At 45.3% G+C, this 72,089-nt stretch overlaps 1 protein-coding gene and 2 pseudogenes across 3 annotated transcripts; 1 reads left to right on the plus strand and 2 right to left on the minus strand.

Annotated features, from left to right (window-relative positions):
• Positions 1–17,867: 17,867 nt before the first annotated feature.
• On the minus strand, positions 17,868–33,605 carry EAPP (E2F associated phosphoprotein). The gene is made up of 6 exons (XM_081090022.1): positions 33,410–33,605; positions 29,147–29,325; positions 26,703–26,798; positions 24,901–25,018; positions 23,339–23,452; positions 17,868–18,498 (listed from the first exon to the last, which is right to left on the minus strand). The coding sequence occupies exons 1-6, from the start codon at positions 33,481–33,483 to the stop codon at positions 18,222–18,224; spliced, it is 858 nt and encodes a 285-aa protein (XP_080946148.1). The 5' UTR covers positions 33,484–33,605; the 3' UTR covers positions 17,868–18,221.
• Positions 33,606–35,475: 1,870 nt separating this feature from the next.
• On the plus strand, positions 35,476–35,769 carry LOC308513555 (large ribosomal subunit protein eL37-like; annotated as a pseudogene). Its single transcript has one exon. The product of its transcript is annotated as a large ribosomal subunit protein eL37-like (transcript).
• A 3,057-nt stretch (positions 35,770–38,826) lies between these two features.
• Positions 38,827–41,371, minus strand: LOC308535327 (pyruvate kinase PKM-like; annotated as a pseudogene). The gene is made up of 2 exons: positions 40,498–41,371; positions 38,827–40,233 (listed from the first exon to the last, which is right to left on the minus strand). The product of its transcript is annotated as a pyruvate kinase PKM-like (transcript).
• Between the last annotated feature and the right edge of the window lie 30,718 nt (positions 41,372–72,089).

A 72,089-nucleotide genomic window follows, 5' to 3' on the forward strand; every position in this document is an offset into this window, starting at 1 on the left:
TTGATCTCTCCCCCTTCGCCCCAACCTCCCCTGCTTTCCCTCTGAGGTTTGACGGTCTGATCAATGCTTCTCTGTCTCTGGATCTATTTTTGTTCATCAGTTTATGTTGTTCATTATATTCCACAAATTCATGTGATATTTATCCCTCTCTGACTGGCTTATTTCACTTAGCATAATGCTCTCCAGCTCCATCCATGCTGTTGCAAATGGTAGAAGTTCCTTCTTTTTTACAGCAGCATAGTATTCCATTGTGTAGATGTACCACAGTTTTCTAATCCACTCATCTGCTGATGGGCACTTAGGCTGTTTCCAAATCTTAGCTAAGAAAAACAAATTGTGACCATCATATACCGCTTAGTTACATTATTAAATGATTAAGTAAGGCAACTCTTTAAAACTGATTTTGAAAAGAAAGCTGGTGCTACATTTATTTTTATTTTTTGGGGGGGAGGGGGGTGCTACATTTATATTGAGAGTGTTATGCCCAGAATTCAAGATCCCCAAGAAACCACGCCAGGGAGCCAGTCCGATGCAAAAGCAGAGGATCTCTTATACAAGCTGGCTTGGTCCCCCCCTTGCCTCCATTACTGGGTGCAAGAGAGAGCCCCGAATCCCAAGAGAACAAAGAATTTATAGGGCTTGGGGTCGGGAGGGGTGGGGGGGTTGGGGCAGGGTGCAGCTAGGGTCTGGTTACACAAAGACAGGGGGGGTGGCCAGCATACTTTTGGCCTTGGGCTAGTTTCCCCCGCTTTCCCATTGGCCGAGATAAGGGCAGGCTGAGTAACTTATACACCCTGCGGCTTCCATCAGTCCTGCTCTGTCCTTTCAGAGAGGACAGATTATAAGAAAGCTCTAGGTCCTTGTTGACCATATAGAAAGTAAACACAATTATCTAAAGTTGATGAATTGAAAATCCATAGTATTAAGCATATTATTTAGAGGAAGTGAATACCAGAAAAAAAAAAAAAACTAAATTGGAAGGAGATGTCTCTGGGTAGCAGCACCTTGGCTAGGGAGGGAAACTCTGTTTTGGTCCCTTTTAGTACTATTTTATCCTTAAAACAGTTTATATATTAACTTCATAAAAATTAAAATTTAAAAATTCTGAGATATTTTCAGTGATAAAGGGCAAAGTTTTATGCATTACCTAAAGATGAAAATCATTCTTTTAGTCAAGACACAGTGGCACAGGGCACTTTCTGTGGAAGACCACCTATTGTTTTCACTAGCTGATAAGCTTAGATAGAGAACCCCCCTCCCCACCCCACCCCCCCAAGGCTGGGTGCCTTTGAAGCCCTAGCAAAGGTCAGAGCTAGGCGCCACCTCTGTTTGTCCAGACAGTGGTAGCTGAAGCAACTCCCCCATTTATTATTATGTAAATCCTTGCTGATGGGCTAGTCTGCCTGTTGCTGGGGGGTCGCCTGCCTAAGGGCTATGCTATGGGTGCATCCCTGATCAATAAAAGCTTGGTGAGGCCTGAGCACCAGTGGAAGTCCTTCCCCTTGAGTTGGACTTGCCCGCCTGGTCCCCCAATATTTCCAAATTATCTCTTGTCTCTTCTCTTTCATTTGTGTGCGGCTCTGCTTCCAGGTCCTGAACCCACGCGGGACATGGAGGGAAACACACTCAACAACTTTCTGTGCATTTCTGGACCATCTGTGGTCTCTCTTGAGGTCTGCAGGTAAAAGCTACTGAAGGCACCAGGTATATCCTGACAGACTATGATCCTCCCTATGAATTATTCACCATGTAGTTGAATAGCAGAAAACTGCCTTGACAACTGGTATATTATGGTTACGTCGTGGATTCAGGAATCACTATATGATTCATTAAAATAATTCTGACATGGAAGGATGGAACAGAGTGTGGAAACTCAGAGGGAAGGTGGAAGAGGGTGGGTGGGTGGGAGTTAATCAACCAAAGACCTTGTATACATATATGCATAACCCATGGACACAGACAATAGGGTGCTGAAGGCCTGAGGGGGGGTAGGGGCAGGCTGGAAGAGGTCAATGGGGGGGGGGGGGTAGGGGGGAAGGGACATATGTAATAGTTTCAACAATAAAGATTTTTTAAAAAGAAAAGAAAAAAGAATAATTCTTAAATAGAAGCTGAACACAGAAAAGCTGAAGTTACTTTATAAAGCAGCTCACTACACAGTAAAAGGAGAAAGGAGGTCATTCTGGAGCCAGCCCTGCAAAAGCTGGCATTTCTGCAGGTGCCCAAGAATCCTGAGCTAAAGACAAACAATCTGGCAATTAAAACACCCAAGAAAAAGTGATTTAACTTGAGGATCTTTAAAGTGACGTATTTGGCTAATCCTACAACAACACAGACGGATTGCACACCCGTGAAGGTAGCTCAAGAGGCTGAGTTCATTTAAATATGATGCTGCTTCTTTTAAACTCGGTGACATTCCGGAAGAGCATCATCAGACTTTCGCCTGTCAGCTGTGCTGAGAGGGGCGCTGTTCCCACGCCTCCACAGCTAAGGAGAAGCCTGACTCTAACAGGCTGGGCCAGAGATTCTTCAAGAAGCTCAGAACCTGACTGCAGGCTCTGCATGGAGACTGAGTTAGCTGATTCTCACACATATGCAAATCCCCATCTCTACCACCCCCACCCCACATTCTTCACTGATCAAGGAACACCAGTGTGAGGTTAGGTGGCTCAGGAGGCGGCGCAAGAAATAGAGTCCAGTGAATCAGAAAAGAAAGGAAAGGAAAAGGTTTATTCTGCGTCCCCGGGAGACCCACGTACCCCAAGGACAGGGCACGTGGATTCACGCCAACAGGGAGGGGGGCGCTTTTTTTATACTGCGGTTGGGTGAGGGGGTTGGGTGAGGGGCGGGGACATGAGCTGAGGAATTCTCTGCTGCAGGGGATGGGCGGAATATTCAGGACGAAGTTCTTATCTGTGTGGGGGTATGTGAATTCAGGGAGAAGAAGCTAGTATCTGTGTCTGGCACCTTGATCTGTGAGAAATTCCAGGGGAAGTCCATTATCTTGTCATGTCTGCATGTATCTGATCCTGGGCTCTCTCCGACCTAACAACCAGGAGTCCAAAGCACTTTTACAGCCCTGGAGATTCTGGGACAGGCAGCACTTGAAACCTCCACCTAAAAAAATGTTGGGAGAGTGACAGATTATAAAAACTTGGGGTGAGCAACCCTGATGACTCACTTATGAGTTCACTCAACATTGTGTGCCAGGAACTGGCAGTACAGAGGGGATCTTTGAAAGGCTCAGCAGTTCTCAAGAAGCTCACAGCCCAGAAGCATAACAGGATGCGTAACAGAGGACAGTACACTTCCGTTCCCACTGCAGGGCTAGAGCTGATGCCAGAGCACAGAGGCACCCACCACGGGCTTCCCTGGGGAGCACTCACCTTCCCCACAGCCCTCTGCCTTTTGTCTACAGACCCTGCTTTATTGTAATGTAAGCATTGAAAACATCAAAACGTGGTAGGACTGAGAAAATTAAAAATCTGCCTTGTCATTCACCAGGCTAGGATAACAGGCACAGGTGAAGGCATGTGCTAAATAACAAGAAAACGTCTCTCCCAATGACATTACAGCGGTAAATTATCAAAAACAACCCCCCTTCGTGGTGTGACTACTGCTTTCTAACGCACCAAAAGTTTTGTTCTCTAAAATCATAGTCTATTGGAAATTTTGCTGTCTGAAATTATATCAGTAAAAATGAAACAGTCCGCCCTAGCCAGCTCAGTGGGCAGAGCATCAGCCTGCAGACCCAAGGGTCTGGGGTTCGATTCCAGACAAGGGCACATACCTTGATTGCAGGCTCCTCCCTGACCTGGGCCCTGGTCGGGGCTCATGCAGGAGGCAACCAATCAATGTGTTTCTCTCACATCAGTGTTTCTCTCTGCCTTTCCCTCTCTTTTCCACTCTCCCTAAAAATCAATGGAAAAATATCCTCAGGTGAGGATTAACAAAAATAAAAATAAATAAAAATGAAACATTCCATTCCTGACTGGAGAATCCAAATCACTTTGACAAAGAGAAGCAGCCTTGGTATACAACCCAGATGCAAAGCTTCAGAAAAACAGCGTCCCACGTCTACACTGTCATTTCCAAGGAGCACTGGGGCCACTTCACAGGTTAGACCTGACATTGACGCCTTTAACTGGGCTTTATTTGGCTTAGCCTGTCAAAATACTGCTTCCCTTAAATTTTATTTCCTCCCTTCCCCCAAATCTTATATCAATTCTATCCTTTGTTTGGTCCTCTGAAGTGTAGCCTCCCTCATGGCAATTTCCTATCTAATAAAAGAGAAACATGGTAATTGGCGTATGACCACTACCCTTCCCATTGGCTAATCAGGGCAATATGCAAATTAACTGTCAGCCAAGATGGCAGCCGGCAGCCAGGCAGCTTGAAACTAACATGAGGCTTGCTTGCTTCAGTGGCGGAGGAAACCAATGTTCCCCGCCTGCTGCTGCAGGCCTCTGAGCTACAAGCAACTTTGTAACAAACATAGAAGCTAAACAAAACCCCAGAAACCTGCCGGGCTTCAACCAGCAGGATTGCAACATTGTAAGCAAAGGCCAGAAACCTACTTTCAGCAGCGGAGGCCTAAGAGCTGGAGCCAAGCCTCAAAGCTAAAGCTGGCCCAGAATAAAAAAAAAAAAAGAAAAAAAGGAGCGGTTGGGAGCTTCAGTCACCCCCAGCCTGAAAACAGCCCTCAGCCCCTCACCCAGACTGGCCAGGCACCCAAGTGGGGACCCCCACCCTGAAGGGTGTGTGACCAGTTGCAAACAGCCATCATTCCCTCACCCAGGCTGGCCAGGCACCCCAGTGGGGACCCCCACCCTGATCCAGGACACCCTTCAGGGCAAACCAGCCAGCACCCACCCGTGCACCAGGCCTCTACCCTATATAGTAAAAGAGTAATATGCCTCCCAGCACCGGGATCAGCGGAGCCGCGAGGCCTCCTGGCACCGGGATCAGCGTGACAGGGGGCAGCGCCCAAACCTCCTGATCGCCCTGCGGCTCTGTGTGTGACAGGATGCGGCGCTCCAACCCCCTGATCGGCCCTGCTCTGTGTGTGACAGGGTGCGGCACCTCAACCCCCCGCCCCCCCCACGGGCCCTGCTCTGTGTGTGACGGGGTAGAGCCATAACCTCCCCATCGGCCCTGCCCTGAGTGTGAGAGTGGCAGCACCCCAACCCCCTGATCGGCCCTTCTCTGTGGGTGATAGAGGGTGGTGCCCCCACCCCCTGATGGGCCCTGCTCTGTGCATGACAGGGTACAGAGCCCCAACCCCCCTGATGGGCCCTGCTCTGTGAGTGACAGGGGGAAATGCCCCAACCCCCTGATTGGCCCTGCTCTGTGCATGACAGGGGATGGTGCCCCAACCCCCCAATCGGCCCTACCCTGAGCGTGACTGAGGGTGGAGTCACAACCTCCCGATCGCCCTGCTCTGTGTATGACAGGGGGCGGCGCCCCAACTCCCCAATCGGCCCTGCTCTGAGCTCGACCAGGGGCTGCACCCAGGGATTGGGCCTGCCCTCTGCCACCCGGGAGCAGGCCTAAGCCAGCAGGTCGTTATCTCCTGAGGGGTCCCAGACTGCGAGAGGGCACAGGCCGGCTGAGGGACCCCCTTCCCCCCGAGTGCACAAATTTTTGTGCACGGGGCCTCTAGTATATATATAAAAGGCTAACATGCTAAGGGTCCCTCCCACTGTCCAACCGGTCACTATGAAGCTCACTGACCACCAGGAGTAGACACTCAACTCAGGATCTGCTGTGACGCACTCTGGCCATTTACAGAGAAATGGCAGCATGGACCTGGCACCGACAAAGCAACACTCTGCTTTCCCCAAGTGGGACACAGGCCCCACCACCACCCTGGAGCGAGAACCCACCAATCGCAGCCAACACTTCTGAGACCCCTATGGCACAAAATGCGGCCCACAGTCCAGTCCAGCCCGGAAACAATGGCTGTGGGCACCGGGTAATGACGTCACATAGCAACGCCCAGCTTCCTCTCCCTAGCAACAGGCCATCTACTAGTATCTATACTAATAAAAGGCCTGTGGCCATGACGCCGTAACACCATCATGACCAAATGAGCAGCGGCTCTCGCAGCAGGCGGGGCAGGGCGTGAGCTACTAGTGGTGGAGAGCTATGAGTGGCAGAGGGCGGGGTGTGAGCTACTAGCAGAGGAGAGCTACAAGTGGCAGAGGGTGGGGCAGCCAGCTGAAGCAAGCGGAAGCGAGCTACGAGTGCATGATTTCGTGTGCATGGGGCCTCTAGTCTATTTATATAAAAACCCTGGGTGCCCTGACCAGTTTGGCTCAGTGGATAGAGCGTCAGCCTGTGGACTGAAGGGTCCCAGGTTCGATTCCGGTCAAGGGCATGTACCTTGGTTGCGGGCACATCCCCAGTAGAAGATGTACAGGAGGCAGCTGATCGGTGTTTCTCTCTCATCGATGTTTCTAACTCTCTATCCCTCTCCCTTCCTCTCTGTAAAAATTCAATAAAATATATTAAAAAAAAACAAACAAAAAAAACCCTGGGTGTAACCTTACAACCGAGGCTCGACCAACCAGAAGGAAGTCAGTTCTGCAGGGGTCGTCTTGGCAACAGCTGTGCCCTCCCCCAGCTGTTTCCTGCGAGGGCCGCGAGGTTTCAGGCAGGAACCGGCCCTCGGAGCATGGACGCACTGTGTCCTCAGGGTGGGTGGCAGGAGACCCAGCTGGCTGTCAGGCTGTTGGGATCACTAGCTCATCTCCGGCTGCTCCGGGGCTCAGGCCTGCAGGAAAGTGGGTGCTGCCAACTTCACCTCCACGCGCATATGCCGGGCTGGCTGCTGATGGAATGCGCTGCCAGCTCGGGGCTGCTCACGCTAGGGCAGGTAGGTCATGGGCACGCCCCACAGCCTCCATCAGTGCCTCAAGCTCCAGCAGCAGCAGCAGCAGCAGCACCCGCTTGAGCAGTCCGAGCAGGCAGTGTGTTCCATCAGCAGCCAACCCAGAGCACGAGCATGGAGGTGAAGTCTCCGGCAACCACTTTCCCGCAGGCCTGAGCCCCAGAGCAGCCAGGAATGAGCTGGTGATCCCAATGGCCTGACAGCCTGGCAGCGGAGGTGGTATTCGGCCTTGGGGCTGGCGAATGGGCAGAAGATGGCCCTGATCGCAGGAGGCTAGGGCTGGGGACCCTCCCTCCATGATTTAATCATGCGCTGGGCCTCTAGTAGATATATATAAAAGGCTAATATGCTAAGTGTCCATCCGGGTAATGACGTCATGTAGCAATGCCTGGCTTCCTCTCCCTAGCAACTAGCCTCCTTGCAGTTTCTTCAGCCCAGGAACACGACTTGCTTTATTTTTTTAAAAATATATTTCTTTATTGATTTCAGAGAGGAAGAAAGAGGGAGAGAGAGATAGAAACATCAATGATGAGAATCATTAATTGGCTGCCTCCTGCATGCCCCCTACTGAGGATTGAGCCCGCAACCTGGACACGGGGCTGCCTCGCAGCCCTGGCTGCCTCGTGGCTCTGAGGCCCCACCCACTGGTCATTCCAGGAGGTCACTCGGAAGGTCATTCCACCATCTGGTCAATTAGCATATTAGCTCTTTATTGTATAGGACTATTGGCCCAATGCACGAAATTTGTGCAAGAGTAGGCCTTCCTTCCCCCAGATGCCAGCACCAGCTTCCTTCTGGCACTTGGGACCCAGGCTTCCCTCTGGCTGCCGGCAGGCACCCTGGACCTGGGCTTCCCTTGCAGAGGGAGGCCCCGCCCACCCACCACAGCAGGCCAGTCAGTGTCATGGGCCTCCCTCTTTGGGGTGATCATGAAGCCGCCCAATTGATTGCCCCACCAGCTGGTGGCCTGGGCCTCCCTCTGCAAGGCAATCATGGGGTGATGGCCAGGCCCCCGACCAATCGCATCACATCCACCTTGGCTGGCCTGGTGCCAGTGGGTGTCATAGCATAGTCCTGGATGGTCATCCAGAAGGTTGTCCAGATGGTTGTTCCGCTGTTCGGTCGTCTGGTCTAATTAGCATATTACACTTTTATTATTATAGATGCATAGCCCATGGACACAGACAATAGTGTGGTAAAGGCTTGGGAGGGGCAGGTGTGGGGTGAATGGGGTCAATGGAAAAAAGGGTGGGGGGAGAAATCTGTAATATTGTCAACAATAAAAATTCTTTTTTAATTTTAAGAATGATTTATAAAAAAAAAAAAAAAAAAAAAAAAAGAGTTAATCCCAGAGGGCTGAGTTCCTGACAATTCCTGCTAATTCTGTAAGACTCAGCTCAAACATTACCTCCTCTCTAGAGCTGTCCCTGGTCCTTCCTTTTCTATACTCTGGTGGCACAATGGTGCCTAATTATGATACTGTGATTATTAGGTTACCTGTTTGCCCCATTCATCTCGTTGAGAGCAGAGCCCCTGTCATTCATCTGTAAATGTCTAGCACCTGGCACATAGGACAAGCCCGATTAATGTTGAATAGAATGAACCAAGCAATGAAGGGAAGATTAGGAACAAGAAAACCCATTGAAAGGTGGTTGCAATGGTCCACAAGAGATTAAAATGACCTGGAGTATGACTAGGAGGAAAATACAGATGAGTATGGGACATTTATAAGGAAAAAGAAAGACTTGATAACTATGTGGAAATGGGAAACAAAGAAAAAACAATCACATGGATTTTACAATTTAAGCCTACACAGCTATGAATTGTATACCACAATTGGCATAGAGGAATCCCCGAATAGCCAATTTGTTCCATTTTAGGTAAGCAGATTTTGTGAGGTCCTAGGAAAACCCGACATGCTTTCAGACGTTCAGAATTAGAGTCAAGGCTCAACATAAATTTGGGAGCCACTGCATTGAGGCTGAAACATTTTTAAAAGGGGATGAGCTCTCTGAGGAAGAGATTACGTATTGAGTAGTTGAAGGACTAAAACTTGAAGCAAAGGTCTAGAGCAAGCATGTCAAACTCACAGCCCGGGGGCCTCATGCAGCCCACAACGAATATCTTTGCGGCCCAGCCAATATGACGGTATGTAAGAAACGTTTTAATAAAAATTTTGTAACTTAATTTTTACAATATCCTGTTATACATAATTATTAATAACGAACTACAACGTTTGCTAGACTGATTACTATAATCATGTTGCATTCATTTCTCTTACGCACCTTACACGCAGGTGTACCATTTCTCTCCACTAATACTTGCAGCGAATATTTTAGCAGCGGATTACCACGTCATTAGTCTTGGACTGACTTGTTCGGTGTGTGCAACAGGAAATATTTCGCTTTCGGAGAACAAGAAAAATAGATTTATTTGCATTACACTTATTAATTTTGTGTAGTTATTCAGTGTCTGGTAAGTTAATGTTCAAGAAAAAATATTAATTTTTATCAAAATGTTCTATTATTTTATGCTAACGATTACTCATTTATTTCAGCCCTTTATATTAAGCATGTCTCTATCGAAATAAACCTACGTTTCTATGGAAATTGAAGCTTTTGTCAGCCTTTGGGTTTGACGTGCTTGGTCCAGAGGAAAAGAAGAGTGAGTGTTCATGGAGGAACAAGGCAGAGCCAAACCCTGAACACGATGGAGCAGCACCACCTGCAGGTGAGAGGAGGAAAACTCAAGAGAATCACCTGAAACTATTGGAACGCAATGTTGGGAAGATGGTGAGTTTCAAAATACAGCAATTGCTTGCAACAACTGATGGTTTTGTTCCAATTCTAACCTGTTAGAAAATATAATGGACAAAAGATGCCATTTGCAATTGCAAAAAAAAGAAAGAAAGAAAAAACCTAGGGCTTAACTTTGAAAATGTATGATACTGTTACAATTTACAAAAACTGAAAGAACATTTTAATAGCGTGGAGACATTGTAGTTGGGAAACATGATATGAAGATGTCAGTGTCCTTCAAATGTATACATTTAATGAAATTTCAAGCCAAAATAAATTCCAAGTGGACCAATGAGATTAATGAAAAAAATAAAAACCAGATAAAAGAGATATAGAAGAGAAAATAAGGAACAACATTTTTTTAGTTATGATCCCAAAAGGACAATAAAGAAAATGATTAATAGATAAATTCTGAAAGAACCTGATTGTTATAGTGCAGCTCAGGCCTTTAAAATATCCTCCTCAGGCCCTGGCCAGTGTGGCTCATCCTGTACATAGAAAGGTTGTGGGTTTGGTTTCCAGTCAGGGCACATACCTAGGTTGGGAAAGCAATCAATCTCTCCTCTCCCTTTCTCTTTTTCTCTCTCTCTTCCACCCTTCCCCTCTCTCTAGAGTCAATCAACAAGCATGTCCTCGGATGAGGATTAAATAAATAAATCCTATATAATAAAAGCCCAGCGACTGAAAGAGCGACCAGAACAACTGGTCGGCCAGTCACTATGACACATACTGACCACCAGGGGGCAGACACTCAATGCAGGAGCTGCCCCCTGGTAGTCAGTGCACTCCCAGCGCTGTTCAGAGGGCGGATCCACAGCCGCTCAGCTGACCAGGATAATCGGTGCTCCCACATTGGGGCCATCTCCACAGGCCAAGCCCCCCACCAATGCACAAATCCTGTGCACTAGGCCTCTAGTAAATAAATAAAATGTCCTCTTCAGTCCTTGGATCTGTGATAAGGCCAATGCAATTGTTTTCCCCCGTAGCTCAAGGTATTTCCATCCCCCATGCAAAAGAATCATTCTAAGTATTCATCAGTGAGCTCCACAATCCCAATGCGGGGGAATCCACACTGCAGATTTTCACATTCCACAAGCTCTCTCAAAGCCTTGGAATAGCTAGTCCTCAGTCCTGGTTGAGAAACTGGATGAAGAGAAAAGAACAACCAGGCCATGGCTGGCACTGATCAGGCAAAAACCAAAATTCCACACCACTAGTGTGTCTGGGGCTGGAATTCTCCCAGCCCTGGAAATAGAAGCAACACACCCCACCTGGCAGGAGCAGGGCAAAGGCAGTATCAAGTATCTCTATTTGGATGAATGTTCAAACGTTCTCTCCCTTGATTTTTCCTTGACATGTGTTTTGTTTTGTTTTTTTATGTCTTTTCTATTGGTTTTCAAACATTAGCGTGCATTAGCTGGAGAGCTTGTTCTAAAGATGGCCGAGGATCCTCAACCCTCCCCCAAGTTCCTGCTTTCGTTGGCCTAGCGTGGGACCTGAAGGTCTGCATTTCTAAGGTCATACAATTCTGTGGCTCTGCAGTATTGTGAGATTGGGTGTGGACTTGAGAGAAGGGCAGAAAGGAAGCTCTTGACTCTCCTTGTAACAAAGAAGTCCTTGGACAGCTGGAGACCTAGACTGCATAGCGGGTGAGCAAGCCTGGCAAGGGCCTGTAACCGAACTCCTTTCTTGTAAATACTCCACACTAAATCTTAACAAAGTTACTGAATTCATAACTTTCATCAATTCATATAATGCTTAGTTTGAGTCAAGGTTGTGTGTATGTAAAACTGCATAGAGACAAACAAAAGCATGAGGCAGCAATGCCAGGAATTCACTGCCCAAAGCAGGACCCAGAGTAAATTTACTAGACTCTCCAAGGTCAGGATGTCCCAATCTCCTGATACCTTACCTTAATTTGGATTTATCTTCTCTAGGCATTGAGTCTCCAATATTTTTACCACCAACATTAATTCTTATCAACATTAATTCTTAATTTGTTCTGATTCTAAAAACTATCAACATTTTTAATCTGTAAAGACATTAGTGCAAAAGATTGCTCTCAAACTTAAAAGAATTAAAACCCTCCTGTATTATCAAACACCATTCCTAGTTTATCTGTTTTATGCGTCAGATTTTCTATAGAGAGCTTCATAAGGCAGCATGCATCTCTGAAATCCTTCCATGATGATTATAAAATGTGCCCTCGTTAAAGACACAGAGCCATCAGATCTATTTCTAGACCCCTTACATATTAAAGTAACACCCTGTCAGGACTATTTCTGCATCATAGAGCCAAAAGATAGATCCATTAAATTCCAACCCATTTTTCTAGCCCAGTTGGAGCGTCATCCCATACACCAAAAGGTTGTGGGTTCAATTACCAGTCAGGGCACATACCTAGGTTGCGGGTTCAATCCCTGCTTAAGGCACATATGGGAGGCAGCCAAGCAATATCAATGCTTCTCTCTCACATCGATGTCTCTCTGTGTGTCTCTCTCTCTCTCTCTCTCTCTCTCTCTCTCTCTCTCTCTCTCTCTCTCTCAATAAAAACATATCCTCAGGTGAGGATTTTAAAAAATACCAACCCATTTTTAAAGTCTTTCTAATTACATGGTTTTCACATTAACTTTAAACCTACCACAAATAGAAAAATCCTCACAGTGAATAAGCATTAGCATATCACTTTTCCAAGGTAGGGGATAATTTATTCTTTTAGCAAAGGTTCACAAGAGTCATTACAGCTTTCCATTTAGATAAACTAAAAGATTCAGGTAGCCAGTCTCCAAGAAAACCCCAGTGATCCTTGCTTCCTGATATTCACATATTTGTATTTGTTAAGTACCTTCCCACTCTGAATCACGGATGGGTTATATGTCCAATAGAAGAAGGCAGAAGTAATGATCTATTGCTGTCAAGAAGAGGTCATAAATGATATTGCAAATACCTACCACAGTTATTGTGCTTTATAACAACATGGATGATAACACGAAAATAAGCAATTCAGAATTATAATTAAAGTGGTACTTGCCTTTTTATTGAAAAGCAATTACATCTTCAATAACTGAATAGCTCAACAAACTGAACTATATCCAGAAAAATGTGATACTACTCAGTAATAAAAAGGAAATGAACTATTGACACATACAATAATTTGGATGGTCTTAAGGGCATTATATTGAGTGAAAAGCCAGTCTCAAAAGGTACATATTGTATGAGTCCATTTAGATAAAATCCTCAAAATGATGAAGTTACAGATCTGAACAGATGATCAATTACCAACATTTAGAAAGAGTGGTAGGCCCTAGCCAGTTTGGCTTAGTGGATAAAGCGTCAGCCTGTGGACTGAAGGGTCCTGGGTTCAATCCAGTTAAGGGCATGTACCTCCTTTGCAAGTTCGATCCCTGGCCCTGGTCCTGGCACATGCAGGATGTGTCTCTCTCACATCGATGTTTCTCCCTGTATTTCCCCCTCCCTTGCACTCTCTTTAAAAAATCAATAGGAAAATATCCTTGGGTGAGAATTAACAACAAAAACAATCTCACCACAGTTTTACAAAACTTAAGTTGAATCTAAAATGTAATAGAATGACTTACCATAACATTATAGTAATTAGCATGATATGGTATTGGTACAAAAACAAAGAAGTAAACCTATAAAACAGAGTGGAGCCCTGACCGTTTGGCTCAGCGGATGGAGCGTCGGCCTGCGGACTGAAAGGTCCCAAGTTCGATTCTGGTCAAGGGCATGTACCTTGGTTGTGGGCACATCCCCAGTAGGTGTGCAGGAAGCAGCTGATCAATGTTTCTCTCTCTCATCGATGTTTCTAACTCTCTATCCCTCTCCCTTCCTCTCTGTAAAAAATCAATAAAATATATATTAAATTTAAAAAAAAACCAGAGTGGAGAGCCCAGAAATAAATCCGTGCATATTTGATAAGACAGAGATAGCATTATAGATCACTGGGGAAAGAAGGGACTTTTCAATAAACACTGCTAACTATCCATGTGAAAAAAAAATAAATCAGTGGTGGATTAAAGAATTAAATATGAATAGAGCCCTGACTTTTGTGGCTCAGTTCGTTGAGCATCATCCCATGCACTAAAAGGTTGCAGTTCAATTCTGGTCAGGGCATATAGCCAGGTTGCGGGTCCCATTCGTGACCAGATTGAGGGTTGGATACCCAGTCAGTCGGGGTATGTACGGGAGGCAGTTGATCGATGTTTCTCTCTCTCTCTCTCTCTCTCCCACCCCCCCCCCCCCATCTCTAAATATTGATATGAATAGCCTGGATGGTGTGGCTCAGTGGTTGAACATCAACCTTTGAATTGTGGTTGGATTCCTGGTCAAGGCACATGCCCAGGTTGCAGGCTCAATCCCCAGAATGGAGCAGGCAGAAAGCAATCAATTATTCTCTCTCTCATTGATGTTTCTTTCTCCCTCTCCATTCCTCTCTGAAATCAATAAAAATGTATATTTTTTTTAAAAAAGAGTTCAATGATGCAAGTCTAGTTCCAGGACCTATATCAAGGTGTAGCCATTTGGTTTAAGGCCAGTTAAAAAGTTCAGTTTCACATGGAAGAGGTGAGTTATCCAGCTTCCCAGATGCCTCCCTGCTCCATTTTATTTTTTTTTTAATGTTTTTATTGATTTTGAGAGAGAGAGGAAAGGAGATGGATAGAGAGACAGTAACATCAATGAGAGAGAGGCATCCTCGATCGGCTGCCTCCTGCATGCACCCCTAATGGGGATCGAGCGGCAACCCGGGCATGTGCCCTGACCGAGAATGGAACAGGCAACCTCTTGGTTCCTGCTGAGCCACACCAGCTGGGCCCTGCTCCATTTTATTTTATTTTTTTAAATATACTTGATTATTTTACAGAGAGGAAGGGAGAGGGATAGAGAGTTAGAAACATCGATGAGAGAGAAACATCAATCAGCTGCCTACACCTCCTACTTGGGGATGTGCCCACAACCAAAGTACATGCCCCTGACAGAAATCAAACCTGGGACCCTTCAGTCTGCAGGCCGACGCTCTATCCACTGAGCCAAACCGGTTAGGACCCTGCTCCATTTTAGATAGCTCTCTCTCTTGAGACTATCAACTCCATGTTGCTGTTTTTCTTTCACAAAAGCAGTATGATTTTTCAATAATCTGAATGTAATCACATTGTAGGTAGCATCTTAAGAAAACAAAAGAACAGAAAATATATTCTAAGCGAGGCATTAAAACTGGGGTGGAAAACTGTCAGAGCCCTCTCTACTTCAAGCCAAAACAGTGTTCTGCACCAATTTACTTAAGTGATATTTCAATCATTTTTTTAAGTTAAAGGGACATACAGAATAATTATACATAGCTTTGTATTATATAACTAGAAGCCCGTTGCACGAAGATTTGAGCAATAGGCCTTCCTTCCCTGGCTGCCGGCATCAGTTTTCCTCCAGCACCCGGGACTCGGGCCTTTGGTCCGGCCACAGCAGAGAAGCCAAGCCTCTTCAGTCTTCAGTCTTCACTCTGGCCGGAGCCTTCAGTCTTCACTCTGTGCCTGCATATGCAAATTAACCGCCATCTTTGTTGGGTTAATTTGCATAGTCGCTCCGATTGGCTGGTGGGTGTAGCGGAGTGACACCATTTTGCATGTTTCTCTTTTATTAGTGTAGATACTTAAATATAGTATATTCTTGGGTCACTTTAAATTTTCTTCTTGTTGTAACATCTTTATAGTTAACCTGCGGTTTACAATTGTCATCTTCAATTTCTAACAAACTAGCTTGAACTTAGCTTCAATATAACACAAAAGACTGCTTCTATACAGTTCTGTCCCTCCCCATTATGTTATTGTCATTAATTACATCTTTTTTTTTTAATATATTTTATTGATTTTTTACAGAAAGGAAGGGAGAGAGATAGAGAGTTAGAAACATCGATGAGAGAGAAACATCGATCAGCTGCCTCCTGCACATCTCCCACTGGAGATATGCCCGCAACCCAGGTACATGCCCCTGACCGGAACCGAACCTGGGACCCTTCAGCCCGCAAGCTGACGCTCTATCCACTGAGCCAAACCGGTTTCGGCAATTACATCTTTATACATTGTAATTTCCTACCTCATTTTTATTATTGAATCACCTTGAGTAGGGCCTCAACAATGTGCCTTTTTAATATCTGTTCCAAATGATCTTTATGTACAAGACCACAGAGAACCTCCCTCTGAAATGGAGATGAGAGTACGGTGGAGGGGTGGTTGTGAGAACTGGGAAGAAAGTAGATTTGCAACAACAGAAAGAAATCTTGCAAAGCTACACCATGGCAAACACAAGGTTAAGATAAACAGACTGTAGTGCTATTCTGTAATATACCATCTGGCAATATGTTGAAACATTTAAAACTATATATAATGTGCCTGGCTGGATAGCTCAGTTGGTAAGAGCATGATCCTGATACTCCAAGGTTGTGGGTTCAATTCCTGGTCAAGGAACTACAAGAATCAACCAATAAATGAGTCAATAAGTGGAACAAATCAACGTTTCTCTCTCTCTCTCTCTTCCTCTCTAAAATCAATTTAAAAATAAAAAATAACGTATATATAATGCTTCTAATCGAATACTAGCATATTTTTCTTGATCATTTTTCTGCCTCCACCCAATTCATGCGAATACTTCACCATCACTGGTTCCAGCTCTCCTAACATGGAGCTTTTAGAAAGCGCAGAAGGCAAGGCATTGAGACTTGTTTTCCTTCTGGAATTACAGCATTCTCTAAGGCAGTATGCAGAGATCCTCCTCAAGCTCTGCTGAACCCTGACCTCTGTGGGGAACCACTGCCCTAACCCAATTTTTTCATTTTATAGATGAGAAAACTAGACTCCAAGTAACAGACTTGCCCAAGATTACCATGGTAGAGCCCAAATTAAAGCATATTTCCTGACTTCTTTTCACTCTATCACATATCTATTAGATTAACAAGAGGACCCTGAGCTTCCTAATGTTGTTTTTAGAAACAGTCCAATCATATCACTCTTTTAAAAAGCTAAAATGGGGCAGCTTTAGCTCAAGCGGTTACTTCGGTTTCTGCTCGTTGCGGACACATAACCCTGCCTTAGAAAGCTGAAATGGCCCAGCTGGTGTGGTTCGGTGGTTGAGTGCTGACCTATGAATCAGGAGTCACGGTTCTACTTCTGCCCAGGGCACATGCTCTGGTTGCAGGCTCAATCCCCAGCAGGCATGTGCAGGAGGCAGCAGATCAATGATTCTCTCTCTTTATTGATGTTTTTATCTCTCCCTCTCACCTCCTCTCCGAAGTCAATAAAAAATTTAATTTTTTTTTTTTTTTTTTTTTTACCGACCTGCCACCCCACGCGCTCCCCGGCCCAGCCCGGCCCGGCAGGCTCAGGCTCCAAGGCGGCTCCGCTGTGCGCACCGCCGGCCCCCTGCCCAGCTTGTGCGCATGGCCCCAGAGGCCCCAGGCCCTCGCTGGCGGCACATGGGCCTGACACTTCTAAAAATTTTTAAAAAGCTAAAATGTACAGTTGCCTACAATGTAATTTCCTCCCAGCTGCCACTAATGATTTTTATGTACTTCAGTGATTTTCAACCAGTATCCTGCAAGAATTTTTAAAACGTGTAGTACCTACCTATTTAGTCAGGTGCACTGACCTCTTTTCCCTTAGACTGTCAAATAAAAACATTGTAACAGCCAACACAACAATAGCCATCTGGGGTGAATGAATCAAAAGTATACCTTTTTTTTTCATATCAGCAAAAAATATTTTTTGGTGTGCAGCAGAATTTTAGTAATTAGATTATGTGTGCCATGAGAGGAAAAAATGTTGAAAATCACTGATGTACTTAATAACAAAAACAAGAAAAACACCTGGTTGCCAGCAACAGAAATTCTGGAGTAAACAGCAGATACAAGGGGCAGCAAGAGGATTTTTAAATCTATGGCTGGAGGCTGAGGCTGCTCTTCCTCACCACAAATTTCTATTTCACTATGTTAATTCATTAAGTTTAAAATACTAGTAAGTACAATCCTTTTAAGGAAGCCTACATTAATTACTCAAAGCAGCCAGCAATACTAACTCCATGTCATTGTAACAGTTGCTAAACATTCACTCCACCCTATGCGGTAGAAGGAAAATAAAGATACTTCTTAGCAAAACCAATCCATACAGAAGTCAGTAAATAGTTTCCAGTTTAATCACACCAAGGGTATGTCTAAAATAAAAAATAACGCTCTAAAACAGATTACTTACAAGTCCAGAACACTTTAATTCTGAAGAACTTTAATAAATAAAAAGCCCCAAGTTTCCAAAGTCCATCAAAAAGGGATTGAATAATCAGTCTCAACAGAGCTAGGGGAAATTTTTTTAAAGAACGGGGAAAGGTGAAGGTTGGTAACCATTCTCTTTCAAAAATAAAACACTGCTTCCTCAAATAACCACTCAGAATGTCACTTAATAGGCAGGAGGAAAGTAACTGTCATATTTGCCTTATATACAGTATTGGGCAATTAAATGCAAACTTAGCTATTAGGAATGGCTTGCCAAAACATTGAAAAAGTGAAAGACTTCATCCTTGTCATAGACTGCCACTTCAGTGGAACATTCGGTGCACATAACTGGGTGATAGATTTCTTCCACTTCTGTATCTGTCTGCTCTGCAGCATCTTCATGGTTAGCCCGCATCTTCTTATGGCCTCGCTTTTTCTTCCTGTTCTCTGGGGTTTTATATCTTAGAACCTCCTCTTTGTTGACAGAACAATTCATCACAAACATTGCTCTATACTGAGTTTTGTATGATTCATGCCTAAGAGGGAAATAAAATGGAGAATGTATATTTATGTTTTATTTTAATAGTTATCCATTTAGATAAAATATGACACCAAAAATTACTGAAATACCAACCAAAGTAAAGATATAAGAACAAAATGGGAAACTTACAGAAATGTTAAGAGCTTTTTTTAAGAATAGGAAGAAACTTGTTAATAGATAATGGTGCATAAGTAACTTTACCTCAGGGAAAAAAAATTGATTTGCTCTTCAAACTTAAAAAGATAAGTTGTAGGAAACTTGAGAGGTAATATTTAAATTATCGCCGAAACCGGTTTGGCTCAGTGGATGGAGCGTCGGCTTGCGGACTGAAAGGTCCCAGGTTCGATTTCGGTCAAGGGCATGTACCTGGGTTGCGGGCACGTCCCCGGTGGGAGATGTGCAGGAGGCAGCTGATCGATGTTTCTCTCTCATCGATGTTTCTGACTCTCTATCTCTCTCCCTTCCTCTCTGTGAAAAATCAATAAAATATATTAAAAAAATAAATAAATAAATAAATAAATAAATAAATTATCTTTGGCTGTTTCTATTGTGACCTGAGACTCTGCCCTCCTCTCATTACAAGTGGTGCCGTTCTGGTCACCATTTCAGTAAAAGCTAGTTTTAAAGGCTTAAAGAGCCCTGGCTCATGTTGCTACATGGTTAGAGAGACGGCCCACACACTAAAGGGTCATGGGTTCAATTCTGCACACCACCAACAGCATGTACTTGGGTTGCAGGTTCCATCCCGACCCTGGTCAGGACAAGTGCGTGAAGCAACCAATCAATGTCTCTCTCTCACATCGATGCTTCTCTTTCTGCCTCTTCCTCTCCCTCTCTCTCTCTAAAATCAATAAACATATCCTCAGGTGAGGATTAAAAAAAAGATAATGCTTCCTTTGTTACCCTCAAATACTTAATATTTTTCTACTTCTTTCCCCACTTAATAAGTTGCCTTACTTTCTTCCCTTTAAATTTCATGCAACAGAAATATCTGGCTAAAAACAGTGAACTCCAGTCATGCCTTCATTAGTCCAAATGTTGACCTCCGCTACCACCACCACCACTGGTAACTTAGACTGTGCAAGCTGGTGCTTCTCCAAGTAAGACTATGAAAATTTCATTTATACTCCACTGTATTGGAATCCTGTATTAATGTGGAACACAATTTTTACCAAGGAAAATTTCTACTGTCAGATTATAAAGCAACTTCTTTTGAGTATAGAAACCCTGAAACATGGTTTAATTTGAAAGAAGCAACTTAAGTACAAAGACATTTTACTTTTTCTTCATTTCATAAACATATTCTAGGTGTCCAATTTATATACAAAAAGCTCAAGGGTTCATATGGAAAGTACATAAGTTAATTGTTGCAGATCAGAAACTTCCAGGTAGTGAATAAGAATAACATGTATCTAGCTCCTCATTAGCTCCTAGAGTAGTGATGGCGAACCTATGACACGCGTGTCAGAAGTGACACGCGAACTCATTTTTTTGGTTGATTTTTCTTTGTTAAATGGCATTTAAATATATAATCTAAATATCAAAAATATAAGTCTTTGTTTTACTATGGTTGCAAATATCAAAAAAATTCTATATGTGACACAGCACCAGAATTAAATTAGGGTTTTTCAAAATGCTGACAGCTCAAAGGTTCACCATCACTGTCCTAGAGCAAATCCACCGCTCCGGCATCACTTAGTTTCAGTTAACTTGATTGAGAACACGGACTAAGCTAGGCATTTATAAGACTACCAATAGAGGAAAAGAGGAAAGAAAAAGGTAGACAGTATACAGTCAACCCTCCATGTCTGCTAGTTTTGCATCCTCAGATTCAACCAATTGCAGATAGAAAACAGTATTTTCAACCTGCAATTGGAAATCCATAAATGCCAAGGGCCAAAATGTGTGCACTGTTCTGTGCTATTTCATAGTATAAGGGACTTGAGCATCCGTAGATTTTAGTATCCACTGGGATGGAGGGGGTGGGAGCATGGCCTGGAATCTATCTCCCTCCAACACCAAGGGATGACTATATTTGGATTAATAGAATGAAGGGGGGGGGGGCAAAACTTGATCATCTCAAATGATGCAGAAAATTTGATAAAATTCAACATGCTTTCATGATAAAAACACCCAATAAGCCCTGGCCAATTTGGCTCAGTTGTTAGAGCGTTGGCCCACAGACCAAAGGGTCGAGGATTCAATTCTCCATCAAGGGCATATACCTTGGTTGTGGGTTCCGGCCATGTCAGGGCACGTGCAGGAGGCAACCAATCAATGTGTCTCTCTCACATCAATGTTGCTCTCTCTCTCCCCTCTCTTCCACTCTGACTGAAAATCAAATGGAAAAAATATCCTCAGGTGAGGATTCTAAAACAATACATAAAATAAAATACCCAACAAGCTAGGAATAGAGGAAAATTTCCTCAATAAAATAAATACCACGTATGAAAAACCCATAGCTAGCATCATACTCACTGATGAAAGACTGAAAACTTTTCCTCTAAGATCAGAAAAAAGACAAAAATACCTGCTTCCACCACTTCTATTCAACATAGTATTGGAAATTATAATCAGAGCAATTTGGTAAGAAAAATAAAATAAAAGGTATACAAAGGAAGACGTAAAGTTATCTTTGTTCACAGACGACATGATCTTATATGTAGAAAACTCTAGATTACACAGAAAAAGTATAAGTGCTAATAAACTAAGTCAGCAGAGTTGTAGGGTACAAAATCAACATGCAAAAGTTTGCTGCATTTCTGCACACCAGCAATGAACAATCCCAAAAGGAAAGTAAAACAGAAATTATCAGAGGCTGCGGCAGTGCGGGTGAAGAATGGGAAATTATTGTTTAATGGATACACAGTTTCTGTTTAGAATGACGAAAATCTTCTGGAAATAAATAGTGGTGATGGCTGCACAATATGGTGATTGTAGTTAATGTCACTGAATTGTACACTTAAAATAATTAAAATGGAAAACAAGGTAAGAGAGTTCACTGTCACCACTCCTAACCAACATAGTAGTGAAAGTCCAGGCCAGAGCAATCAGGCAAGAAAAAGAAATAAAAGGTATCCAAATAAGAAAGGAAGAAGTGAAATTGTCTCTGTTTGCAGATGACATAATCATATATATATATAAAAAAAACCCTAAAGACTCCATCAAAAAAAAACATTAGAATAAACAAATTCAGTAAAGTTGCAGAATACAAAATTAATATACAAAACTCTATTGTGTTTCTATATATTAACAACTATCTGAAAAAAAAAATTAAGAAAACAATCCTATTCACAATAGCATCAAAAATAATAAAATACTTAGGAATAAATTTAACCAAGGAGGTGAAAAATCTATACACTGAAAACTCTAAGACATTGATGAAAGAAATTGAAGGAAAAAAAAACAACACAAATAAATTGAAAGATATCCTGTGTTCAGAGACTGAAAGAATTAATATTGTTAAAATATCCATACTACCCAAAGCCATCTATAGATTCAATGCAATCCCTATCAAAATTCCAATGGCATTTTTCACAGTAATAGAAAAAACCATCCTAAAATTTATATGGAACCATGAAAGACTCTGAATTGTCAAAGTCATCTTGAAAAAGAAGAACAAAGCTGGCCCTAGCTGGTTTGGCTAAGTGGATAGAGTGTTGGCCTGCAGACTGAAAGGTTCCAGGTTCGATTCTGGTCAATGGCACACGACTAGGTTGTGGCTCAATCCCCAGGAGGGGGCATGCACTCTCATCATTGATGTTTCTACCTCTCTCTCTTTCTCCCTTCCTCCCTGAAATAAAAATATTGTTTTTAAATTAAGAGCAAAGCTGGAAGCATCACACTTCCTAATTTCAAAGCTAGAGTATAGAAATGGCATAAACAGTATGGGAATGGCATAAAAATAGACCCATAGATCAACAGAACAGGATCAAGTGAGAGCCCAGAAATAAAGCCACAACATATAACCAATATTTGACAAGGAAGCCAAGAATATTCAATATGGAAAAGATAAGTCTCTTCAATAAACACTATTGGGAAAAGTAAATGTTCACATGCAAATGAATAAAACTGTACGCCTATTATACACCACTCACAAAAATTAATTTTAAATGGATTAAAGACTTAAAGATAAGGCCTGAAATTGTAAAACTCCTAGAACAGCGGTTCTCAACTTGTGGGTCGTGACCCCTTTGGCGGTCGAACAACCCTTTCACAGGGGTCGCCTAAGACCATCCTGCATATCAGATATTTACATTACGATTCATAACAGTAGCAACATTACAGTTATGAAGTAGCAACGAAAATAATTTTATGGTTGGGTCACATCATGAGGAACTGTATTTAAAGAGCCAGAAGGTTGAGAACCACTGTCCTAGAAGAAAATCGGAAAAGCTCCTTAACCTTTGTCTTAGAAATGTTTTTTTTTAATTTAACAGCAAAAGCACAAGCAATAAAAGCGAAAATAAACAAGCAGGGCTACATAAAACTAAAAAGCTTCTGCATAGCAAAGAAACAATCGACAAAATAAAAAGATAACCTACAAAACAGGAGAAAATATTTGCAAGTCATACACTATCTGATAAGGAGTTATAGTGAAAATATACAAGGAACTCATACAACTCAATAGTAAAAGAACAGCCCTAGCTGGCTTGGCTCAGTGGAGAGAACATCAGCCTACAGACTGAAGGGTCCCGGGTTTGATTATGGTCAAGGGCACAAGCCCAGAATTCCTAACTACCTCAAAAGTCTACTTCAGATTTTAAAAAAGACCCACCAGGTTGTGTTTTTATTGTTGTGTGCGTATGTGCGTATTGTTAGCCTTTATCTGTTACCTTTGACAATCGAGACACAGTGTGGTCATGCAGGCAGGGCAATTCAAGACAGCGTCGCTATTAGGAACAGGCTGCTGCTGCTGGCGTGGCCTCTGTATTGCAGAACCACGGTACCTTGAACAGAAAATGAAAGTAGAGGGAGGACACATTAAAACCAGAACTTGACTTCTAATGCTACTCTCCAATAAAAGTAATCAGTAATCCTCAGAAAATTGGTTAATTCTAGGAATGGGGCACACAAGATGAACCTGAAGCATCTTGTAGTGCCAGAAAGTAAGGAAGTGCTAAGAAAAAAAAAGAAAAATCTGCCCAGCCAGCCTGGCTCTGTGGTTGAGAGTCAACCTATGAACCAGGAGGTCATGGTTTGATTCCCAGTCAGGGCATATGCCTGGATTTTGGGCTTGATCCCTAGTGTGGGGCATGCAGGAGGCAGCCGATCAATGCGCATCTCTCATCATTGATGTTTCTATACCTCGCTCCCTCTCCCTTCCTCTCTGAAATCAATAAAAATATATTTAGGAAAAAAAAGAAAAGAAAAACCCAATGCAGTAGGTATGTCTAAGGGGCACAGGAGCCAACTGAAAGCACTCCCAATGGCCAAAACTAAAGCAATTAGATTTAAAAAAAAAAAATAGTATTGGATTTTAACCCAAAGTATAAGTTCTCGTGAGTCCATGCTGATGTAAATGACTGAATACATAAACGAGGAAGAAGAGACAATCTCCCATACGGAAGAATCACAAATAACTTACAAAGATACTCTCCCTCATAACTCACTACTCCTTAGGTCTGGGCTGCACATAGTGACTTCCTTCCAAAAACCACAGTAGATTTAAATTGTGTCTATATTTTTTTATTCATTTTGGTTCTTTTTTTTTTAATGTATTTTTTTTTTATTTCTGAGAAGGAGAGGGAGAGAGAGAGAGAAACATCAATGATGAGAGAGAATCACTGATCAGCTGCCTCCAGCATGCCCCCCACACTGGAGATCAAGCCCACAACCCAGGCACATGCCCCTGATCGGAATCAAACCCGCGACCCTTCAGTCTGCAGGTCAACGCTCTATCCACCGAGCCAAGCCAGCCAGGGCCATTTTTGGTTCTTGAATGAAGAGACTGACTATAACAGTTTATATTCAAAAGCTTTTTTAAAAATCAACTTTCTGCCCTGACCAGTTTGGCTCAGTGGCTAGCGTCGGCCTGTGGACTGAAGAGTCCCAGGTTCGATTCCGGTCAAGGGCATATACCTTGGTTGCAGGCACATTCCCAGTAGGGAGTGTGCAGGAGGCAGCTGATCGATGTTTCTCTCTCATCGATGTTTCTAACTCTCTATCCCTCTCCCTTCCTCTCTGTAAAAAATCAATAAAATGTATATTTTTTTTAAAAATCAACTTTCTGACTAAAATTTGCTTTATTTTCAAAATCAAGTATTCAGCAGTTTGTTCTCAAACTTCTTTATGTCCATCTATATAAGCATACATATACATTCAAAATGTGAATATAGTGAGATTATCTTTTAATCATTTTCTCTCAAGATTCTAAATATTAAATTTAAGTTCTTACCCTCTTCTCCGTGCATCAACCCAGGCCTGATCTCTGTTATCTTTTTCAGGATCATACAGTAATTCATCATTTGTTAGAATCCTGTGTCGTTTCTTCTTTTTTCTCTTGGTCACCTGTGCTAATTTCAAAAATGTTAAGAATATGGCTAAGTAGCAAGTCTAAAGTTCACACTTTTTTTTTAAATCCTCACCTGAGGATATTTTTTCCATTGATTTCTAAAGAGAGTGGAATGGAGAGAGAAAGGGAGAGGGAGGGGAGAGGGAGGGGAGGGAGAGGAGAGGGGGAGAGGAGGGGAACGGGAAAGGGGAGGGAGACAGGGGAGGGGGAGAGGAAAGGGAGGGGGAGAAACATCTATGTGAGAGACACATCAATTGGCAGCCTCCTGCACGCACCCCTACCGGGACTGGGGAACCTGCAACCGGGACTGGGGAACCTGCAACCGAAGAACATGACCTGGAATCGAACCCAAGACCTTTCAGTCCTCAGGCTACACTCACCATGAGCAAACCAGCCAGGGTTAAAGTTCATACCTTTTTAATACAGAATGAAGAATCCCATTTCCTAAGCTACATATTTTTTCTATTTATATTTTCCTTTTAAAAAATTTTAACTATTCCTCCAAGTACCGTTCTTGCCCAATTAACAAGGCATTAAAAAGAAGATGACAGAGGAGGCAAAACTTTTTTCACTGAAAACTGGTATCTCAAACTGGTATTTAAATAATGAAAATTCTGAGTCCAAAAAGGCTACTCAAAGCAAAGCAAGAATAGAAACTATTTTTGACATCTAAATTTTCTACAAGTTCCCATATATAAAATACTACTGAAATCATAAAAAAAAAATTTCAAGTGAATGGAAAAAAATATGGTCATCCATATGTACTAGACTTTTAAAATGTACTTGAGGATGAAGTACATTTGGCTCAGTGGCTAGAGCGTCGGCCTGTGGACTGAAGCATGCTTGAGCACGTCAATATTTAATAATATATAAAATTATTACTTTACCAAATAAATTTATTATTTGTGTATTCCAGTGTAATTACTGATATAGTAAATTAGTTTCGGGTCTTGTCAGTATGTTCATCTTCACTCAAATTTTATACAAAACCAATTCCAAAGAATAGAGGTTAATTTTTAAGAAAAAACGAGCCCTAGCTGGTTTGACTCAGTGGATAGAGCGTTGGCCTGAGGACTGAAGGGTTCTGGTTGGGGGCACATGCCCTGGTTGTGGGCTTGATCCCCAGTGTGGGGTGTGCAGAAGGCAGTCAATCAATGATTCTCTCTCATCACTGATGTTTCACACTCTCTCTCCCTTTCTCTTCTTCTCTGAAAGCAATAAAATTATATATTTTTTTAAATCAAGTTAGGGAGAATTCTGCAAGGGGGGTAAAAAAAATATAGAAACTATTAGCAGGTGTGAAAACAAATGTTGCTGTGCTAGGAAACCTGAGAGAAGAGGGGGGGCCAAGAGCCCTGAGTTGGAACACACTCGCCCTTTCCCGAGTTGTGCCTATACAGTGCCAGTGTTGGTCCTCATATGTATGCGTTCCCATCTGTTTTTTTTTTTTTTTGTGGTAAAATTGGTATACAAGGTTATATATATTTCAAGGTGTACAACATTACAGTTCAATATTTGTACCACACCTGTTCTTATTCATCGATCCTGCTTTTGTTTTCACATCAGCAGCCTGCAATTTCTTTGAAAAAAAAATCAAACATAGGGAAATCCTAATACAAAATAATTCCTAGATAAACTTTTTTTCATAAAATATAACTGCTAAACCTGGTAAACATTTTACTTACTTGTTTTGTCTTCATCCTCAGAATCAGAATCAAAATATATATCATCATAGTACTTTGTGGAAGCTGTTCCAACTTTCCCATTTCCTGAAGAAGACCCTGTTCAAACCATAGGGAAGTTTACAAACTAAACCTTACATAATTGACAAGAAAAAATCTCCATATGTTCTTCCATCACTTCAAAGTAATATCTACTCATTCCCAATCTCATTTGGATGAAAAATATTTCCAAATCAATGACTTACTAGATTGGTGCCCATGCATTACAGAGAGCTGCCCCTCCTGATTAAATGTTCCAGATCATGGGATTATTTTTTCTCTCCCTTCCCACAAATCTAATTAAATAACCTATTTTCAGGTTGCCAGCATACATAGCTCTGCCTTTCAGCCATGCAATATACTGTGGAGAACAGGGAATAAACAACTTGTTTTAAAGGAAGTTCAGGGGAAAGAGAGTAAGAGCTCTACAGAGAGGCAGGGGAATGACTCAAGGACTCATTTGTGCCTAGTGCTATGACATTACCTATATTTATGTCATCATATGCCTGCATCCTAATTCTTCCTCTTAAAATCTGCTTTTGCTTTTATTATCATACTAAAGGCCCGGTGCACGAAATTCGTGCACTGGGGGTGGGGTTCCCTCAGCCCAGCCTGCCCCTCAGTCCGGGAGCCCTCAGTGGATGTCCTACTGACGGCCATCGTCTGGCAGCAGAGGCTCGGAGCAGGTGTCCCGTGTGTGTGTGTGTGTGTGTGTGTGTGTGTGTGTGTGTCCCCTGGGGGTCTGCCTTTGCCCTGCCTCCCGGCTCTTGCCTGCTGCCTGGGTTTCTGATCACCATCCTTCCCCTTTCGCCTCCCATCATTGTGGCTACGTATGCAAATTAACCGCCAATTTTGTTGGCGGTTAACCACCATCTTTCTGGGCAGTTAATTTGCATATCACCCTGATTAGCCCATGGGAAGCACAGCAAAGGTACGGTCAATTATCCTTTTTGTCTTTTATTAGATAGGATACACTTTCTTCACAGTTAATGCATAGCATATCAACATGGAAACCAATGCTAAGGAGTCCTACTATCACAAATCAGTGTTTGAGTTAGATACAGTTTACATATGAAAATGTACTGTTTCATTACTTAATAAGATAGGAATTTGTGCTGACAGTGCTATATAACCCTAAATATACTTCTATAAACCTGCTTATTTTTTTCTCCTGGGGTAAAAATTACAAAAGGAAATTATGCAAATAAACAGTATTAAATAATATCTTTCTAACAACACAGAAAACTTCTTCACTAGTCATCAAAGAAAACTATGCTCAGGTTGCCAAACACATTTATCCATTTACTCAATAAATATTTTCTGAGTTGCCCTAGCCCATGTGGCTCAGCTGGCTGGGCGTTGTCCCAGGCACCAAACGATTGCTGGTTAGATTCCCAGTCAGGGAACATGCATGGGTTTTGGGCTCAATCCTGGGTAGGGGGCATGCAGAAGGCAGCCAATCAATGTTTCCCTCTCACATTAATGTATCTCTCTCTCTGTCCCTTCCCCACTCTCTTAAAAAAAAAAAAAAAAAAAAAAAGCCCTAGCTCAGAGGTTCTCAACCTGTGGGTCGTGACCCCTTTGGCGGTCGAATGACCCTTTCACAGGGGTCGCCTAAGACCATCCTGCATATCAGATATTTACATTACAATTCACAACAGTACCAACATTACAGTTATGAAGTAGCAACGAAAATAATTTTATGGTTGGGTCACAACATGAGGAACTGTATTTAAAGGGCCAGAAGGTTGAGAACCACTGCCCTAGCTGGTTTGCCTCAGTGGATAGAGCATCGGCCTGCAAACTGAAGGGTCCCAGGTTCAATTCCAGTCAAGGGCACAGGACCAGGTTGTGGGCTTGATCCCCAGTAGAGAGCATGCAGGAGGCAGCGGATCAATGATTCTCTCTCAGTTTCTCTCTCTCTCTCTCCCTCTCCCCTTCTCTCTGAAATCAATAAAAATATATTATTTTAAAAAATCAATAAGAATTTTTTTAAAAAATTTAGCTTATCCATTTATTTTTTTTTAATATATTTTATTGATTTTTTACAGAGAGGAAAGGAGAGAGATAGAGAGTTAGAAACATCGATGAGAGAGAAACATCGATCAGCTGCCTCCTGCACATCTCCCACTGGGGATGTGCCCGCAACCCAGGTACATGCCCTTGACCGGAATCGAACCCGGGACCTCTCAGTCCGCAGGCCGATGCTCCATCCACTGAGCCAAACCAGTTCCGGCAAAAATTTAGCTTATCCATTTAAAAATACATACATATATATGGTATTTATTTATTTACTTACTTACTGAGTACCTACTGAGGGTTCTGGGGACACAAAAGAGCACAAACAAGGTTCTTGCCCATACGGAGCTTGGAAAAATACCTTTATTGAAATCTAACTAAAAGTTTACCTGTTTCCAGGGAGGATAATTTGACTTCCATTGTTTTTATGGTGGAATTTAATTCAGCTTCCATTTCTTTTTCAAATTCATCTTCACTAGATTCACTTTCTCCAGTAAGACATTCTCTGATGAGTTTTCGTTTTTGGTCAGGAGTTCCATGTAAAAGCACATCCACTTCATCTTCAGAACTAATATAAATTTAAATCATAAAGAATATGAATATTAAAGAATTAAAATAACTTACAACTCCCATCACCTCACTGCCCAACAAGTTTAAGTTTATAAGGTTGCATTTGATTTATCTGGCATATTACATAGAGCTATTCTCACTTAATAGATCAACCATTTTGCATATTTCCAAATATATTTTTTAATGTTAGCATAACACTTCCTCTTGTAAAAGCTGTACACTTATTTCTAGCTCTTTGCTATTAAACACTATAATGAACATCTTTGTACATATAACTTTGTTTAATTCCTTAGGATGAATGTCTAGAATTGGATACAAACATCTGACTTCTTGAATTATCACACTGCTTTCCAGGATTGCACCAATTCTAATTTTTTCAGCAATGAAAAATTTACTCCACAGTGTTTTAAAACTCAAGACATTTAAATTAAACCTAAAATGCCCAGCCGGTGTGGTTCAGTGGTTGAGTGTCAACCTAAGAACCAGGGGGTCACAGTTCAATTCCCAGTCAGGGCACATGCCAAGGTTTCCGGGCTCGTCCCCAGTAGGGGGTGTGCAGGAAGCAGCCAATCAATGATTCTCTCTCATCATTGATATTTCTGTCTCTCCCTCTCCCTTCCTCTCTGAAATCAATAAAAATATATTTAAAAATAAAAAAAATAAAAGGCACAGTGCTGCAGAGAACTATAAAGAGAGAGAAAACTAAATTATATCTCAAATTCTCCTGAGCAATTTCTGCCAATTTACTTGGCTTTCTGTGCCTGGGTTTCCCCATCAATAGGAATGGGACAAAATTAAACCAGATATCAGCACAAATATCTGAAATGCCCAAAACAGTTCTAATACAATCAACAGTATATAAATAATGCTCAGTTACTCATGGTCTGATGAATACTTACTAACTATTCTTGGTTTTTGGTTCTCTAGTTTTGCCTTCTAAACAATGCTTTTGAGCCTCTAGCAGAAAGTAAATCAGAAAAATCCAATTCACAACAATTAATTTTAACCCAAGATGTCAATGCTGCCAAGGTTGAGAAATCCCGATCTAGTCTATATTTAAGTGTTTCCAAAGTGTGGGACATAGATTATTTTAATGAGCAGCAGAATAGACGATGGCCCACTAAAGAATACTAAAGCCACTGCTAGTGGGAATGTAAAATGGTACAACCACTATGGAAAACAGCGTGACAGTTTCTTATAAGACTAAACATACAATTACCATACAACCAGCAATTGAACTCCTGGGCATTTATCCCAGAGAAATGAAAATGCATATGCACACAAAAACCTATACATGGCCCTAGCCAGTTTGGCTCAGTGGACAGAGCGTTGGCCTGTGGACTGAAGGGTCCCTGGTTCGATTCCAGTCCAGGGCATGTACCTCGGGAGCCAGCGGCCGTGGTCAGGGGCATGCAGGAGGCAACCAGTCAATGTGTCTCTCTCTCATCAGTGTTCTCTCTGTCTTTCCCTCTCCCTTCCACTCTCTCTAAAAATCAATGGGAAAAATGTCCACAGGTGAAGTTTAAAAAAACCTATACATGCATGTTTACAGCAGTTTTATTCACAATAGTCTAAACTTGGAAGATGTCCTTCAACGAGTGACTGGTGAAGCACAGACTATTACTCAGCAGTAAAAAAGAAATGAACTATTAATACCAAAACAATGGGGGTGAATCTCCAGAGAACTGTGCTGAGTGAAAAAAGCCAACTCCAAAAGGTTACCTACGCAGAATTCCACTTACATATTTTTTGAAAAGGACAAAATTATAGAAATGGAGGACACACTAGCAGTTACCAGAGGTTAAGTGGGGCATGGGGAGCGGGAAGTGGGGAAAATGAACGATCCTCATGCTGATGGAAATGTCCTGTAACTTGACTGTATTCATGTCAATATCCCGGTTGTGATATTGTACTAGTTTTGCAATATGTTAACATTGGGGGAAACTGAGTAAAGGGGGCACAATCTCTCTGTATTATTTCTTACAACAACATGTGAATCTATTTGTAAGAACAAAATGTTTAATTTAAAAAATTAAAACACAAGGCAAGAGTGTTATTCTTTTTTGCAAATTTTCTTCAATCTTTGTGATTATTTCAAAAGTCTCAGCATTTGCACTGCGAGTCAAGGCAATGTCATGGGCCCTGCATATTCTTGTTGAGTATGCTAGCATGCAAGGTTCACAACACTCTTTACCCAGGCCACTTTTCAGGGTTGTTTGCAGTAAAAAAAAAAAAAAAAAAAAAACAAAAAACAAAACAAAAAAAAAACTTGATGGATGAGGACATGTCCCTTCCCAGGACAAAGAGCAGGCTTATCTACTGCCTGCTGTCAAAGAGGTAGATTCTAAGCTCAAGTAGTCCTCAGCCAGGATACCAATCCACCGAATGTTAGCATCCGTCTTGGTCTCTTTGCATAACCTCTGCTGAAGTGAGGGAGAGCAACCAACACCAACATAATGTTCATGCTGCCTGCTGTGCTGTGAGTTTTCTGTAACCCAGGAGTCTCAGCTCTTCCGCCAGCTTCCATGAAACAGTGACAGGCTATAAAATAGTATCTTATAAAGAGGAGTAAAATCAAATCCTGACAGATACCTCTTACCTCTCTAACACATCTCCCTTTTTAAAACAAGCATTGGATTCAGAGCCTCAAGCAGACAATACTGCCTTAAAGCATTGTTTTGTTTTCATAGTATTTATTTTTTTCATTACTTTACAAGTGACAAGTGTCAGGATTATAAAGCTTTCTTGAAGATACTTAACTACAAAAATGTAAATTGACTTAAAGAAAAATGTTAAATAAATAACACAAGTGCCTATGGAAATGGTAATGGCAGAATAACTCAAGTCCAGGAAACACTTCTCTATTCCAATCAAACTGAATTACTAATTGAAGCCTGTATCTACCTCCTTTCACAGACCTGACCCTTTAAGTCAACTTCCACAGGGAATCCTGGAATCCATCCTCACTCCCCACAGCAGAGACCTTCGCAGCAGCCGGATCCCCATGCCTAGGACCCTCCCCAGGATAATGGAAGGAAACACTGTGATTGAAAGTAGGACAGTTTGCCGAAACCGGTTTGGCTCAGTGGATAGAGCATCGGCCTGCGGACTGAAGGGTCCCGGGTTCGATTCCGGTCAAGGGCATGTACCTGGGTTGCGGGCACATCCCCAGTGGGAGATGTGTAGGAGGCAGCTGATCGATGTTTCTCTCTCATCGATGTTCCTAACTCTCTGTCTCTCTTCCTTCCTCTCTGTAAAAAATCAATAAAATATATTTAAAAAAAAAAAAAAAGTAGGACAGTTTCACAGAAAGCTCAATCCGACGAAATGTTTTAAAGTTATAAGTAGGATCTGCTGACAGCTCTCAAATGGCTTAAATTTGCCTGGAAATCTATTGCCAACAAAACTGCAAGTTTCCCTCAGGTAGGATACGTCCTTCCTTTTTGGAAATTCCCACGAAAACCTCGTCGGTGCCTAGCTAAGATCGTTTTCTACAATGCTCTTCCGAGATACATGCTTATTTCCCAGATATATATCTTGCAAGGTAAGTGTATTATTTCCCCTACTATACTGTAAACCTGTAAAAGGCAAAAATCTTATGACTGGTCTCTGTAGCCCAGAGCAAGCACATAACAGGTGCTCAGAAAAACCCTGCTAAATATCCCCTTGTTTCTGTTTATGGCATGTTAGTCTTCTAGCTGGTCAGCTCACATCAAGTGACACGACCCTTACAACATACTTACGACATATTTATTATAGTTCCTTCTTATAGATGAGAAACCGAGGAGAAGCGACTTGCCTTGGCTCACACTGCCCGTAAGCTGCAGAGGCAGGATGCGATCACACGGCTCTGGAAGACTTACGCGGGATTCCCGAACAGCCCCCTTCCCCTGTCGGCCCCGCCTCCCCCGAGGCTGCAAGGCCTCCCCCGAACTCCCCTCGGCGGCCCGCAGGCGACAGCGGGCGCGACACGGGCCGAGCCGCTGGGCCGAGGGTCCGCACAGACCGGCCGGCGCGGCGCAGGGAGGAGGCTACGGCCGGGCCGCGGCCGAGGCCTGGGGCCGGGCGGAGCCGGGGCGCACCTGCTCAAAGCCGGCTCCTCATCGCTGGGCTCTTCAACTGCGTAGGGGTCATAGTCATCTTGGAGCCGGTTCATGGCGGCCTCGGCACAGCTACACCGTCCGCAGACGGCCGCAGAGTGGTTTCCTCCCGGGCCCCTTTCCTAAGGCGCTGCGGACTCCACTTCCGCCCGCACTGCCGCTCCGCCCCCACCTCCGCGCGCCTGCGCAGAATGTCCCAGTGGCGGGGGCGGAGGCGGGGCGGGGCGGGGCGAAGGGGTGTATCCAGCCACTGCGGGCAGCTGCCTCTGTCAGCGGTTCTCAACCTTTGGGTCCAATGACCCTTTCACAGGGGTCGCCTAAATACATCCTGCATATCAGATATTTACATTACGATTCATAACAGTAGCAAAATTACAGTTATGAAGTGGTGACGAAAATAATTTTATGGTTGGGTCTCACCGAAACCGGTTTGGCTCAGTGGATAGAGCATCGACCTGCGGACTGAAAGGTCCCAGGTTCGATTCCGGTCAAGGGCATGTACCTGGGTTGCGGGCACATCCCCAGTGGGAGATGTGCAGGAGGCAGCTGATCGATGTTTCTCGCTCATCGATGTTTCTAACTCTCTCTCTCTCCTTTCCTCTCTGTAAAAAATCAATAAAATATATTTTTAAAAAATTAAAAATAATAATAATAATTTTATGGTTGGGTCACAACATGAGGAACTGTATTTAAAGGGTCGGGGCATTGGGAAGGTTGAGAACCACTGGCTTACCTGGAAGCAGCCACCTTATCACCCATCGAGATAGTAATCCTCGTCGTGCGGCACCTCATTTCGTGATGTGAAAAGCAGAAATCTAGACACTGGGGGGCATGCAGCCTGTAGGTCCTCAGACACTGGCAACCGACGTTCCTCCAATCTCCTCGCCTCCAGCCGTCCTACCTTCTCTTCGCTGCGCCGCCGCCTCCCCTTCAGGACTCACTCCTCACTCTGACAGTGGCCCTGACTTCCTACGGAAAAGCTGGACTGCCACCAGTTACTTCCCCGTTGTCTTTTTTGGACTCTTCTCAGTCCCAAGCTTTGCTCAGCCCTATTCCGACTCCACTCCATACTTGAGCTGAGGCAGATGGCAGGCAGCCTCTTGGTTGCGACACCTTTTCTCCCGTCCCTGCACCAGCCTATACCCAAGTTCCTGCCTCCTTCCAGACACCTCTCCCATCTTCAAAATCCCATGCAGATCGCTATCCCTTCTTATTTGGGTCCTTGCCCTCTCCTCCATGTACCATGTCGGTTTTCCAATTGCCTGGCTAGGTTTCTCTGCCTGCTGCACCCCTGCCAATTCAAAATCAATATACCGTGGTAGCTCAAATCCAGCTCAGCATGTTGCATCCCATTCCTATACTTTAGCCATAACTACTTCTTGTTCTTTCTTTTTTTTTTTTTTTATTTGATTGATTTTAGGGAGAGAGGAAGGAAGGGGAGAGAGAGAGAAAGAGAGAGAGAGAGAGATCTTTTGTTGCTCCACTTATTTTATTCATTCATTGGTTGAACCCACAACCTTTTATCTGGATGACAGTCTAACCAACTGAGCTCCCCTGGCAGGGCCAATAGCTACTTTTGACTCTTGATTTCTGTCACTTCCTCCATCCTTACAGCTGCTATAGGCTGAAAGTCTTGGATTCTTGGTTGACTCCTTTCTCTGTCCCTGGATGAGTCCTCAGTTCCCAAGTCCTGTAGATCTCTTAGCAATGTCTCTGTCATCCACATCTGATCTCCCTACCCCTCGGCTTGACTATTGACATAGGCTCCTATGACAGCCTTGTTTTGCTTTCGTTCCCTCTGCAATCCATGCTACTCTCTACTGGCAGAGGGACCCTCTTCCAGCACATCTTTGCTTTGATTTCCTTCCTAAAACGTCCTGATATTTCATCTTTATCTCCTGATCTGTTCACCTTATTCTGAAGTATTCTTGGTGGCCCTCCATAATATGGTTCAATCCATCATGCCAAACTGATTTCCCTACACATATCCAGGACAATTTGCTTACTCAAGAATATGAGTGCTCTTTGGTCTCCGCGGCAGAAGCAAGATGACGAAGGGGACGTCCTCATTCGGCAAGCACCGCAACAAGAGGCACACGCTGTGCCGCCGCTGGGGCTCCAAGGCCTAGCACCTGCAGAAGTCCACCTGCGGCAAGTGCCGATACCCCGCCAAGCGCAAGAGGAAGTATAACTGGAGTGCCAAGGCTAAACGACTGAACAGGACCGGGACTGGTCGCATGCGGCACCTGAAAATCCTGTACTGCAGGTTCAGGAATGGATTCTGTGAAGGAACAACGCCTAAACTCAAGAGGGCAGCTGTTGCCGCATCCAGTTCATCTTAAGGATTTCAGTGATTAGTCGCGCAATAAATCTGGGTTTTCAAAAAGAAAAAGAAAATAAAAAGAATATGAGTATGGTCCAACTGGCATGGCTCAGAGGTTGAGCATCCACCTATGAACCAGGAAGTCACAGTTCGATTCCCAGTCAGGACACATGCCTGGGTGGCGGGTCAATTCCCAGTGTGGAGCATGCAGAAGGCAGCTGATCAATGATTCTCTCTCGCCCTGACTGATTTGGCTCAGTGGATAGAGCGTCGGCCCTGCAGACTGAAGGGTCCCAGGTTCAGTTCCAGTCAGGGGCATGTACCTTGGTTGCAGGCACATCCCCAGTGGAGGGTGTGTGGGAGGCATCTGATTGATGTTTCTCTCTCATCAATGCTCCTCTCTTTCCCTCTCCCTCTGTAAAAAGATCAATAAAACATATATTTTTTAAAAATGATTCTCATCATTGATGTTTCTCTCCCTCTCTCTCTCCCTCTCTCTCTCCCTCTCTCTCTCTCTTTCTCTCTCTCTCTCCCCCTTCCTCTCTGAATTCAATAAATATATTTTTTGAGAAAAGCAGTTAGTAACCTACAAGGGAGCACTCATATGAATGTCAGCTGATTTCTCAACAGAAACTTTGCAAGCCAGAAGGAAGTGGCAAGAAAGATTCAGAGTGATGTATAGCAATGACCTACAGTCAAGAGTACACTATCCAGCCCTGACTGGTTTGGCTCAGTGGATAGAGCGTCGGACTGCAGACTGAAAGGTCCCAGGTTCGATTCCCGTCAAGGGCATGTGCCTTGGTTGCGGGCACATCTCCAGTAGGAGGTGTGCAGGTGGCAGCTAATTGATGTTTCTCTCTATTCCTCTCTCCAGCAAAGCTATCATTTAGAATTGAAGGTCAGATAAAGGGCCTCACAGACAAGAAAAAGCTAAAGGAGCTCATCACCATCAAACCAGTATTACGTGAAATGTTGAAGGGCATTCTCTCTTTTTTTCTTTTTTTCTTTTTAAATATATTTTATTGATTTTTTTACAGAGAGGAAGGGAGAGGGATAGAGAGTTAGAAACATCGATAAGAGAGAAGCATCGATCAGCTGCCTCCTGCACACCCCCTACTGGGGATGTGCCCGAAACCAAGGTACATGCCCTTGACCGGAATCGAACCTGGGACCCTTCAGTCCCCAGGCCGACACTCTATCCAGTGAGCCAAACCAGCTAGGGCAAAGGACATTCTTGAAGAAGAACAGCAACAACAATAAAATAGCAATAAATACATATCAATCAACATTTGAAATCAATAAACAAACAAGGAGTCTAATAAACAAAATAAACCGATGAATATAATAGAACCAGTGGCATGGAAACATGGTACAGACAGATGAATCTAAGAGGAAAGGGGGGAGGAGTCATTGGGAAGAGATTAACCAAAAAATTTATATGCATATATGCGTTTGCTATGGTCACAGACAATAAGGTGGAGGGGGCCTAGGGCAGGACAGGAGCTGGGTGGAGGGTGGCAATGGGGGAGGGGGGAGAAGGACATCTGTAAGACTCTCAACAATAAAGATTTCTTGTAAAAAGAATGTGACAGACTGTCAAACTACAACGGGAAGGCTGGGGAGGGTTGGGGGCGGGAAGGTGGGGGTAAGAGATCAACCGAAGGACTTGTATGCACGCATATGAGCATAACCAATGAACATAAGACACTGGGGGGTAGGGGAGGCTGGGGGAATGTCAAGGGAGGGGGGAAGGAGACATATGTAATACTCTTTGTAATACTTTAAGCAATAAAACAATAAAAAATAAAAAAAGAACATGACACCAGTGGATTAAAAAAACTGTGGTACATCTACACAGTGGAATACTACGCTGCTATAAAAAGAAGGAACTTTTAACATTTGCAACAACATGGATGGAACTGGAGAGCATTGTGCTAAGCGAAATAAGCCAGTCGGAGTAAGATAAAAAGAACGTGACGCCAAAAAAGGCTAAAGTTTTAGTTTTCTTTCTTTCTGTATTAATTGGTATTAACTTATTAGTCAATATTCTTTGGTTATAGCTATTTATTTTTAAAGCAAAATCATTTCTGAGTTTTATTTAGCATTGTATCTGAGGCACTAATGAGAGGAAAGAAAAAACATGAAGATCAATCTCACATTCAATTTTAAGGAGTCTTGAGATAATGAAAGCACCCAATCTCCAAAGTATCAAATGCCTTATTTTTACAAAATATCTGCAGTCTTTCCAATCTGAAGACTCCAACACTGTTCTGATGTTTTCCCTATTCCAGCCTAGAAGTCTATGGACAAAACAACACAGGAAGTTTTTCTGGGCAAAGGAGCCTCAGAGCGAGTGTGATGTCAACCCTGAGAATAAGTCATATGGCCTAGTGTTCAACCAACACAATGCTACCGCAAGTTTGAAAGCCTTAGCACTTATATCTCTAGATGGAGACAATTCTCTTTAAGCTACATTTCATAATTACATAGAACTGTCAGGGTTCTTGTCCCAGCATTAAGAAGGGTTCAGCAATCTGGAGAAGGCTGTGCGTAGATTAAATAGGAGTCCAGAGACGAAATATAATTTTGAAAGGCATTTGGGGGTCAGAGGAGCCTAGTTTAAAGGAAACTAAAATCTCCTGTCCCAGGACCCCATGCTTTTTATGAACACAAATTGTCCTGAGGGGAAGCAGAGGTATACACTTCAAAGGGTCAGGGTTTCCTATACAGAGTCCATTGTCAGATTTGGGGGAATTAGCCTACAGCTTTTCAGGTGTTTGGCCAGTAGGAGGCAATGACATGTAGATTAAGATGCCCTGAGCTGTCTGGCAGCCAAGCAATCATCCCTTTTCAGGTTTGGGGAAATGCCTTTAGCCATTCCCAACAGGTGATAACATATGTGACTCAGCCCTTGTTGAGTCCCCAAGTTCCATCAACTTTTTTTTTTAAATATATTTTATTGATTTTTTACAGAGAGGAAGGGAGAGGGATAGAGAGTTAGAAACATCGATGAGAGAGAAACATCGATCAGCTGCCTCCTGCACACTCCCCACTGGGGATGTGCCTGCAACCAAGGTACATGCCCTTGACCGGAATCGAACCCGGGACCCCTGAGTCCGCAAACCGATGCTCTATCCACTGAGCCAAACCGGTTAGGGCTCATTTCTCCAATTTTATCCATGAAGGGTATAAGGAGTATCAAATTCCTCATTAAAATTAAGATATATGTTGTCTGATTTTTTTTATTCTTTTTTTTGCTTCAGCTGCTGTTTATTGACACACAGGTAGGCTCTATAGCAACAGGCCTAGAGGCGACTGCAGTAGTGGGGATAATGAAGGTGGAGGATGGAGTTTGTCTGCAGCGACAGCTGAGTGGAGTGCAGGAACAGAGGCACACAATGCACGAGATGGGAGTGGGGGAGAACGAGGGGATTGGAGAAGCAAGTGAAGGCCAGGGCCAGACAGAGTCTGCTGACGCTGGAACCACTGCCCTCTCTAGCCGGCTATCTTCTGAGCCAGGCCAGGCTTGGGAGTGCTCTGGGTGTCCATTTCCACAGGAACTGAATGGAGTGCACAGAGGAGAATCCCAAGCCTCCAGTCCTGCACCCCTGCCGGTCTTGCTTGGGTAGGGCCAGACGGTAAGATGGGAAGCCTGGCTCCGGATTATACCTGAGCAGGGTCTTAAAAACAGCCACGCTTCACAGAGGCCTTAATCTTCTTCCCTGGAGCCCCAGCCCGTCGGTGCCACACTACAGCCCAAGTGAGCACTGCAAGCATCGCTGGCCTAAGGGGTGGGTTGGGGGAGGGGATGGGACAGGGGCTGGAGGAGGGGCTCTGGGGCCCACCACGGCACAGGCAGTATACGCATGGTATTGGTGAAGCCAGAGCCAGGACGCCACCCGGTCAGCACGATGACCACATCTCCCTTCTTGAAGAAGCCTCGGGCCTTGCCAACATGCATGGCCAAGTTCAGCCGGAGGTCCACGTCCTCAGCCCAGGCCTCCTGCACTGGTCCTTACACAGCACAGGGAAGATGCCTCGGTGTAGGTGGGCCTGGCGGGTCACAGCAATGATGGGAGCACGGGGGGGTACCTGGCCACCTGGTGAGCAGACCTGCCAGACTTGGTGAGGATGATTATAGCTCCACTGCAGCACTTGAAGGGGGCGTCTACGGCGCCCATGGCGGTGGCTTCTGTGCGGTCGCTGGTAAGGGCGCCAGGCAGCGGAGTTCCTCAAATAATTGCAAGTGGTAGAGGGTGGCCTCTGCCTCCCGGGCAATCAGGTGCTGCATGCGCACAGCCTCCAGGGTAGTCCCCTTTGGCCATCTCTCCAGACAGCATAATGCAGTCAGCTCCATCTGGGCTGCATTGGCCACATCGCTGCCCTCAGCCTGCGTGGGACGGGGCTTCTTGATCATGCCCTCCAGCATCTGTGTGGCACAGATGACAGGCTTCCCAGCTCGGTTGCACCGCCCCATCCTCATCTTTTTTTTTTTAATTCTATTTATTTATTTATTTATTTAAAATATATTTCTTTATTGGTTTCAGAGAGGAAGGGAGAAGGAAAAAGAGATAGAAACATCAATGATGAGAGAGAATCATTGATTGGCTGCCTCCTGCAGGCCCCCCACTGGGGACCGAGCCCGCAACCCAGGCATGTGCCCTTGGCTGGAATCGAACCTGGGACCCTTCAGTCCGCAGGCCGACGCTTTATCCACTGAGCCAAGCTGGCTAGGGCCCATCCTCATCTTTTGAACAAGGATGACCTTCTCTGTAGGAACCTCAATGCCTAGATCATCAGGAGCCACCATGATCCCATCACTGGCTTCCAGGATCTCCTTCAAGATTTTCGATTTTGCTGATTTTCTTGATGTTCTTTCCTTTTTCCCCCAGGACCTTCCTGACTTCATGGCCATCAGGTGCCTTGCAAATGAAAGACGCGAACACCGTATGTACATTCTGCTCCACCCCAAACGTCAGATCCTGGGTCTCCTTTTCTGACAGGCAGGTCCACAGCAGCCCCAGGGAGGTTCATGCCCTTCTTGCTGCCCAAAGTGCCACCATCTCCACCTCTGTTATCAGGAAGCCAGCCCCCTTCTCCTTCACCTGCAGAGAAATAAGTCCATCTTCCACGTAGATCTCGCCGCCCACTTCCGCTACCTTGCAAATATTCTTGCAGTCCAGCCACAGGGTGTTTCCCTCACACTTTTCCATGTAGGCCTTCTCCAGCGTGCTCTTGAGAGTGGCCCCTTCCTTCAGCTCCACCTCCGCGGTGCCGCTGCCCTTGATGAGCCCGGTTCGGATCTCAGGTCCTTTAGTGTCCAGGGCCACAGCTTTCAGTGCCCTGCGCACGGTCTTGATGGTCTCCGCATGGTACTCGTGAGTTCCAGGAGAAAAAGTCAGACGAGCCACTTTCATTCCAGATTGAATCATCTCTTTCAATGTCTCCACTGATCGGCAAGCAAGGCCGATGGTACAGATGATGCCAGTGTTCCCGGCCATGGTGGGCAGCAAATCAATGTCCAGGCGGCATATGTGCTCCAGAAACGTGTCAGCCACGGCTGCGTGCAGCTACTGCGTCTGAATAAAGGCAGTGCCGACACCACTATGGGGCTGCGACATGGCTTCTGAGGTCCTCTGGCCAGGTCCGGCTGGAGCTACAGATGGGAGGTTCGGGGGTTCCGGAGGCGTCGCTGTCTGATGATGTACTCTAAATGGACAGTAACTCAAACACCTGAAGTTAAGTGTGTAATTCTCTTAATTTCTGACTTTCAGGTAGTTGTGAGGAAGGTACAAAGAATTCCTGGATACCCTTCACCCAGATTCCCCAAATGTACACATTATCACATTGGCTTAGTCCTTCCTCTTTACACACACACACACACACACACACACACGCATTTATACATCTCATTTGTCTTAATCCATTTGAGTAAGTTGCAGATATGATGCCTCTTGACTCTTAAACACTTCAGTGTGAATTTCCTAAAACCAAATAATTCTCTTAAATCCTCATTACAATAATAAAGATCAGAAAGTTAACTGATACTATGGTTATCTAATCCACAGGCCTTTATTCACATTCCAGCGGCTGTCCCAGTAATGTCCTTCACTTCAAAAGGAAATTCAAACCAACGTGTTGCACTCAGGGCATGTCTCTCATTTTTTAAAAAATACATATTTTATTGATTTTTTTTTTTTTTTACAGAGAGGAAGGGAGAGGGATAGAGAGTTAGAAACATCGATCAGCTGCCTCCTGCACACCCCCTACTGGGGATGTGCCCGCAACCAAGGCACATGCCCTTGACCAGAATCGAACCTGGGACCCTTGAGTCCGCAGGCCGACGCTCTATCCACTGAGCCAAACGGATGAGGGCAGAGCATGTCTCTTTAGATTGTTTTCATCTGGAAAAGTGGCTGGGTTTTTGTATCACATAGCTTTGGACACTATTGCGAGCACAGGCCTACAGAATGCCCCTTAATTTGGGTTTGTCAAATTATTCGGTTTAGGTTGTGCACTTTTGGCAGAAATACCAACGGTGGTGTCGCTCTCGTGGATGTTTCTCTCCCTCTTTCTCTCTGTGTCTGTCTCTCCCCCACCAGCCTCCCTCCACGCTCTCTCTAGAAAGCAATGGAAGAAATGTTCTGGGCTGGGGATTCCCACCAACAGCAGCTACTACAACAAGCAGGCTTCTGCACGGAGTCCCCATCTCCCCGCAGCGGGCCGCCCCCGTCCTCCAGTCCGCCTCCCCCGGCTGCGCTCCGGGGACCGGCCGCTCAGGAGCCACCATGTCCGCGGGAGGCGCCTTCAGCCTCCACTCGGCTCAAGAAGGAGCCTTCTCGGCGGAGGAGAGAGACCCGGGGGCCTGAGGCGGCCCCGAGCCCGAGCCGGGAGCGTGACATTTCCGCTCCTCTCGGTTCAGAGGCGCGCCGCCCCCGCCCGGCCCCCGCGTCTCCCCCGCGAACGGCCGCCCGACCCGACCTTCCGTCCGCTGTTCCTTTCCCCGCGGCTCGATGGGGTCACCGTCTACCCTGGAAGGCCCGGAACGAGGAGTGAGACAGTTTCCTGCTAAATTGATGACGAAACTCTGATCTCAGTCTCTAAGTTGCACGGACTCATTTGGGTTGACAGGAAGGCGAGACCAAGCCCGGGCCCTGACCCACCCTCGGTGGGGCCCTCACAAGTGCTGGGCGCCGGGTGCGGCGAGACCCCGTCCTCCCTCCCGGGTCGGGGACTCGTCTCCTCGCGGCCACAGGCGCGGATCAGAATCCGGAGACAGGGCGCCGGGGACGTCAGGCCGGGGGCGTGGCGTATGCAGATGAGCAGGCGCGCAGAGGCTGCCGGTCGCACTCCGCCGGCGCCCCCACGTCCCCGCATCCCGAGATGGACGCGCCCCCGGGGTTGCTGTCGCATCGGGCGCGGTTGCCGCTCGGGTCCCTGGGGCAGCGGGGGCGCCGCGGCGTGTTGAGGGTAGTGAGCGTGTGTGAAGAGTGTGTCGCGCGTGGGGGTTGGGGTGTGGGCGGAGGCGGCAACTCATACTTACCTGGCAGGGGAGATACCATGATCACGAAGGTGGTTTTCCCAGGGCGAGGCTTATCCATTGCACTCCGGATGTGCTGACCCCTGCGATTTCCCCAAATGTGGGAAACTCGACTGCATAATTTGTGGTAGTGGGGGACTGCGTTCGCGCTCTCCCCTGATTCTTCCGGTTCCAAAAGCAGAAGTGTCTCTGTAGCTTTGCGTGCGGAAGGCGCGTGGCCTTTCTGTTTCTGACACTTCAACTTGGGAAGTGTTTTTCTTCTCTTAATAAAAGGGCTACAGTGGGCTTCAGTTACTGCTTCTTTTGCATTCTCTTTACCTCCCTCCCGGCTTTCAGAACCTCTCAAACCAGTTTGACATTCTTAGCTGCTTACTACCCAGGTTCAAGTTTTCCTCAGCACAGAACTGGGCAATCCCAAAGCAAATAATGCCTGACGGGACGGTGGGACGGTGGGACGGTGGGACGGTGGGACGGACGGTGGGTTTTCCCCGAAGTGCAGGTTAGGAAAGAGAGGTCGTCAAAGTTCTGTCCTGCAGAAGCTGCTCATCGTGTTAGTTGCCTGCAGCCAAGGCTATCCTACCTATAGAGCTCCTTTTAAAATACATATATCATTGATTTCAGAGTGAGAGGGAGATAGAAACACAAGTAAGCCACGGGGGCCTGGATCTGTAGAGCTCTTTATTGATATTTCACCTGTTGTCCTAATAATGTTCTTAAAGAGGAAATTCAAGATAATGTGTTGCATCTGTACATGTCTTTTTAGGTTTATTTAATCTGGAAAAGTTCCTGGCATTTTCTTCTCCTGCCATTGTTTACTCTCATGGAATATGCCCCTCACCCCGTATTCTCCGGGTTCCCACCCAACTACGACTCCCAGGCCACTCACCCTGTCTGGCCCACTTTTGTTTCTCCTCAGAGCATAAAGAACCAGTTTTCAACCGTTTTCATCTCATAGCACACAAACACCAATGATCAGAGAGAATCATTGATCGACTGCCCACCCCACCAGCTGGGGATCAAGCCTGCAACCCAGGCATGTGCCCTGGGGGAAATCTAACCGTGACCTCCTGGTTCATAGGTCCATGCTCAACTGTTGAGCCACGGGGGCCTGTGGGGCTCCTCCCCCGCAGCAGACTGCCAAATTCTCCCGTTTGCCCTCGGTTAGTTATTGTAGAAAATTATTTGTATGATTAATGAAATAAAACACACCTCATGGTACGACTAAAGAAAAACAAAAAACACTAATATTTAGAATCTTAAGAGAAAATGATTAAAAGATAATCTCACTACATTCACATTTTGATGTATTTGATGTATGTTTATGTAGACGTACATAAAGAAGTTTGAGAACAAACTGCTGAATATTTATTTTGAAAATAAAGCAAATTTCAGACAGTTGATCTTTAAAAAACTAAATTTTTTTTTTTAAACACAGCAGATTTTTTTTTTAAATATATTTTATTGATTTTTTACAGAGAGGAAGAGAGAGAGATAGAGAGTCAGAAACATCGATGAGAGAGAAACATCGACCAGCCGCCTCCTGCACATCCCCCACCGGGGATGTGCCCGCAACCCAGGCACATGCCCTTGACCGGAATTGAACCTGGGACCCTTCAGTCCGCAGGCCGACGCTCCATCCACTGAGCCAAACCGGTTTCGGCTAAAAAACTAAATTTTTATTGTTGAAAGTATTACAGATACAATAACCGCCCGGTGTGAGTGAATCAAAATTACACTTTTTTTTTGTTAGATTCGCAAATAATATATTTTATATAGTGTGCTGCGGAATTTTAGTTTGTGTGCTATGAGATGAAAACGGTTGAAAACTGGTTCTTTATGCTCTGAGGAGAAACAAAAGTGGGCCAGACAGGGTGAGTGGCCTGGGAGTCGTAGTTGGGTGGGAACCCGGAGAATACGGGGTGAGGGGCATATTCCATGAGAGTAAACAATGGCAGGAGAAGAAAATGCCAGGAACTTTTCCAGATTAAATAAACCTAAAAAGACATGTACAGATGCAACACATTATCTTGAATTTCCTCTTTAAGAACATTATTAGGACAACAGGTGAAATATCAATAAAGAGCTCTACAGATCCAGGCCCCCGTGGCTTACTTGTGTTTCTATCTCCCTCTCACTCTGAAATCAATGATATATGTATTTTAAAAGGAGCTCTATAGGTAGGATAGCCTTGGCTGCAGGCAACTAACACGATGAGCAGCTTCTGCAGGACAGAACTTTGACGACCTCTCTTTCCTAACCTGCACTTCGGGGAAAACCCACCGTCCGTCCCACCGTCCCACCGTCCCACCGTCCCACCGTCCCGTCAGGCATTATTTGCTTTGGGATTGCCCAGTTCTGTGCTGAGGAAAACTTGAACCTGGGTAGTAAGCAGCTAAGAATGTCAAACTGGTTTGAGAGGTTCTGAAAGCCGGGAGGGAGGTAAAGAGAATGCAAAAGAAGCAGTAACTGAAGCCCACTGTAGCCCTTTTATTAAGAGAAGAAAAACACTTCCCAAGTTGAAGTGTCAGAAACAGAAAGGCCACGCGCCTTCCGCACGCAAAGCTACAGAGACACTTCTGCTTTTGGAACCGGAAGAATCAGGGGAGAGCGCGAACGCAGTCCCCCACTACCACAAATTATGCAGTCGAGTTTCCCACATTTGGGGAAATCGCAGGGGTCAGCACATCCGGAGTGCAATGGATAAGCCTCGCCCTGGGAAAACCACCTTCGTGATCATGGTATCTCCCCTGCCAGGTAAGTATGAGTTGCCGCCTCCGCCCACACCCCAACCCCCACGCGCGACACACTCTTCACACACGCTCACTACCCTCAACACGCCGCGGCGCCCCCGCTGCCCCAGGGACCCGAGCGGCAACCGCGCCCGATGCGACAGCAACCCCGGGGGCGCGTCCATCTCGGGATGCGGGGACGTGGGGGCGCCGGCGGAGTGCGACCGGCAGCCTCTGCGCGCCTGCTCATCTGCATACGCCACGCCCCCGGCCTGACGTCCCCGGCGCCCTGTCTCCGGGTTCTCAGAGTCCCGGGCCCGGGAGGGGGGACCGGGTCTCGCCGCACCCGGCGCCCAGCACTTGTGAGGGCCCCACCGAGGGTGGGTCAGGGCCCGGGCTTGGTCTCGCCTTCCTGTCAACCCAAATGAGTCCGTGCAACTTAGAGACTGAGATCAGAGTTTCGTCATCAATTTAGCAGGAAACTGTCTCACTCCTCGTTCCGGGCCTTCCAGGGTAGACGGTGACCCCATCGAGCCGCGGGGAGAGGCACAGCGGACGGAAGGTCGGGTCGGGCGGCCGTTCGCGGGGGAGACGCGGGGGCCGGGCGGGGGCGGCGCGCCTCTGAACCGAGAGGAGCGGAAATGTCACGCTCCCGGCTCGGGCTCGGGGCCGCCTCAGGCCCCCGGTCTCTCTCTCCTCCGCCGAGAAGGCTCCTTCTTGAGCCGAGTGGAGGCTGAGGGCGCCTCCCGCGGACATGGTGGCTCCTGAGCGGCCGGTCCCCGGAGCGCAGCCCGGGGGAGGCGGACTGGAGGACGGGGGCGGCCCGCTGCGGGGAGATGGGGACTCCGTGCAGCAGCCTTTCTGATGGTTGTTTCAGGAAGTGTCCCGCCTCCGTGTGTATTTCCTGAACACGAAGGGATCTCTCTCCTCACCCCCAGTGCGATGATCAAAATCAAGAAATTAACCCTGGTGCAGTATTTACAGTATTTTCCTCATTTACTCTGCAGACATTATTCAGTTTCCATCCATCGCCCCTATAATGCCCTTTACAGCAAAGGAAAGTTCAAACCACACATTGCGTTCGGACATCATGTCTCTTTAACCTACTTTAATCTGAAATAGTTCCCAGGTCGTTCTTTGTAGGCATTTTCGAAGACTGGAGACCAGTTATCCTAGACAGTCCTTCCACTTGGGGGTTGTCCTGTTTCTTCATAATCACGTTCAAATGCATACTTGAAAGGAAGACTAACTACAAAAGGGCTTTTGTGACTGTTATGGGCTGACCTGGGTCCCTCCAGAGACATGTTTTGAAGTCCTAACCCCTGGCACCTAGGAATGTGACCTCACTTGGGAATAAGATCTTTGCAGACACAACCAAATTACGGTGAGGTCACCACGAGAGCGGCCCCTAATCCAATATGACGGGGTTATCCCTATAAGAGGAAAAGGCCATGTAAACAAAGAGACACACAGCCCGGCTGGTGTTGCTCAGTGGTTGAGTGGCGACCTATGAACCAGGAGGTCACAGGTTCGATTCCCGTCAGGGCACACGCCCGGGTTGTGGGCTCGATCCCCAGTGTGGGACGTGCAGGAGACAGCCGATCCATGATTCTCTATCATCATTGATGTTTCTATCTCTCGCTCCCTCTCCCTGCCTCTCTGAAAGCAATAAAAAATACTTAAAAAAAATAAAAATGAAATAAAGGGGAAATAATAAAAAATGCCTGGTTAAAAGAAGAAGAAGAAGACAGTGACACACGAGGAGGGAGAACTCCATGGGATGACAGAAACAGATTGGAGTGATGTGACCACAAGCCAAGGACTGCTGGTCCCCCTAGGAGCTAGGAAGAGGCAAGGAGAGATTCTACCCAGAGTCTGAGTGGGAGCATGGCCCTGCCGACGCCTTGATTTTGGGTACCTAGCTTCCAGAACTGTGAGAGAACAGATGCCTGTTGTTTTAAGCTACCCAGTTTGTGGTGGAGGCTTACCTTAGAGTTCATCAGAGTTCCGATCCAGCGAGAAAGCCAGCATCACAGAAAGTGAGTCGTAATCTTCATGCTGGTGGATGGTCTAGCCTTCTGTTTTTTTAAAAAATGCAACACCTGCCTTGGCAAGCGTGGCTCAGTTGGTTGGAGATACATCCTGTATACTGAAAACGTTTCGGGTTCGATTCTCAGTCAGGGAACATACCCAGGTTACAAATTTGATCCCTGGTTGGGGCACAAACGGGAGGCAACCGATGCATGTCTCTCTCTCTCTCTCTCTCTCTCTCTCTCTCTATATATATATATATATATATATATATATATATATATATATATTTGTATTTATATTTATATATATCCCTCTCTGTCTCTCTATCTCTATCTCTATCTCTCTCTCTTAACCCACTGCCCCCCCTTCCTCATTAATAAACCTGTCCTTGGATGAGGATTTAGAAAAACACACAAAAAAGTAAGACCTGTGAAGCACAATAAATAGAAGCCCAACAAAACGAGGTGAGCCTGTACTTTGCTGTAACCGCCCTAACAATGTAATGCCGTGTCCTCCTCTGGGCACCACATTTGCAGGCACTTGAGGTCATTTGTTGAAGTGTTGGTGGTGTTACGTTGGTTACTTGGGTAAGGTGGTGTACCAGTTACCCAGGGCTGTGGAACAGAGTGCCCTCAGACAGTGATTTAAAATAACGACCATTTATTTGCTCACAACTCTTTGGATCGGCAATTCTGGCTGGGCTCAGCTGGGCAGTTTCTTCAGGTCTCCAGTGGAGTCACTCAAACAGCTGCCGCCAGCTGGGGCCGGGCATGTGCCCTGACCGGGAAACAAACCCTGACCTCCTGTCCCACTCAGAGGTCCAAGCTCAACCACGGAGCCTAGCCGGCCGGGCCATCACTGCTTTTGTTTATTTGGATGTTCAGATGTTCTCCAATCGGGCCCAGGAAAGCCCCTTTGAGCCAGCTGCCTTTGGAGATGTTCACATACTTTTTGGAGCATTTCCTTATTTTCTGGCACAGCCTGTTCCTGGCTCCTTGAAAATCATCTATTTCTCCAAAAAGCCTGGTTCTTTTCATGGGGAATGGCATTTGGAAAGCAAGAACAGGCCCCTGGGTGTGCTTACTGTTACCAGGTGTCTTCACATGGAGGCCCCTTAGGTGGATCGGGCTAGGAAATACTACATGCATTCCCTACACGTATCTAGGTCTGTTAAAAAGAATGAGGCCCTACTGATATCTTCAATTCCAGTTTCCCACTTAACACAACAGCCTCCCTCCTTGTCCTCCCATTTCGTACTTGACTCCCAGCATCCCTTTACTTATTAAATCCTACAATACACACAGCATCGTTACAGAATTGTTACAATCATATAGCTATGAAAAACAAACCTACTGTGGGACACTTTCGTATTGGTTGTCAGTTTTGTCCTTAGACTCAAAGATGCTTATGGTCAACTCCATCTACTTTCCCTCTGTACCCTTCAGTGCCATAGTCCTAGAAGACTCTCTGAATGTGCTCTTCATGCCTCCCTGGCCTAATTCATGCTCTTCCCTTTATCTGAAATGCTCCCCCTTACACATTACCTGGTAAAGATTTGCTCATCCTACAAGCTGAAACTCATTCTGCAGTGTCTATAAATGTTTCTCTGACTTACTCAGGTGAAATCACCTGTTTCTGTTGCTGCCATAGTAGTTTGTACCTCCTTCTAATGTAATATTCATCATATTGTATTATAGTTTTTCTCATTTCCTTCAGTGGACTTTGGCTATCTCCTATTACATACACATTGTTTGGCAGGTAGATGCTCAATATTTTTTAATTAATGAATAAATATATTAAATTCTTGAACCTTTTTCCATAGGTGCTGCAGATGATTACAATAGAATTAGTTCTTCATTATATGCTTTAGGAACTCAGGATTCTACAGATATATGCAAGTAAGAATTCTGATTTTTTTTAAGTAAATACAAATAAAACAAAAATTTTGTTGGCAGGCTGGGCAAACACAATAATTCAGACCCAGCACACATTTTTTAAAATTTTTTTTTTATTGATTTCAGAGAGGAAGGGAGAGGGAGAGAGAGAGATAGAAACATCAGTGAAGAGAGAGAATCATAGATGTGCTGTCTCCTACACACTCCCCCCCCCCCCCCACAAATGGGATCAAGCCCGCAACCCACGCCTGTGCCAGTGACCGAAATCAAACCTCGAAACTTTCACTCCGCAGGCTGATGCTCTATCTACTGAGCCAAACCAGATGGGGTTGTTTAACCTTGATTGAGAGTATTACAGATGTCTGCCCTTTACCTCCCAACCCACTGTCCCCCTCCACCTGGTTCCTTCCCCATCTCAGTGAAATTTTACAAATTTAACACATCTATGTAATGAACACCCAAATCAAGAACGAGAACATTACCAGCAACCCGGATGCCCTTCCTAGCTACCAATTCCTGTAAGGCTAACCACTATCCTAGCTTCTGACAGCATAGATTAGTTTCATTTTCATATTTTCTATAAATGCAGTATGCATTCTTTTATGTCTAGTGTCATTTAGTCAATATTATGTACATAAGATTCGTCCATGTCGTTACATGTAGGTGTATTTCCTACACTCTTACTACTGTATAGTATGCTATTGCAAGGATGTACTTAAACTTATCTGTTCTCCTGTTGGTAGACCATTTGGGTAGTTTCTAGTGTGGAGCTCTTTACAAATGGTACTGCTAAGACCATTCTTGTATATCTTCAGTTGAACATAGTGCACTTTTCTGTTGGGTGTACATAACTAGAAGGGGAATTGGTGGGTCCCAGGGTATCCATGTGAAAAGATTTTGTAGATACTGCCAAACTGTTTCTAAGTGATTGTAACAGTTTACATTCCCACCAGAAGGAATGAGCATTGGATTGCTGCACAAGCTTGTAATACTTGGCACTTTTTTTTCTATTTTAGCTGTTCTGGTGGATGTGCAAGGTTTTTTATTTTAACATTTAAAAAATATTTTTTTATTGATTTCAGAAAGGAGGGGAGAGGGAGAGAGAGATAGAATCATCAATGAGGAGAGAAAATCATTGATCAGCTGTCTCCTGCAGACCCCACACTGGGGATTGAGCCCACAACCTGGACATGTGCCCTGACCAGGAATCGTGCAGTGACCTCCTGGTTCATAGGTTGACACTCAACCACTGAGCCATGCCAGCCAGGCTTAACTTTTTATGTTGACAACAATTTCATACTTACAGAAAAATTGCAAGAGTAAGACCAAAAATTCATATACATGCATCACCCAGATATCCCAAATGTTAACATTCTCTACATTGCTTTAAGTTCTTTGTCTTTTCTGCCTTTTGTATACATCTCTGTGTTTTTTATAGGTTAGATTCTCTTATATTTATGGCCAAGTACTATTCTATTGTGTAAATGTACCACAGCTTTTTTTTTTAATATATTGATTTTAGAGAGAGGAAGGGAGGGAAAGAGAAAAACATGGATTTGTTGTTCCACTTGTTTATGCATTCATTGGTTGATTCTTGTATTTTCCCTGACCAGGGATCAAACCCGCAACCCTAGCATATCTGGACGATGCTCTAAGTAACTGAGCTACCCAGCCAGGACTACATCGCTGTTTTTTAAGACAAATAATTTTAATATACTAGTGTTACCAACATGATTATCAATGATTCCCCTTAATGTCATCAAATATCTAGACGACAGATGTTTCCAGTCGTCTCAAAATTGGCTTTTTACCGTGGAATTTTTTTGAGTCAGCATCCAAACAAGGTCCCCATCTTGTATTTTGTTGACATAGTCCATCTTTCTTTATCAAACTCTGATTCTCCTGAATGAATGGAGAGTTCTCACCTTTAAAAAATATATATATATATGTATATATGTATATATATATATATATATATATATATATATATTAATACTATAGTTATTTATACCTTTAAAATATATATATTATTGATTTCAGAGAGGGAAGGGAGAGGGAGAGAGAGCTAGAAACATCAATGATGAGAGAGAATCATCGATTGGCTGCCTCCTGCACACCCCACACTGGGGATCAAGCTCACAACCCAGGCATGTGCCCTTGACCAGAGTTGAACCTAGGACCCTTTAGTCCACAAGACCAATGCTCCATCCACTGAGCCAAACCGGCTAGGGCGAGTTCTCACCTTTTTAATCTGACATGGATACTTCCCATTTGATCCCAGTTTAAACTAACCACATCTATTTATTGCTCCATGCTGTCTTCAAACACATTTTGTTAATATTTTGACTATGTTTTCTGGTTTCCTCTGTACAAGGATTAGTTTCAATTATCTAGTTTACCACTGCCAGCTTTATTATTTTAAAATCATGTGTACATATCAATTGCTATTGAAATGGAGTGAGAGAAAATACAAGTGAAGCTGAAAGACAATATTGAAACTCTTTATAGCCAAGAAATTGAATCCAATATAGAGTTCTTCCATAAATTCACTAATTTCATTTGATCTCATCTTTTTTTTCTGTTCATTTTTTTTTGTCAGAGTTACAAAGAAAAGTAACAGGCTGGTAGAAAAGAAACTCAGGCCCTAGCCAGTTTGGCTCAGTGGATAGAGCGTCGGCCTGTGGACTGAAGGGTCCCAGGTTCGATTCCGGTCAAGGGCATGTACCTTGGTTGCGGGCACATCCCCAGTAGGGGGTGTGCAGGAGGCAGCTGATCGATGTTTCTCTCTCATCGATGTTTCTAACTTTCCATCTCTCTCCCTTCCTCCCTGTAAAAAATCAATAAAATATATTTTTTTAAAAAGAAAAGAAACTCAGATTACATAGGAATGAATACTATAGTTATTTATACCTTTAACTAGAGGCCCGATGCACAAAAATTCGTGCAAGAGTAGGCTTTCCTTCCCCCCGACTGCCAGCACCGGCTTCCCTCCAGCACCAGGGACCTGGGCTTCCCTCCTCCAGCCACCCTCAGGCACCCGGGACCCAGGCTGGCTTCCCTCTGGCCCTGGCTTGGTCAGGAAGGATGTCCGGAATGACATTCGGAAGATGTCCGGTCTAATTAGCATATTATCCTTTTATTATTATAGATTATTTACAGTAATTAAGAAAGAAAACACTGAGTGTAGAATATAAGTGACGAATAAATGCCAGTTTTCTTCCCCTTTTTCAGAAAATAGAAGCACAAGTGTCTGCTGACCAAAACGTCAAACTTTCTGACCTTTTAACATATTACTTAAGAGAATCTCAAGCTGCTAAGGCAACTTTATTGTTTTTTGTTTTGTTTTTTTTTTTAAATATATTTTATTGGTTTTTTACAGAGAGGAAGGGAGAGAGATAGAGAGTTAGAAACATCGATGAGAGAGAAACATCGGTCAGCTGCCTCCTGCACATCTCCCACTGGGGATGTGCCCGCAACCCAGGCACGTGCCCCTGACCGGAATCGAACCCGGGACCCTTCAGTCCGCAGGCCGACGCTCTATCCACTGAGCCAAACCGGTTTTGGCGGCAACTTTATTGTTGATTGTTTTTTACATGAACTATTTAACAAAAAGCCATCTCTTTTTTTTTTTTTTTTTTCTTTTTTTTTTAATATATTTTATTGATTTTTTACAGAGAGGAAGGGAGAGAGATAGAGACTTAGAAACATCGATGAGAGAGAAACATCGATCAGCTGCCTCCTGCACATCTCCTACTGGGGATGTGCCCGCAACCCAGGTACATGCCCTTGACCGGAATCGAACCTGGGACCTTTCAGTCCGCAGGCCGACGCTCTATCCACTGAGCCAAACCGGTTTTGGCGGCAACTTTATTGTTGATTGTTTTTTACATGAACTATTTAACAAAAAGCCATCTCTTTAAAGTTGCTAGACTTCAGATTGTCAATGGTGATTTATTTCTTGATTTTAAATTATCATTTTTCTTTGTTTCTTTATTAATGAGAGAGAGAGAGAGAGAGACATGGGTTTGTTGTTCCACTTATTTACACATTTGTTGATTGATTCTTGTGTGTGCCCTGACCAGGAATCGAACCCACTGCCTTGTTTATCAGGGCAGCACTCTAACCACCTGACCTGCCCGGCCAGGGCTAAAGTATGTTTTCAAGTCTGATTTGTTTTTTCTCCTTTTAGTAATTGTAAGTCAGGGGAAAATAAAAATTTCCTCTGTAAACTTCGTGTACAATGTAGTCTAAAATTTTTTTTATGAATTTGATATACTTACTCTGGTAAAATACCTCCAAAAATAAGAGTAAAACCCCCAAATAGCAGTTGTATAGCTAAAGGATTCCTAATTTGGTCTATGTAAGTCCGCTATTGAAGGTGGGAGAGATCCATAAAACAAGGATAGGTTTTATTTTAAGGTAACTCAAATTTCCTTTTGGAAATCTGTCTAGGTACAAGACTAAAACTCTTACTAATCAAAACAATATTTAACAAAGACATCTTAAAAGCATGGAAAACTTAGTGACTCAGATGTTAAAAAATCAATGTTAATTTATGAACTGAGATATTGCACAGAAAATTCCCATTTAATCTGTAAGGCTTATCAATTTATAAATAACCCTTTTAAATATGAGGATGCCCTAGCCAGTTTGGCTCAGTGGATAGAGCGTTGGCCTGCAGACCAAAGGGTCCAGGTTCGATGACCAGTCAAGGGCATGTATCTCAGTTGCAGGCTCCTCCTTGGCCTAGTCCCTGGTTGGGCTCACACAGTCAATGTGTTTCTCTCACATCAATGTTTTTCTCTGTCTTTTCATCTCTCTCCCACTCTCCCTAAAAAAAAAAAAAAAAAATCAATGGAAAAATATTTTCGGGCAAGAATTAGCAAAAAATAAAAATGAATAACAATAATAATGAGCTAGATCTTCCGTTGCATAGCAACATAAAAATTTTTTTTTTAATCTGAGAACTTACTGGAGGTACTTGCAAATACACCATCAATATCAAATTATTGATTTGAGAGAGAAAGAGAGAGAGAGAGAGAGAGGAAAGGTGGAGCATAGAGGGTTTTTAGGGCAGTGAAACCATTCAGGGTGATACTTATGGTGGATACATGTCATCACACATTTGTTAAAAACAACAGAATGGCCAAACCGGTTTGGCTCAGTGGATGGAGCGTTGCCCTGCAGACTGAAGAGTCCTGGGTTCGATTCCGGTCAAGGGCACATACCTTGGTTGCGGGCACATCCCCAGTGGGAGGTGTGCAGGAGGCAGCTGGTCAATGTTTCTCTCTCATTGATGTTTCTTACTCTCTGTCCCTCTCCCTTCCTCTCTGTAGAAAATCAATAAAATATATTTTTAAAAAAAACAGAATGTACAACACTGAGAGCAAACTCTAGTATAAACTTTTAATCAGATTGAGTCTTGTAAATGATTTACATTGGATAGGCCATTATAAAATGAATTGTTCCCTTTTGAAGACTTTAAGTTTATTATCATCATATGTAATAAAAGACTAATATGCAAATCAACCGAACGGCAGAACAACCGGTCACTATGAAGCGCACTGACCACCAGGGGGCAGACGCTCAATGCAGGAGCTGCCACCTGGGAGTCAGTGCGCTCCTACAGGGGGGCGCCGCTCAGCCAGCAGCCAGGCTCACAGCTGGCGAGCGCAGTGCTGGTGGCAGAAGCCTCTTCCACCCCCACAGCAGCACTAAGGATGTCCGACTGCCGGCTTAGGCCCGTTCCCGAGTCGGCAGTCGGACATCAGTCGGACATCCCCCGAGGGCTCCCGGACTATGAGAGGGTGCAGGCCGGGCTGAGGGACCACCCCCCTGCCCCGGTGCAAGAATTTCATGCACCGGGCCTCTGGTTTTATTATAATACTAGAGGCCCAGTGCACAAAATTCATGCATGGGTAGTCTCTAGCAGCTGCCAGCTGCTGGCTGCCAGCTGGGGCCTCCCTTTGCACCCGCCTTGGCCTGGCACCACTCACTCACCTGCTCCACCATCCTGCTGCAGTCCCACTCTCGTCGGGGCCCATCGGGGCTGGAAGAGCCTCCACTGCCACCCGCTGCCAGCGTGGTGTCACCGACGCCTGCCATGTTGGTGACAGAAGAATTGATTTAAAACACACACACACACACACACTACAATTATATATCACCATACATCATGATTAGAATGCCTAAAATGGAAAAATTCTGACAAAAATTATAGCAACTGGCCCTGGCCCTGTGGCTCAGTTAGTTGGGGGTCATCCATACAATGAAGGGCTGCTGGTTTGATTCCGATTCCTGATGTGGGGCATGCAGGTGGCAGCTGATCAAGGGCTCTCACATTGATGTTTCTCTTTTCTCCCTTCTTCTCTCTCTAAATATCAATAAACTATTTTGAAAATTATAGCAACTGGAACTTTCATGCACTGTTAGTGGAACTATGATGCAATACTTTGGAAAAGTGTAACAGTTTCTTTAAAAATTAAGCATATATACTCTGGTTTCTCTTCAGATCACATAAATCTTTTGAAAACAAAAAACAAAACAAAACAAAAAAATTAAGCATACTAGTAGACTACCCTATGATCCAGTCATTTCAGTTTAGGTATTTGAAAGCATATGTCCCCACAGATGTTCACATCTGCTTTATTTGTAAATAGAGGCCATGTGCATGGATTCGTGCACCAGTGGGGTCCCACAGCCTAGCCTGTGGGGGTTGGGCCAAAACTGGCTCTCCGACATTCCCCGAGGGGTCCTGGATTGCGATAGGGTACAGGCCAGGCTGAGATACCCCACCAGTACATGATTGGGGCAAGGGGGGGACCACAGGAGGGCTCCAGGACAGTCCGGCCCATCTCACCCAGTCCTGATCGGCCAGATCCCAGCAGCAAGCTAACCTACTGGTTGGAGTGTCTGCCCCCTAGTGGTCAGTAAGCATCATAGCGACTGGTCGAACACTTAGCATATTAGGCTTTTATTATATAGGACTAGAGACCCGGTGCACGATTTTGTGCACAGCAGGGTCCCTTGTCCTGGACAGCAATCGGGGCTGATCAGGGGAGGGACTGCAGGAGGTTGGCCGGCTGGGGGGAGGCACCATGGGAGGTTGGACAGACGCAGGAGGTTGGCTTTGGGAGGGCACTAACCACCAGGGAGCAGATGCTCAATACAGGAGCTTCCCCCTGGTGGTCAGTGCACGTCATAGCTACCAGCCAGTTGGCCAGTCATCTGGTCATCTCGTCATAACGGTCACTTCGGCTTTTATATATGGAGATAGCTGAAAACTGGCAGCAGCAACCCAAATGTCCACCAACAGGTGAGTGGATAAACAAATTGTGGTATAGCCAGCCATACAGTGGAATGTTACTCAGCAATAAAAAGGAATGAACGTCTCCTTCAAGCAGCAACATGGATGAATTTTAAAAGATGGTGAAAGAAGCCAAACAATAGAGAACGTAGTTTATACTAGAGTTCACTCTGAGTGTTGTACATTCTGTCGGTTTTAACAAATGCATTCACCGTTATGAGTGTCATCCGGAATAGTTTCTCTGCCCTAAAAATCCTCCGCGCTCCACCTGTTCATCCTCCTTCCTCCTAACCCCTGTTGGTCTTTATACTTGTCACCAAAGTTCTGCCTTTTCCAGAATGTCATGTAGTTGGGCCTTTCAGACTGGCTTTTCCCATTTAGTAATACGCATGTAAGTTTCCTCTATGTCTTTTCATAGCTTCATAACTCATTTCCTTTTACATTGAGTAGTATTCCATTGTCTGGATGTGCCAAGGTTATTTGTCCACGGACCTACTGAAGGACATCTTAGTTGCTTCCAAGTTTTGGCAATTATGAATAAAGCTGCTATAAACATTCATGTGCAGGTTTTGGGTGGACATAAGTTTTCAACTCTTTTGAGTAAATACTAAGGAGCACAATTGCTAGCTCATATGAAAAGAGTGTGTTCATTTTTTTAAATATATTTTTATTGATTTCAGAAAGGGAGAGGGAGAGAGGGATAGAAACAACAATGATGAGAGAGAATCATTGATCGGCTGCTTCCTACAAGTCTCACACTGGGGATCGAGCCCGAAATCTGGGCATGTGTCCTGAACAGGAATCAAACCTTTGACCTTTTGGTTAATAGGTCAATGCTCAACCACTGTACAACACTGGTGGGGCTGTGTTTATTCTATATATATATATTTTTTTTTTTAATTGATTTCAGAGAGGAAGGGAGAGGGAGATAGAAACATCAATGAGGAGAGAAAATCATTGATCGGCTGCCTCCTGCAAGCCTCCTACTAGGGATGGAGCCGCAACCTGGAAATGTGCCCTTGCCCAGAATCAAATCTGGGACACTTCACTCCGCAGGCCTACACTCTATTCACTGAGCCAAACCAACTAGGGCATTTGTGCACTTTATTAAGAGAGAAGAAAACATCTACCGGCTGCCTCCTGCACTCACCCCTACCAGGGATCAAACCCACAACCTACGCTGGAGCTGGTGACCTTTCTGTGCACAGGACGACACTCAACCAACTGAGTCACACCGGCCAGGGCTGTTTCCATTGACTTTAGAGGGGGAGAGGGAAAGAGAGAGAGAGAGAGAGAGAGAGAGAGAGAGAGAGATGCATTGGTTGCCTCCCATACACATTCTGACCAGGGATCGAACCTGCAACCTGGGTATGTGCCCTGACTGGGAGCGATGCTCTAAACACCAAACCACACTGGCCAGGGCCCATCTGTAAGAACTATTAAGTGTACATTCAGTCGTGTTGAGTATGTTCACATTGTGCAACAGGTCTCTAGGATTGTTTTATTTTGAGCATTTAATTTTTAAAATGTAATTGCAGGCTACATTTACAGCTGTTAGAGTTTAGCTTGCTAGTTTTAGCCTAGAGCACTCATATCTTTTAAAAATATGGATTTGATCGCATAGAATTTACTATTAAACTAGTTATTCCTACAAAGTGTTGGACATTTGTAATTTGTATGAACTTCCCTTTTATAACTTCATCTAAATTTTAATATAAAAGATTGATTCTGGACTGACTATTCTTGGGTGGGAAGGTGTGAGGGAGATGCGGGAAGAGACTGGACAAAAATCGTGCACCTATGGATGAGGACAGTGGGTGGGGAGTGAGGGCGGAGGGTGGGGCGGGAACTGGGAGGAGGGGAGTTATGGGGGGAAAAGAGGAACAAATGTAATAATCTGAACAATAAAGATTTAATTTAAAAAAAAAGATTGATTCAGCACCAAAGGAATCAACATTTGTTAATCTAATTATAAAACTAGGTGGCACGAAGAAAGGCTAATTTTTGTGGTGGTGGTGTTGTTAATCCTCACCCGATGATAATTTCCATTGATTTTTAGGAAGACTAGAAGAGAGAGGGAAAGACAGAGAGAAACATTGATGCGAGAGAGACACATCGCTTGGTTGCCTCCCGTGCATACCCATGGCTCAGCCACCACTCCCCTGTGTGGTAGCCACGAGCCTCGTGTGGCTATCAAACACTTGAGATGTGGGTAGTGCAAATGAGGAACTGGGTTTTTATTTACGTGTGTGTGTTTTTTGGCTGTAATAAATAAAAAGTTTGTTAACAAGGAATGCACTTTTCCAGCCACAAGTGCCTTAAAAAGTAACCAAAAACATTGTCGGTGGCCATAGTTCACAGTTAAGCAGCCCAACGCTGCCCGTCACAGCCTCTCCAAGCGGCTCCGCCCCTTCGGGAAGGTCACAGCCCGTCCTCCGCCTGAAACACTCAGCAGGAGTCAGTCAATGCACCTTTCTCTGAAATTGTTCGGAAAACCTTTTAAACAGGTCACTGCATTTGGGTTCCCACGCGGACTGTCCAGGTCAAGAGCGGCATCCTCAGACAGTCCCGCAGCCAGAAGGACGGCCTTCGCACCGCCGCTGCCCGCCTCTCAACGCGGAACCTTCCCCCAGCCGAATGGCTCCCTAGTTGCATCTCCGCAGGAGCATGTTCAGTGCGTCCTCCATCCGCTGCTTCTGCTCCGGCTCGCAGCCCGACGCCAGCAGCGTGGTCAGCCGGAAGGTGGTGGAGAGCCGGTCCTCGTTGATGTAGGTGAGCAGGACCTCCTCATCCTGGCTGCAGGTGATGACCTTCGTGTGGTCGTGGTAGAAATTCACCTGGAAGGGGCCGTCGTTGAAGGGCGTCATTAAGGCCTTGTCGGAGTTGAGCCACTGAAGGAGGGAGAGCGGAGGCCGCCGGGTGTCAGAGTTCCAACAGCAGACCAGAGGAGCGCAAGAATCAAGTCAAAGGTTTGAAATACGAAGAAGCAAAAAACACCCAACCGGAAAAGCAAAATGAAAAAAGAATCAAAAAATATGAAGATAGTGTAAGGAGCCTCTGGGACAGCTTCAAGCGTACCAATATCCGAATTATTGGGGTGCCAGAAGATGAGAGAGAGCAAGATATTGAAAACCTCTTTGAAGAAATAATGACAGAAAACTTCCCCCACCTGGTGAAAGAAATAGACTTACAGGTCCAGGAAGCGCGGAGAACCCCAAACAAAAGGAATCCAAAGAGGACCACACCAAGACACATCATCATTAAAATGCCAAGAGCAAAAGACAAAGAGAGAATATTAAAAGCAGCAAGAGAAAGACAGTCAGTTACCTACAAGGGAGTACCCATATGACTGTCAGCTGATTTCTCAACAGAAACTTTGCAGGCCAGGAGGGAGTGGCAAGAAATATTCAAAGTGATAAATACCAAGAACCTACAACCAAGATTACTTTATCCAGCCGAAGCCGGTTTGGCTCAGTGGATAGAGCGTCGGTCTGCGGACTGAAGGGTCCCAGGTTCGATTCTGGTCAAGGGCATGTACCTGGGTTGCGGGCACATCCCCAGTGGGAGATGTGCAGGAGGCAGCTGATCGATGTTTCTCTCTCATTGATGTTTCTGACTCTCTATCTCTCTCCCTTCCTCTCTGTAAAAAATCAATAAAATATATTAAAAAAAAGATTACTTTATCCAGCAAAGCTATCATTCAAAATTGAAGGTCAGATAAAGAGCTTCACAGATAAGGAAAAGCTAAAGGAGTTCAGCACCACTAAACCAGTATTATATGAAATGCTGAAAGGTATTCTTTAAGAAGAGGAAGAAGAAGAAAAAAGTAAAGATACAAATTATGAACAACAAATACACATCTATCAACAAGTGAATCTAAAAATCAAGGGCATATATAATCTGATGAACAGAATAAACTGGTGATTATAATAGAATCGGGGGCATAGAAAGGGAGTTTACTGACTATTCTTGCGGGGGAAAGGGGTGTGGGGGATGCGGAAAGAGACTGGACAAAAATCGTGCACCTATGGATGAGGACAGTGTGGGGGGGTGAGGGTGGAAGAAGGGGTGGGAACCGGGTGGAGGGGAGCTATGGAAAAAGAGGAACAACTGTAATAATCTGAACAATAAAGATTTAATTTAAAATATATATATATATATATATTCTTCAAACAAGATAAAGATTGCCACTACCTTTTTTTGAATTTTGTTTTTAAGGAAACATGGAATACCACCTTAGTTCATTCATGTATCCTGGTAAAGCATCTTAATCAGACTTATTTTTAATTAATGAATATTTCTTAGAAGTTTTGGGACAGACTTTATGTAATCTTTCTAAGTATGATTTCTGAAGAAAAGCAAATGCGTTAGTATGTTTGCCTTAAACTTGTAGACTAAACCAACTATTGTCAAATAAACGGTGATAACAGGATGGTTTCTCACTCTGTGGTCGTTGCATCACTGACATCTGGGGTAGCTCTACTGAATCTGCTCCTCCCTCATTCTTACAGAGCAGGTCTCAGTTTCCCTTCCTTCCCTCGGAGTGACAGAGTGAGCCAGGCTCACCCATCCCTTCACAAACCATGGGCTGCTGCTGTGCTTTGGCACTTCCTAGAGGATGGAGTGGGCAGAGGCCGGTTAGAGACAGCTGTTTCTAAAATCCAGGAGCTGAGAATATGGCCTGCTAAGGTTTCCTGGATTCCGTCCCTAGCTCGCCAATGAACCACGTGACATATGCCACTGAGCCCGTACTTGGTAGTTATGCCAGTAATGGATTAGGAGAGAGAGAGAGGCGGGGGGGGGGGGGGGGGGGGTCTGCTGTAGGGAACAACTCGTGGTGGTGGAAAAGAAATAGAAACAGGTGGAATAAAGTTTGGGTACCATAAAGGCTACTAATTGTCAGTAGTAACAAGACCAACATACTGGCCTTCCTAATGTGGGTGAACACTATGCCATGCCTATTTAAAATTAGGTTGAGTGGTTGGCCTTTTCCACCGTCTTTTTCTGGGTTTTCTCCCGTTTGGAAACCACAGGCATTTGGGTCGGTCGCCGCCGGGTGGGCTCTGAAGAAGGCCTGGCCTACGCCCCACGCCTAGCCCGGAGGATCCCGCCTTCCTCCACGGCCTTGCTGCTGTGCTGGTGAAGATCTCTCTCCGTCACTCTGCTCACCGGGGCCATGGGAGCTGTTGGCTGTTCTGTTGACCGGGAGATCTGTGTGCTTTGTCCTTCGGGTCACCTTCACTGGTGACAGTCTGCCCATGCAGTGCTCACCAAGCGGGTGAACGTGGGATGGAGAGTCCTAGCTCAGCACTCGGGGGGGTGGCTTCCTTCACGGGGTGCCCTGTGGCCTCAGGCAGGTTCACTTGACCTCTCTCTCTGCCTCGGTTTCTCTACTACACCAGACACATTGACCTACCTCACTGGGGTGTTGTGAGGATTAATACATGTTGGTACAGTGCTTGGGAAATGTGAAGATGCTCTGTAAATGCCAAGAAATGGCAGATACAGGGCAAAAAGCTATACATACCCAACGGTTCATCTGTTTGTACCACGGTGGCCTTTGGGGGGAGGTGTTAGCGTGGATGGTACCTCCCTTGGCCTCTTACATTTGTAGAGTACTTGTTGGGGGTGGGGGTCGGCTGGAAGCAGCAGTGTGGGGGAGCGGGGAGGGATACTTCATATAGAAATGATCTGACTACCACACTTTGCAAGGGTCTTCTCACAGACAAACCCTACAAATGAGGTAAAGAATATGTTACTCGCTGAGGACATACACAGGAAAGATTCTACTTTGCATCTCCATAACAAACATTTGTTATTCCACAGCTCAATGCTTGTTTGTCCCTGATAAAAACAGCAGCCCTGGATTCGCTGCGATGAGTTGTGTGCCATTGATAAAGCATCTGTAGACCATCTCTGACTGTGGGACACAACAGTGACACAGAAGGAAAGACACCTCCTGCCCCGCGGGCGTGGTTCAGTGAGTGGGCATCGACCTATGAAGCAGGAGGTCACGGTTCTACTCCTGGTCAGGGCACAGCCCGGGTTTCGGGCTAGATGCCCCATTGGGCCTGCAGGAGGCAGCCCATCAATGTTGATGTTTCTCTCTCCCTTTCCCTCTTGAAATCAATAAAAAAATTTAAAAAAGAAAAGAAAAGACACCTATTGGCAGAGATCAAAGCCCTGTACGGATGGTCTATGGTTTCCCTCTGGTGATGCTTTATGCCAGCGATTTCCAAACACTTGTGTGGCGAGAATTTTTAAAACATCTAATACCTGCCTGTTTATTCAGGGGCACTGACCTCTTTCCCTTAGATTGTCAAAATAAATAAATAAAAATAAGACAACAGCCAACAAACAAAATAACCGCCATGGATGTGAATGAATCAAAATGATACCTATTTCTATTTTGTCAGATGGGCAAAAAAATCTGTTTTATGGTGTGCCGCAGAACTTTAGTAAGTTTGTATGCCGCGCGATGAAAAAAGGTTAAAAACCGGTGCTTTGTGCTCTGAGGAGGAGGAACAGGAGCGGCCCAGCACCCGGAAGGATCTGGGGGAGTCAGCAGTTGGGAGGGAACCGGGGGGCTGTGCGGCGAGGGGCTGGTTCCCCGCGAGCGGAGGGAAGCAGGGGGAGAGGCTGCAGAAGGAAGCAGGTCCGGCCCCGGCCGAGGGCTCAGCCGTGGAGCGTGGAAGGGCCCCGGGTCAATGATCCCGGTCGGGGCGCTCCCTTGACTGCAGGTTCCTTCCCCGCCCCGCCGGGAATCGCGCTCGCGCACCAGGCAAGCAATTGATGGGTCTCACATGCCTGGTTCTCTCTCTCTCTCTCTCTCTCTCTCTCTCTCTCTCTCTCTCTCTCTCTCTATTAACAAAGTAAGTGGATCAGGCCTGTAGACCAGTAGACCACTGAGGTTCACACTGGTGATACCTAGTTTGGAAACCCTTATTCAATATCCTTGATGTTTTGTAGTAAAACTATAGGAATTGGGCTCAAAGCGACCTTTTTTAAGTGGGGCACTCTGCAGAGAACAGTGAAATGGGAGACGCGACAAGGGTTTAAAAAGAAAAGTGCCCTGGGGAACAGGGAGCGAGCTACTCAGGGCCTTAAGCCAAGGAGTGCGATTCTAGATTCCAACTGTGTCTGGAAGGCCGCCTCCACCCGCGCCCATCCTTGTTCTGTTCACGCGGAACGTGAAAACCAGGGGCGACGGGGGAAGGAAACCGAGTTTGACTGGGACTACAAGTGAGGAACAATGAGAGCGAGAGACTCGGGTGGAACTGACTGCTCACACCCCGTTCACCTACTTCACAGCTCCCCCTTGTCTGGAAACTCACCACGAAGTAGCGGTGAAAAGAAGATAAAGACGCCGGTACCAACAACGCCAAACAGCAACCCACCACCTCTGTTCTTAGAAACCGCAGAAGCCAGGGGAGAGCGCGAACGCAGTCCCCCACTACCACAAATTATGCAGTCGAGTTTCCCACATTTGGGGAAATCGCAGGGGTCAGCACATCCGGAGTGCAATGGATAAGCCTCGCCCTGGGAAAACCACCTTCGTGATCATGGTATCTCCCCTGCCAGGTAAGTATGAGTTGCCGCCCCCGCCCACACCCCAACCCCCACGCGCCACACACCCTTCACACACGCTCACTGCACTCAACACGCCGCGGCGCCCCCGCTGCCCCAGGAACCCGAGCGGCAACCGCGCCCGATGCGACAGCAACCCCGGGGGCGCGTCCATCTCGGGATGCGGGGACGTGGGGGCGCCGGCGGAGTGCGACCGGCAGCCTCTGCGCGCCTGCTCATCTGCATACGCCACGCCCCCGGCCTGACGTCCCCGGCGCCCTGTTTCCGGGTTCTCAGAGTCCCGGGCCCGGGAGGGGGGACCGGGTCTCGCCGCACCCGGCGCCCAGCACTTGTGAGGGCCCCACCGAGGGTGGGTCAGGGCCCGGGCTTGGTCTCGCCTTCCTGTCAACCCAAATGAGTCCGTGCAACTTAGAGACTGAGATCAGAGTTTCGTCATCAATTTAGCAGGAAACTGTTTCACTCCTCGATCCGGGCCTTTCAGGTTAGACGGTGACCCCATCGAGCCGCGGGGAGAGGCACAGCGGACGGAAGGTCGGGTCGGGCGGCCGTTCGCGGGGGAGACGCGGGGGCCGGGCGGGGGCGGCGCGTCTCTGAACCGAGAGGAGCGGAAATGTCACGCTCCCGGCTCGGGCTCGGGGCCGCCTCAGGCCCCCGGTCTCTCTCTCCTCCGCCGAGAAGGCTCCTTCTTGAGCCGAGTGGAGGCTGAGGGCGCCTCCCGCGGACATGGTGGCTCCTGAGCGGCCGGTCCCCGGAGCGCGGCCCGGGGGAGGCGGACTGGAGGACGGGGGCGGCCCGCTGCGGGGAGATGGGGACTCCGTGCAGCAGCCTTTCTGATGGTTGTTTCAGGAAGTGTCCCGCCTCCGTGTGTATTTCCTGAACACGAAGGGATCTCTCACCTCACCCCCAGTGCGATGATCAAAATCAAGAAATTAACCCTGGTGCAGTATTTACAGTATTTTCCTCATTTACTCTGCAGACATTATTCAGTTTCCATCCATCGCCCCTATAATGCCCTTTACAGCAAAGGAAAATTCAAACCACATATTGCATTCGGACATCGTGTCTCTTTAACCTACTTTAATCTGAAATAGTTCCCAGGCCGTTCTTTGTAGGCATTTTCGAAGACTGGAGACCAGTTATCCTAGACAGTCCTTCCACTTGGGGGTTGTCCTGTTTCTTCATAATCACGTTCAAATGCATACTTGAAAGGAAGACTAACTACAAAAGGGCTTTTGTGACTGTTATGGGCTGACCTGGGTCCCTCCAGAGACATGTTTTGAAGTCCTAATCCCTGGTACCTAGGAATGTGACCTCACTTGGGAATAAGATCTTTGCAGACACAACCAAATTACGGTGAGGTCACCACGAGAGCGGCCCCTAATCCAATATGACGGGGTTATCCCTATAAGAGGAAAAGGCCATGTAAACAAAGAGACACACAGCCCGGCTGGTGTTGCTCAGTGGTTGAGTGGCGACCTATGAACCAGGAGGTCCCAGGTTGGATTCCCGTCAGGGCACACGCCGGGTTGTGGGCTCGATCCCCGGTGTGGGACGTGCAGGAGACAGCCGACCCATGATTCTCTATCATCATTGATGTTTCTATCTCTCGCTCCCTCTCCCTGCCTCTCTGAAAGCAATAAAAAATACTTAAAAAAAATAAAAATGAAATAAAGGGGAAATAATAAAAAATGCCTGGTTAAAAGAAGAAGAAGAAGACAGTGACACACGAGGAGGGAGAACTCCATGGGATGACAGAAACAGATTGGAGTGATGTGACCACAAGCCAAGGACTGCTGGTCCCCCTAGGAGCTAGGAAGAGGCAAGGAGAGATTCTCCCCAGAGTCTGAGTGGGAGCATGGCCCTGCCGACGCCGTGATTTTGGGTACCTAGCTTCCAGAACTGTGAGAGAACAGATGCCTGTTGTTTTAAGCTACCCAGTTTGTGGTGGAGGCTTACCTTAGAGTTCATCAGGGTTCCGATCCAGCGAGAAAGCCAGCATCACAGAAAGTGAGTTGTAATCTTCATGCTGGTGGATGGTCTAGCCTTCTGTTTTTTAAAAAAATGCAACACCTGCCTTGGCAAGCGTGGCTCAGTTGGTTGGAGATACATCCTGTATACCGAAAAAGTATCGGGTTCGATTCTCAGTCAGGGAACATACCCAGGTTACAAATTTGATCCCTGGTTGGGGCACAAACGGGAGGCAACCGATGCATGTCTCTCTCTCTCTCTCTCTCTCTCTCTGTCTCTCTCTCTCTCTCTCTCTCTCTCTCTCTCTATATATATATATATATATATATATATATAATATACATATATATGTATATCTATATATATATTTTTTTATTTATTTATATTTACATATATTTATATTTATATATATCCCTCTCTGTCTCTCTATCTCTATCTCTCTCTCTCAACCCACCCCCCCCCTTCCTCATTAATAAACCTATCCTTGGATGAGGATTTAGAAAAACACACAAAAAAGTAAGACCTGTGAAGCACAATAAATAGAAGCCCAACAAAACGAGGTGAGCCTGTACTTTGCTGTAACCGCCCTAACAATGTAATGCCGTGTCCTCCTCTGGGCACCACATTTGCAGGCACTTGAGGTCATTTGTTGAAGTGTTGGTGGTGTCACGTTGGTTACTTGGGTAAGGTGGTGTACCAGTTACCCAGGGCTGTGGAACAGAGTGCCCTCAGACAGTGATTCAAAATAACGACCATTTATTTGCTCACAACTCTTTGGATCGGCAATTCTGGCTGAGCTCAGCTGGGCAGTTTCTTCAGGTCTCCAGTGGAGTCACTCAAACAGCTGCCGCCAGCTGGGGCCGGGCATGTGCCCTGACCGGGAAACAAACCCTGACCTCCTGTCCCACTCAGAGGTCGAAGCTCAACCACGGAGCCTAGTGGCCGGGCCATCACTGCTTTTGTTTATTTGGATGTTCAGATGTTCTCCAGTCGGGCCCATGGAAGCCCCGACTAGCCGGCTGCCTGTGGAGATGCTCACATGCTCTTTGGAGCATTTCCTTATTTTCTGGCACAGCGTGTTCCCGGCCCATCCAGGGAAGGGCTCCCCTTCCCTGACTCCTTGAAAATCATCTATTTCTCCAAAAAGCCTGGTTCTTTTCATGGGGAATGGCATTTGGAAAGCAAGAACAGGCCCCTGGGTGTGCTTATTGTTACACGTGGATGGGGCTAGGAAAGACATATATTCCCTACACATGTCTAGATCTATTAAAAAGAATGAGGCCCTAGCTGTCTCTCCCTCTGCTGGGGGCCAGCCCCATCGGATCCAGGGGTTCCCAAAGGTGTGGACGGAGTCGGCGAAGAATGTTTTACACAGAGACAGTGTTCAAAACTCTCTAGCTTTCCTTAGTCTCCGTGGATCTTCCCTGTGCCTGGCTGAGGCCACAGAGAGAGAGATCCCAAGGCAAGCTGAGCCTTTATTTTATAGTGAGAGGTAAACAAGGTAGTGGTTTCCAAAGTTGCACTGTTCTTGTGAGTTTCACTTGTTTACACCATGGTTATACTTCCTGCACTTCCTCAGCCCATTAGCTTCCCAGATAAGATCTAGGGAGCCTCATAAGGTCAAGCCTAATTATGCTAAGAGGACTGTGCCCTCTAAGCTGGGAATTGTTTGTGACTTTGCCCACAGGTCAGTCTGAGGCTTAACCCTATATCAGCTCCCCACATCTCACCCTTCTTTTATTTTTTAAGCTACTATAATGAGAGTTTTTAAGCTACCAAAATGACAGTAAAACTTAAGCATCAAACTTAAGCATCAAGAACAAAACTCTGGCTATTAAAAAACAATAACAAAATAATGCCAATGCAAAACCCAAAACATTTTAAAACTTGAACATAACGTTTTTTTAAAGCTAGTAATAATAATAAAACAATGGCAATGCAAAACAGCAATAAGTGAGAAATCAAAGCACAGTAACATTTTTCTACCAAATGAAAGTTTCTTTTGCCGATTTACTCAGAGTCCTCCGGCTTGGCTGAGAGAGTAGCTTCCACTTCTTGCTTTTCTACCATCTGCAGGGCCTCAGTTGTTAACCTCTTCAGCTGACCCCAAGTGGGTGGTTTGGTTGTCCTTGTTGATCTGGCTAGCGGGCGATGTCACTGGCGACGGGTTTCCCAAAGTGTCACCGTGTTGTATGGCTGGATCAAAGGGTCCATCAGGGCCGTGTTTGATGGTGGTGTCGTTGTCCAGGGAGGAGTCACTGTGCCCTCTGGGTCAGCTGAAATGGATGATACTGGGGAGGAGGAGGATGAGGCAGAGATGGAGGGTAGTAGAAAAAGGAGAAAGCAAAAGAACTACAAGGCATGGAAGTGCTTAGAAAAAAGAGGAAGAAGAAAGTGAAGAAGGCAGCATCCTGACACAGCCCTTTCCTTCAGCTGCCCCTTTCCCTGTGGTCCAAGGTAGAAATGGGAAACAAGTCCTGTTGCAGTGAGAGGGCAGCTGCTGTCAGCCAGTCTCTATCTTTACCTGCGTCCCGATCTGAGCTGGGCCAAGTCTCTTTCTGTTCCCGATCTGAGCTGGGCCAAGTCTCTTTCTGTTATCTGGGTCCTGATCTGGGCTGGACATGGGAAGCGAGAAGCAGCCATGGGGGCAGGAGACCTTCCTCAGAAGGGGCGAGTGTTCAAGCCCCTGCACAATTGGGGGGGTGAGGATCTGTGCCCCACCTCTGTTGAACCCCAAGTTCTCTCCTACTGGCCCCCCGGCTGTGCCTGTCTTAGGTTGCCCCACCCTGTGGGGTCTTACCCGTCTTTGACTACCAGCCATCTCTGGGCCAAGTAGGGTGATGTGAGTTGAGGTTCAGTTCTGTCTCCTTGGTAGCCTATGCCCCTGTGGCCTCCGTGCCAAGCAACTGCCTTGGGATCCCCTCCGCCTGCTGGCGGGGCCCCGGCATTGATCACATATCTTGGGAAACCCAGGTTTCTTCTCCAGAGAGGGCCCAGCTTACGCCATTGGGCGAGAGACAGATCCATGGTACCAGCCAGCATGACCTCAGTAAGAACAGAGAACTCAGGCAACAGCTGTGGGCAAATGGATTGTGAGAAGAGGGTCCCTCTTGACACAAGGGCAAGAGGGGCCAATATAGGACAAAGGAGAGTCCCGGGACAGGGCTTTCTCAGCTCAGGATGTCAGGCTCCTGGTACAAGACAACTCCATGTATGGGGCATATACCAGACACTCCCAGTCACGGCAGAAAAGGGAGGTTCCCTTCCTGGAACCATAGGGGAGGGAGATTCTAGAAAAGGCTGTGTTCAGGAGAGGAGAAAGGCCAAAGAACCAGCAAACAAGCAGTCAGATTAAGAAAAAAAGAAAAAGGAAAGGAGATGTGGGGCAAAGCTGGGACATAAGGACAGACAAATAGGAGGCACATGCGATCCTTCCAATGGACAGGTGGTTCCAGCTCAGGGCTGCACATCTGCTGCAGACGGGCACTGGTCAGGTGTGCTAACTCAGCCTCCCAGGGGTGACGGTCCCCAGGAGGGAAGCAGAGGCTGCTCCTTCTGGAAAGATACAAAACATAACCTCTTCCCCACATCATCACCAGATCTGGTAAAACTCTTGTCTGGTTCTGCATCTTTTCACTGGGATAAGTCGGCAGAGGCTATTGTACAGGAGGCCCAATGCCTTTTGGCTGCTGTACAACCCTGTGCATTGTATTTCCAAAAAATCTAACATATAACATTATTCTCCCCCCGCCCCCCCCCCCCGCTTTTTTTTTTAATCAGACCAATGAGTAACATATTTCCTGGTGGTACTTGCCTCAGGGGCGGGAAATTTCAAAAGAGCTACTTTAAATCGCCTTGGGAAACGAGCCTGTATTTCTTTCTCAGGTTCATCTCCGCCATTTTTAAGGCCAAAACAGTCTTGGGTTTTTATTCTGTACATAGCAAAAGGTCAAGTCCAGCTCAAAACTATGCGCACTCGTTTTTAAACTGGCCTTTTCCCTTTACATGTGCACAGAAATCCCGGATGCATTTCTAAATTTTGTAAAACTTTTCAATTACAAGAAGGACTTTAAATTAGAATATTTGGGGAGGGGGCGTCCACACTGGATGGCCACATGAGCTTCTTTCTTCCCTTCCCCCACATCCTGCTTTGGGGGAAGTTTCAGCAAATGACTCAGATGGTGTATTTTTCCCAAAGTCATGCTTAATAGAAAAAGACATTTTAAATTTTTTCCTATTTCTCTTTCTAAAGTCATGGCTAGCACCCAAGGTAATCTTAGCTAAAGTTTGGTTGTCATAAGATGTTCTCTGGTAATTTTTAAATAAAACATTGAGGAATCTCATTGTGGGAGAGTTTACAACTCTGCCCTCTCTTGCCACCTTTGAATCTCTCCACACCAGAGGCGGACTCGGCAGCGGGGTTTCATTTCTTATTACAGATTTTAGATTCCAAATAAAAATTAAGATATTAATTTTGAACAAGAAACCACATTGAGGTGACCATGGCACTCTTTTTTACTCTTTTTGGCAAACTTTTAATATCTAATGTACCTTTTTCAAGAAAACAAGGGTTATGTTCTATAATAACATGCAAAAACTGTAAGAGATTACCTTCTGAAACTTTAACCCCTTAAGCATGCAAATCAGTAGTTTATCATAAAGTTTTTTACTTTTTTTAAAAGCCGAATGTACTTTTTTAAAGCCAAATCCTGCCCTGTTAGCCTGGTTAAGAAAACGTTCCCAGCCTACTTACAGATCTGGAGAGCTAACTTTGATGTGTTAAAACTAAGTAAAATGCACTTACTCAATCCGAAGCAGGCATTAAAAAGAAAAACCCCAAATGCTCTCTTGTATCCATTTTAAGAGTAGGATTGGCGCTTTCCGCTATTACCTGAGTCCTGATCTATCACCCCAGGGAGAGCTTGCCAATCCTGCACTTTCCCGGGGTGGAAAGGCTGCAGTGGGGTTAAGGATAAGGCTCCTTGGGCCTAACTTCTCCCATGCCTCTACATTTACCTTTCCGGCACCTTTTCTTCCTCAGAAAAGGATGGACACACTTGTATAAAACATTCCGTCTAACTGGGAGTAACCTTAACTCCTCTGCTAGCAAGCGTATGTGTTAAAAGATCAATACGGAGTCTTTTTTCTTCTAGACTCAGTATGGCACAACTTCTCATTCTACAGATCAATACAGAGTCTTCTTTCTTCTAGACTCAGTATGGCACATCTTCTCAATCTAAGTTCTGTACTATCCACCTTCTTACCCTACTTATTCTCTAT

This window comes from Myotis nattereri (genome assembly GCF_964212035.1).
Source record: "Myotis nattereri genome assembly, chromosome: 1".
In the NCBI taxonomy this organism is placed as follows: domain Eukaryota; kingdom Metazoa; phylum Chordata; class Mammalia; order Chiroptera; family Vespertilionidae; genus Myotis; species Myotis nattereri.

Bases quoted from the DNA above. Each gene is read 5' to 3' on its own strand.
- EAPP (XM_081090022.1), bottom strand. From the start codon at position 33,483: ATGAACCGGCTCCAAGATGACTATGACCCCTACGCAGTTGAAGAGCCC. The intron at 29,326-33,409 runs GTGCGCCCCGGC...AATTTATATTAG, and splicing joins GAGGAGCCGGCTTTGAGCAG to TTCTGAAGATGAAGTGGATG. The intron at 23,453-24,900 runs GTAAGAACTTAA...TTTCTGTTCAAG, and splicing joins GTTGATGCACGGAGAAGAGG to GTACCGTGGTTCTGCAATAC.